At 36.4% G+C, this 69,980-nt stretch overlaps 9 protein-coding genes across 12 annotated transcripts in view; 6 read left to right on the plus strand and 3 right to left on the minus strand.

The window, feature by feature from the left end:
- Nucleotides 1-2,957: 2,957 nt before the first annotated feature.
- On the minus strand, nt 2,958-6,553 carry LOC141816843 (uncharacterized). Its single transcript, XM_074704572.1, has 2 exons — nt 6,339-6,553; nt 2,958-5,384 (listed from the first exon to the last, which is right to left on the minus strand). Exon 2 carries the CDS (start codon nt 5,238-5,240, stop codon nt 3,522-3,524), a length of 1,719 nt encoding a protein of 572 aa, XP_074560673.1. The 5' UTR covers nt 5,241-5,384; nt 6,339-6,553; the 3' UTR covers nt 2,958-3,521.
- A 1,950-nt stretch (nt 6,554-8,503) lies between these two features.
- LOC141816844 (COP9 signalosome complex subunit 6-like) lies at nt 8,504-15,731 on the plus strand. Of its 2 annotated transcripts, none has more exons than XM_074704573.1 (9): nt 8,504-8,871; nt 9,016-9,104; nt 9,937-10,033; nt 10,624-10,685; nt 10,775-10,853; nt 10,976-11,068; nt 14,989-15,089; nt 15,267-15,322; nt 15,454-15,731. In XM_074704573.1, the coding sequence occupies exons 1-9, from the start codon at nt 8,604-8,606 to the stop codon at nt 15,536-15,538; spliced, it is 930 nt and encodes a 309-aa protein (XP_074560674.1). In that variant the 5' UTR covers nt 8,504-8,603; the 3' UTR covers nt 15,539-15,731. The 2 variants fall into 2 exon arrangements, with proteins under 2 accessions (XP_074560674.1, XP_074560675.1); XM_074704574.1 differs by having other exon boundaries at nt 9,940-10,033.
- A 2,471-nt stretch (nt 15,732-18,202) lies between these two features.
- Nucleotides 18,203-21,377, plus strand: LOC141816850 (putative WRKY transcription factor 2). Its single transcript, XM_074704580.1, has 5 exons — nt 18,203-18,643; nt 19,036-19,221; nt 19,483-20,285; nt 20,430-20,588; nt 20,789-21,377. The coding sequence occupies exons 1-5, from the start codon at nt 18,203-18,205 to the stop codon at nt 21,375-21,377; spliced, it is 2,178 nt and encodes a 725-aa protein (XP_074560681.1).
- A 1,786-nt stretch (nt 21,378-23,163) lies between these two features.
- Nucleotides 23,164-29,047, plus strand: LOC141816846 (protein GAMETE CELL DEFECTIVE 1, mitochondrial). 2 transcript variants are annotated; one of them, XM_074704577.1, is made up of 4 exons: nt 23,164-23,954; nt 27,061-27,250; nt 28,556-28,792; nt 28,877-29,047. In XM_074704577.1, the coding sequence occupies exons 1-3, from the start codon at nt 23,230-23,232 to the stop codon at nt 28,781-28,783; spliced, it is 1,143 nt and encodes a 380-aa protein (XP_074560678.1). In that variant the 5' UTR covers nt 23,164-23,229; the 3' UTR covers nt 28,784-28,792; nt 28,877-29,047. The 2 variants fall into 2 exon arrangements, with proteins under 2 accessions (XP_074560678.1, XP_074560677.1); XM_074704576.1 differs by having other exon boundaries at nt 28,556-29,047.
- A 103-nt stretch (nt 29,048-29,150) lies between these two features.
- LOC141816848 (photosystem I reaction center subunit V, chloroplastic) lies at nt 29,151-29,729 on the minus strand. Its single transcript, XM_074704579.1, has one exon. The coding sequence runs from the start codon at nt 29,671-29,673 to the stop codon at nt 29,245-29,247; it is 429 nt and encodes a 142-aa protein (XP_074560680.1). The 5' UTR covers nt 29,674-29,729; the 3' UTR covers nt 29,151-29,244.
- Nucleotides 29,730-31,014: 1,285 nt separating this feature from the next.
- On the plus strand, nt 31,015-34,118 carry LOC141816845 (transmembrane 9 superfamily member 12-like). The gene is made up of 2 exons (XM_074704575.1): nt 31,015-31,151; nt 31,667-34,118. The coding sequence occupies exon 2, from the start codon at nt 31,760-31,762 to the stop codon at nt 33,740-33,742; it is 1,983 nt and encodes a 660-aa protein (XP_074560676.1). The 5' UTR covers nt 31,015-31,151; nt 31,667-31,759; the 3' UTR covers nt 33,743-34,118.
- Nucleotides 34,119-36,655: 2,537 nt separating this feature from the next.
- Nucleotides 36,656-52,040, minus strand: LOC141816847 (enhancer of mRNA-decapping protein 4-like). The gene is made up of 12 exons (XM_074704578.1): nt 51,269-52,040; nt 48,495-48,544; nt 48,272-48,428; nt 47,862-48,080; nt 45,865-45,993; nt 44,062-45,636; nt 38,815-39,162; nt 38,409-38,528; nt 38,004-38,174; nt 37,741-37,902; nt 37,395-37,538; nt 36,656-37,114 (listed from the first exon to the last, which is right to left on the minus strand). The coding sequence occupies exons 1-12, from the start codon at nt 51,998-52,000 to the stop codon at nt 36,806-36,808; spliced, it is 4,116 nt and encodes a 1,371-aa protein (XP_074560679.1). The 5' UTR covers nt 52,001-52,040; the 3' UTR covers nt 36,656-36,805.
- Nucleotides 52,041-53,882: 1,842 nt separating this feature from the next.
- LOC141816837 (zinc finger protein CONSTANS-LIKE 9-like) lies at nt 53,883-64,391 on the plus strand. Of its 2 annotated transcripts, none has more exons than XM_074704565.1 (5): nt 53,883-54,015; nt 54,948-55,683; nt 56,198-56,431; nt 61,323-61,639; nt 63,680-64,391. In XM_074704565.1, the coding sequence occupies exons 2-5, from the start codon at nt 55,099-55,101 to the stop codon at nt 63,807-63,809; spliced, it is 1,266 nt and encodes a 421-aa protein (XP_074560666.1). In that variant the 5' UTR covers nt 53,883-54,015; nt 54,948-55,098; the 3' UTR covers nt 63,810-64,391. The 2 variants fall into 2 exon arrangements, with proteins under 2 accessions (XP_074560666.1, XP_074560667.1); XM_074704566.1 differs by having other exon boundaries at nt 53,890-54,015; nt 54,929-55,683.
- Nucleotides 64,392-68,098: 3,707 nt separating this feature from the next.
- LOC141816833 (serine/threonine-protein kinase D6PK-like) overlaps nt 68,099-69,980 on the plus strand; it is a 4,266-nt gene continuing 2,384 nt past the window's right edge. Inside the window, exons 1-2 of the mRNA XM_074704560.1 lie at nt 68,099-68,330; nt 69,015-69,980. The exon at nt 69,015-69,980 is cut by the window's right edge and continues 124 nt beyond it. Coding sequence (XP_074560661.1) covers nt 69,158-69,980 — 823 coding nt within the window. The 5' untranslated portion in view covers nt 68,099-68,330; nt 69,015-69,157. The remainder of the gene's footprint in view (nt 68,331-69,014) is intronic.

The following is a 69,980-nucleotide window of genomic DNA, read 5'->3' on the forward strand; positions in this document are numbered from 1 at the left end:
ATGAGTCTAGCATCCGTTCTTCTAATGAAATCCACACTCTGACGAATTACATGAATAATATCTTTAATTTCATTGAGGCCATCCTGAGCTATAAGATTTAAAATATGTGCACAACACCGAACATGGAATAATTTTCCTCCACAAATTAGATTTGTATTTATTTTCAAGAAATCTTCCTTCATATATTTAATTGCAGCATCATTAGCACTAGCATTATCAACAGAAACAGTATATATCTTATTTTCAATTTCCCATGCCCTTGCACACTTTAAAAGGGCATCTGAGATTTGAGGGCCACCACGAGGAGGAGGAATATGAACAAAATTGAGAACACGCTTATTTAATTTCCATGAAGAGTCAATCCAGTGACCAGTGATAACCATGTACTCTATTTTTTGATTTTTTGACTTCCATAAATCTGTGGTGAGACTAATCTTTGTTACATTTTTTAACAAACCATGTAATTTTTTCTTCTCAGCTTCATACATTGCAAAACAATATTTTTTTGCTGTTGTTCGTGATATACGAGTCCATTCAGGCATTCCAAGTCTACAAAACATATTAAAACCTTCTTCTTCTAATAATGTAAATGGATGTTCATGCATCAAGATCCATGAGGCAGCTGCTTCTTTCATGCGCTCCATACAAAATTTTCCATCATGTAACAAAGGTGACATAGTTGTTTCAACACTTTCAAAGCCTAATAATAGCTGCTGCTGTTTGAGTTTATCTTCAAGCTTCTTTTTAGACTCCAAACGTTTAGTACAATGATCTAAGTGTCGTTTCAAGTGTGTTGTAGTACCTGACTTCATTTTTGCAAGAAATAGATTACAATGTTTACACTTGTACTTATCACCTTTTGAATCCTTAACCTCAATCATGTCTGACCATACTTGAGACCTCTTTTGTTTCTTTGACTTATGCAGCAAATTATCATCCTCAGTCAAATTATTATTCCCACTTTCCCCTTTATCTATTATTTGTTCGGGGGTCTCATTTGAATCTAACGAAGCTTGAATAGCTGAATTTGTTACTGGAGCAGAATCAGCCATATTTTTTTAAAATCGAAAGAGAAATTATATCTGTAAAATTTTAATAATGTAATAAATTATTAAAGGTATTCTAAATTCCTAACCAACATATCTTCAAGAATAAGGAATAAATTACTCAAACAACTTACATGGAAATATTACTATATTTAAATGCACAAAATTATAACTCTGAAAATTATCAAATTCAACAACTGTCATAAAAAATCAATGTTTAACCACTATTTTTATCAGAAATAAAATCTATCTGAAAACTAAAAACATGGGCAGAATGAGCACATAGCAGTAAAAGAAGATTAAAGACTGAAAGAATTACCATAATGAAGTAGTCTAGTGGAAAAAAAGAACTATAGCACATCAAGGAATGGACTGATATCCACAGAGAGTCTAGGGCTCGAGATTAGTCTAGGGCTCGGTGGAAAAAATTATCATAGTGAAAGAATTACCACAGTGAAGTAGTCTAGGGCTTGGGATTAGTCACCCTTGGCCTGGATGTGATTTGAGAGTACCCCTCTACCTGATAGTAGAAATTGAGTTTAGAGCTTATAATCGGAAATACCAGATATCTTAGTGAAAATAGAGAAAGCAACCATTGTGCCCGCATCATAGCATCAATTCTTCTCTATTGCATCTATACGATCCTAAGACTGGTTGGGTAACTTATCTATTTAGTGCATCTTTTAAAAGGAAATAAAGAAGAAAGCTGCTAGTTAAGTAAAGGAATTATCAGCTAAGATAAGACGAACCAGTAGTCCTTCTTCCGGGTATAAATAGCTTCTTCTTGTTCTGTCACAGCTTCTTCAAGTTCCCCCAGGGAATCACGGGCGAGGTCAAGGTACGGACGACGTTCGATATCCGCAGAGAGAGGGAAGCAGGGAAGCGCTCGCGTTCCTCTAGCACTCAGTTAGGGTCGAAGCCGAAGGGCGGAAGCAGGGAGAGAGTCGGAGACACCGTCGTAGAAAAGGTAGACCTCGAGAGGGCGGCGTCCGATATCCGGAGAAAGAGGGAAGCGCTCGCGTTCCTCTAGTCTCACGCTCAGTTACAGGGTCGAAGGGCGCTCGGTCGAGGGTTGACGACGACGAGGGAACCCTATTTCGCTTCCGCCGTGGCGCCGTCACTGCTCGGTAGGGTTTGTGGCCGAAGGGTTGTGCGAAGGGTTAATAAGGATCGGGAATTTAGGGTTTGTAAATGGATATCAATGATCAATCTATTACCCGTTAACCCAATAAGTCTATTAACCCATTAAACTCATTTAATAATACTGCTATTAATGGATTCAAAATTTAAATCCAAAAGCTCGCGAGCGGCTTGCGAATACTCGAACACAATATTATAGATTCGAATTCGACTCGAATAATTATTCGAACATGTTCGAGTTCGGCTCGAATTCGATAATTTCGAATACGAATCAAATATTATTCGAACTGGCTCGAAAAGCTCGCGAGCCGGCTCGATTCGTTTGCACCCCTAGGAGAATCCAAAGATGTGCTTATCACTGGGGGCATTATAGGCTGTATATGTTGACATCACACAGAGGTTTATTGATAAGTAGAAGAGCTCTACATGAATAAGGGGAAAAAGAAGTTTATTGATAAAGGGAAAGAGCTCTTGCATGAATAGGAAAAATGACTCTTGATCCTTTTTAAAGAACTTTATTTTTCTAAAAAAAATATTTATTAATAAAAAATATTTAATTAGCTAAAAGAAATTAAGTTATTTGAACTTTCATCCAATATTCCTAAGCCTATAGAACTAAGTCAGACAGTTTGAAACATCTTTGACCTTATAAGTTGTGCCCAAAACCTATTAACTAAACAAGTTCTATGGGGCTTAGGCAACTTGAATACGAATTCACAAATTTAAACTGGTAATAAAAAAATGGCCACGAATTACTGAAACAACTTATTCTAATCACTTGTAAAACTTCCTGATTGCAACACACGCAGCACTGTGTGAATGAGATCAACCAAACATCTGAAGGCGAACAACTAATTGGAATGAAGATTACTCATATTAACATACATCGAGTTACACGTGAAACTTGTCAAACTAGTGAATAGTGTGAGGAGATTTCAGTGCTTCGTCGTCTAAATCAGGATGCAGAGCTTGCAGCACAATATACATTTGATCAAATCCCAGAGAATGGGGTGAAATATGTAGAAGAAGGCAAGAGCATGACTACCAGAACACAGCAGTTGGTGATTACAGACCGATCCTTTTGCATCCCAGATCAGATCAGTTCTGCTCAAAAGAAGTGTAAGCCCAGTTTCCTTTGGAATTCTGTGGAAGTCATAAATCAAGCTTGCTTGTTTGCTTAATTTTCACAATAAGCGCCTAACAAGCAGCGCATGACCTTTAATTAATGGCCACGGCTTTCGCTATCAGCTTTCATTTGGAGACGATGGATAATGATTCTCATTCACTACATTTACACTGGCTAATGCCAATCCAAAGGCATGGTAGTTGTTATCATCAACCAATCTGACCTGTCAAGCCTCGGAACTTAATCTTAATAGCCATTCGTTTTGGTTTCACTGCTCCACTTGGAGCACCTGAATCCAAGCTAACTGGAACTGGTTGCTGCTGTTGCTGCTTAGGAGTGTCCATTTGGTTGGCCTTTCTGTATGGTTTCTTCCTCTTGTATGTAATCGGAAACATGGGGCATTTTTCAATTCCTGATACGGCTATATTAGCTGCGTCAAATCTAATTCCATTCCCCAAATGTTCAGAAGGGTTCTTCCAAACCACATGCTTGTCGCTACCATTACCTGAGATCCATAAACCTTCTCCAGTAGCTGAAGTATTTAGCCTTTTTTCTTTGTGAATCTCTGGTTCAAGCTGGAGACCCCGTTTCTCTGGACCTGCAGAATTTTCCTCAGCTGATATGTTTTGTTGAGTCTTTAATATGCTCCAGTTCTTTCTTGTCAAGTTTTGCCAGTCCCCAATGCGACCGACATCTACAGCATGATTGTTCAAATTATGATCAATTCTTAATGGATGCTGTTTTCTACCTGTCTCTGGAGCCTCTGGCCTCACATAGCTTCTCATTTTTGATTTCTTTTCAAAGATCTCAGAAACCTTAGCATCAGCATATGGAAGTTCCTGTCCTTTGCCACCATGTATGACCTCCGGGCTTCTAAAAGTGCTTCCATCTCTATTTATTTGACACAAAATGGGTGACTTCTTACTAATGTTAACTTCATCCTTCTTCAAAGTAAATTGTGGAGGTGAGAAATTAGGCGCACGACTATCCCATGCAGATATTTGTTCCAGTTTTACTCTTGATGTTTCCTGCTTATGATGATCAGATATAGGCTTTATTTTCAGAACACCTTTCGGCACCCTCTGCGATGACTGCTCCGGCTTGTCAGGCAATGGTTGCATGATCTGACTTTGCACTGAGTTTGTCGGGATTGTCTTTAACTTCAGCACACCCTTTCCTTTTCTGTTAGTGTTACGAACTAAGCCATTCAAAAGAATTGTTGAACCATGACCTTCATTTACACAGTGGGACTTCTTTGGCAATGGTAGATTTTCAACAATTTTATCGCACTTGCTTAATGTATCTTCATCTGGAAATGCATTTAGATCAACCAAGAACCTAGGCTGGTTCTCCCTCCTGTTGTTCCAAACTTGAATTCTTTCTTCAACTGTGAGGTTTTGCCGACCTCTATCCCATAACTTCTTCATATCTGCAAATGCTTGGAGCATGTTCTCATGATATGATCGCGTGCAATGGTAGTATTCATTCTTTTGTAAGAAAACTAGGCGTTCTCTTAAATAGGTAACTCGTGGATAATAAAGTCCTCCCTTCATTCCTGTTTGGAACTTTTGGAGTGGGCTTCCAAAGAACAGATCATCGCCCCTAAGCAATTCTTTTACTGTAAGACAAAACGTCTCTTGGTCCATGTCCGGAAGAAAAGTTGCCAAAAAAAACCTTTCATCTTCATTTAAATGGTGATTCCATGTTTCCAAAGAGAGTACTTCTTTTAAGTCGGGAAGATCATAAAGCTCATATGGAACACTGCATGTTTGACCTCCAATCATAATATGCTCACAGCCAACTTCAGCAAGTTCAGAGTCATCAGAATCAACATCAGGAATCATCTCCAGTAGCAACCTTTCGCCGTGAAAACCCTCATTTTGTGAAAAGTTTATTGAGCTTCCTTCCTGACGATGACCATAGCCCATTCCCGTCTATGGGGCAGTCATAATATCAAATGATCGTGCGATGCAATGGCCATTGCCCCGTTGCTCTCAGGGGGACTAATGGAATATTAGTCCATCACGTGATAGACTGAAATTCCAACCCTAGCTTAAACTTAAGCAAGACACCTGAAAGTTAGCGAATTAAAATAAGGAAATTGCCTAAATAAGATAACATGTACATAATTAACACAAAAAAAGTTGCACCAGAAACATTCATGGTTCATGAATACCTTTTTGTATAAACATGCATAAACAATTATTAGTTCAAAATACCATTATATGAATATGCTAACAAAATTATATTCGTTTCTTCCTGAAATCTGCTGAACTCTAAGATCCTGAAGAAGCACTTATATTTTTGTTGATGAAAGAAAAGTCATCTTAGATGCCCTTTTACAAGATAAAGCTGCTGTAAAAGATGAGCTTTAGCTTAATAATTCAACAGGAACAAGCAACAAACAAATAAGTTCTAACTATAATCGAACAACAAGCAATTTAAGAAGGTGATAGATCATCACATTAATCAGTATAATCTTGATAGTGATCTGTTCCTAGTTGCTTATAGATGTACCGATTTGATCCACATTGGTGAACATGAACTTGAGTTCCATACATTCTATGTTAAACAAAACAGAGAAAGTTTATGAATCATAGTCTTTGAAATTGTAATGATGTTAAATTGCTAGCACAAGTTGGTTTCATATTTCCATGCGATTTTAGAGAAATTTTTTTTTGCATCTTTTCGGGTTGCTCTATGTATGGAGAAACGATCTAGGTGAAGATGATTTACGCTCACAGGGAAGAACAAGAATTGGATACAAAAAAGGGAAGATCACGAATTGAGATAAACACTTCAAGAAAAGCTAATAACAAAATCTGGTCAGCTGACCAAAAATCTCAGATCATCGTTCCACACGAAATCATGGATGAGAAAGCAAGCAGGAAATGAACAGAAACCGGAACAAGAAGGCACGGTTGAAGTTTTCTTGCGGTAGCACGCCCGAGAATCGATCTATCTATCAGAAAGGCAAATCGATCCCGAGAATCATTGACAAAGGGGATCAGATCGAGGATCCATACCTTGACAGGAAGATGCATGGCGAAAAAGCTAGGGTTCTGAGAACGGATCGGAAGAGACGCGACGAGCCGCAGACCCACCATTGCCCTAAATCTTCGCCCCTTTCCCTTCTTGATTTTCTCTCTCCATGTAGAGCGACCTAAAGAATACCAGAAACAGAATAATAATACCACTGTTCACAGAAAAAATCACATCTTTCCCTATTCTCTCTCTCTTCGCAGCTACAAGGTTGGCACATTTCAATTGTGACAAAAAGATCGCCACGAACTTAAGCATCCGCATGCAGCGATGGGTCTCAGAAACACACCGACAGTTAATTATTGTCAGAGAACTAATCTACCGATCCGATGCTACTTTTTTCCTCGAGCTACTCGAGAAAATGGACCGACTTTGGAAATTGGGTGCCTACCGAGTTCATCTGAGCTAGTAAAAATGGTAATAGATGCTCCGCAAATCGGGTACACGCCAAGTTCATCAGAAAACTATCATCGCAATATTTTAAGAGAGTGCAAAGCTCAAAAGATTGAATGTGCTTCGCAAAATTTGAATCTTCTTCCGATAGCATTTGTTAAATCTTTCTTTGTTCTTTGTTTGTTTGATTCTGTGAGTATCGTTGCTGTATATTTTAAATCATGAAATCCTGTTTCTAAATTGATGATTACCTAAACCAATCCAGAATCCTATTAATTTCATTTCTTGGCTCGAACCAACAACTTGCTCAAAGTGTTTAGAATAATAACAACTAATTAATATAAGACGGAATCTTATTTTTATAGTAAACAAACATGTAATCTATTAATTAGTTAATTGTGCTGGATTTTCTTTCTTAATTTTAATTTGTATGTGATCAAATTATATCAAAGTTGTGTTTGATGCATGTGTCTAAGTGTACAAGGACTTAGGATAATACATATGTTTTAGATGGTGAACCTTAGCAGAAGACATAAACAAGTGAGAAGGATGACACAGGAAATAAGTCGAAGAGCTCAATGCATCCGAGATATGAAGAGTTGTGGAAGAATACTCCAGCGGAGCGAGCCAAAGGGCTCAGTGCATCTGAGGGATAAGAAATCTAAAAAAAAGACTATGCAAAGTGACCAAGACAGAATGGAGAATGAAATGATCAACTTAAAGTTGACCATTTCAAGCGTTGGAGCTATTTTAGATGCCCGAATCCGCTTTGAACACTCAAACTCTAAGCGCTCGGATACCCAATCTAGCTTAGTGTAACCGTTGTCGAGATAGATTAGGATAGAATCCACGTCAGCATAATTTAGGCGACCGAATCGCTTTTAGCGCCTAAATTGCAAGAAGTCATCTAAAATCATTAGCAGACCGTTGTCAGAGTAGATTGAATTCGACGAATTCAAGTACTTGGAAGGCTTTTAGACGTTCAAAAATGTCACGTCAATATAATGGTCAAATCGAAATGAAGACTATAAATATATTAAAATTTAAAGAAGAAAAAATATACACACTTTTTAATTATCGCTCAATCCATTCTTTAATTTTACACTCAATCGCTATATGAAGTTTCTTCATCTTCAGATCTTTTCTAATGATGAGATTTTTAATGGAGCTTTCATAGTTTTTAAACTAATAATATGAGGGTTGTAACTAAATAAATTTGTATCTTGTAATTTCTTTTATGTTATATTTGTGTTTTAATTAGTGTGTTATTGTTAAAACAGTAGCAAAAGAAATCGACATTATTAATTTTTGCATATCGCTATTCACTCTTCCTCTCTTCTCTATTGAATTTTGAATTGTTTCTATTGCATCAATAATTATTGCAGATATAATCATAATTATTATAATAATATTGAAATATTTTTGATAAATATAAATAATTTTGATTAAATTAATATTTGATATGTAATATGATAATCGCTAACAAATAGTATAAATATTATCTATATATATATACACACACAATCCGTCCGTGAACATTATTTTTTTTTCAATTTTAATTTTTTTTAACCTAAACATTAAATTTTAAATTATAATTTTAAAAAATTTTAAAAAATTTAATAAGTTAATATTTCATTATATATATTTATATATATATATATATTTGATGATCATAAAACGAAGGCGCTTTTTTTATTTTTTATTTTTAAAAAGACGGCAAGAATGTTAGAGCTAACTTATTTGGTGATCCCAAAAAATCATGGAGGCGAAAAAGAGAGTGAGAAGGGCAGAGAATTGCGTGCACTCTTTCAACTCTAGCGGCAGCGGCAGCGTCAGCGAAGAGGGGCGACGCAGCGATGGCGGCCGCGTCGGCGGGAAGCGGTTTGATCTTCAAGCTCCACCCGCTTGTGATCGTCAGCATCTCCGATCACCACACCCGCGTCAAGGCCCAGAATCATCACGCCGATGATGGCAGCGGCGGCGGTGCTGCGACCCGCGTATTCGGGTGCGTCATCGGAGTCCAGAGAGGTCGAACTGTTGAGATCTTCAACAGCTTCGAGCTCCTCTACGACCCCCTTACCCACTCCCTTGACCGCTCCTTCCTCGAGAAGAAGCAAGAGCTCTGTAATCAAACTCACATGCCCTATTTCCCTGGCCACTTCCATTTGTGCATTCTAGATTGCTGAGGGTGTTGGATCTCTTTGATTGCTGTCTAGGGTTTTGTTGTTTCTTGTTATTTTAACTGATTCTCGCTTTATTCTGGTGCAGATAAGAAGGTATTTCCGAACTTCTATATACTGGGTTGGTATTCGACAGGCAGCGAAGCACAAGAATCAGATCTGCAGATTCATAAATCTGTAAGTTTGACACTCATATAGATCTCAATTTCAAGTCATTATTCTATTTTGTTTTTTATTTAATTCTAGGAATGTTATGACTTATTTCATGCTTTGCTTAATTCTATTTTCTGTACCCATTCTTCTTGATCAGAAAAATGTAACTTATATTTGCGGCCTTGCAACTTATAACAGTGATCAAAATGACCTGGATGAATGAACAAATTTTTCCTTTTTTTTTCTAAAAAAATTATCATATTTCCTATGCTATTTTTTTTATTTGTAAATTTTGATTCATAGATTATGATCATTACCTCATGGATTCGATTCGATTTTTCTGAACTTTCAGTTATATAACCTGGATTCTATTTGATTTTCCCAACTTTCAGTCATATAGACTCTACTACGTTAAGTTATAGTATGTTTGTGAGACTGCTAAACAATTGGCCACATCTTATGGTATGACATATTCTGTTATTTTTGGTTTACAAGCTTTTTGTCCATTCCTAAATGTAAATTATGAAAAAAGATTGATGTGAAACTGGGTCTATTAGGCATTTGCAGGATTCTATTGCACCTTTACATATAAATGATTTTAGAAAGCCTAATGTCTCAATGAAGTTTTAATGAATTTATAATCTATCTGAAATTAAAATTTTCACAACAGACTTCTTCAATACTTGAAATTGTGATAGCCTCTCTCTATTATTTGTTCTTGTAAGATGCATGTTTTTTCTTGTTTTAGTCTTATGTTGCTTCTGTTATATGTTACATATCTCTGATGATCTTAATGAGGATATAGTCATTGCCCTATCTTTCTAATTTTATTTCTTATGAAAAAACTTTTGTTAAGCAGTTGATGGATATCAATGAGAGTCCAGTTTATGTTCTTCTAAATCCTGTGATAAACCATTCTCAGAAGGATCTTCCCGTTACCATATATGAAAGTGGTATGTGAACTTGCTCTCAAAATTTTGTAGAATGGATCTGATGCTATAAAGATGGCTATCATAATTTCTTATTTTGATGCTAAATCGTTTTGTGAGTGTCTATGCTTCTTGCCATTTCATCGATCAACATGTACTCACATAGTAATTCCATTTGATTTACCCTTGATTTTGTTTACAATTGCAATTACCTCCAATTTAAAGAGTTGTATAAAATATCTGTGTTAGCATTGCATTGTATTTACTGTTTATTTTTTTGCTGCTTTATTTCATATATTTGAATTGCTAACGCATTGTTATTAAGGTCTTGCATTTGCAAGATCTAAAACCTTGAATTTACTGTTTGCATCTATTCACCCCCTCTAGACACACCACGATCTCAATGTAATTTTTGTTCATATATGCGTGTGATTTTGAATTTCATGTGTCTATTCACTGGCCATGCAATCTAAATTAGCAAACTTAGTTGCATACATAAGTTGCCCATTTTTATGCGCTTTAGATGATTTAGATTTTCAATTCATTGCTTGGGGCATGACTAACAATTAGCTTTCTTTATTTCTTGAAACTGCTATTTGCTCTCATCTTACCAGAATTGCACATTATTGATGGAATCCCCCAGCTAATATTTGTTAGATCAAGTTACACGATAGAGGTGCTATTCATTATTTTGAGTTAGCAAGCTGTATTTTAGATGTTAACTAGTCGTAAGTAGCTAAATATTTTTTTTCCTCTTCATTTAAGACTGTTGAAGCAGAGAGAATTTCAGTGGACCATGTAGCACATCTAAAACCATCTGATGGTGGATCTGCTGCAACTCAATGTAAGCCTCCATGTGGCATTTTTCATTAAAGATGGTATATCACTGTTTATTTTGAGCATATGAACCATTTTGATAATCATCATAAAATGGATGAAACTGACAAATTCTTGGACCTTCAACAGTGGCTGCTCATCTTACTGGCATACATAGTGCCCTTAAAATGCTGAATAGCAGGATCAGAGTCGTTCATCAGCATCTTGTTGCTATTCAAAAGGGTAGGCTCACTGGTTTACATTAGATCTGTTTACCATACATTACTTTTAGTTATTGCACAGTTGTTCGATATGATTGTGCCATGTTGTCACATGTTTATGTCTTTTGACTTTTAGACAAGCATATTTGAATATTTTATTGCTTTGCTCCAGAACTAAATCTAGATATATGTACTGAATACTAAATTACATGGATGTTTACAGTATCATTGATTATGTATGTTGGATTGGAATCCATATGTTGTGCAGTACCTAGGTTTGCCTAATTGCTTCTCCCACCTGATTTGAAAATTTTAATATATTTTATTATCATAATAATATGTTTCAATTCTATTAGTTAAATAAAAGGATGATTGAGGTAAATTATAGAAAACTTGTGATACTAGGATTGAAGATTTGAGACGACAACAATGTGAACATTTATCTAGACAGGATATAAATTTAAAAATGTAGCTTCAAATGGTTACTGGCTATATCAGCATTATGTTTATACAACTACCTAAAGCTCTTCTCATCATCATATCGATAACATTGAGGGGAGGCTAAGGAGAAGATACTACTTGGAGGCATGCACACTCTTATATTGCATTAATTTTCATTGTTGTTGATGTCATGACCATTGCCAATGCGTCCATTATGAAATTGATTTTTCCACTGCTCATTTCATTGTGATAACATGTTTGAATGATGTTGTACGACTCTTTGATTGGAGAAGCCTTTATCTGATACCCATGCCTTGGTATGAATGTTTAAAGAAGCCTTAGGACTATGATTTAATTTTTGAATTTCGTTGAGTCTTGCCTAAGCTATATATATATACGACTCGCAATTCACCTAATAAAGGATATATTTTATATAGGGTAATGATATGCAATCCACTCGGTAAAGGATTGATCATATATATGTGATCTACAAGCTTTATTTCTGGATGCTTGAGGATGAATTTTGGTGCATGGTAAATGAATCTGTCAAGCAAATGTCTAGCCCAGGCCAATCATTCTCTGAAATCTTGATTCCAGATTACTGATGTTTTTTTTTTCAGAAATTCATTTTTTCTTGAATGATTTGATAGTTGACACAAAGTGACTTAGAATTTGTAGGTGGCACATGGATATCATTTCACCATGGAGATTTTGGATTGCTATGGTGCATTTATTTGCAAAATTCTTATTTTCCTTTTTGGCATGGTTGAAAGTTTATTCAGCACATATTGCAGTATGCTGATTTAGGGTTTCTTGTTGTGTTGCTGGAATGTTCCTGGTGTTCTAATCTGTTTAAAACTTGTTGGAAAGAACCTGCTATCGGATTTTTCATACCTCAAGATACTCTAGGTGCTGTTATGAGGTTGAATATGTTTAGGACAATCTGAACAGTCTCAAAATCCTGAAATGGCAATGCTGAAAATCCTGATATATGAGTTGAGCCCAGGTGTATGATAAAACCAAGTTTGGAATGCGTCTTGTCGAGCTGTATTGGTCTATGGAATGTGTGGTCTGATTATAATGAAGCAGGCGACCATAGTTTGTTAGGATGAGGGCATGCTTATTTGCTGGTAAATTGATTGATTGTTCAACACAACATGTATGTTGGCTCATATAGTTAGGCAATTAGTCTTTCTACTTGACATGGTATATTGTAGCAATTTATAGAGGAAATGAAGGTATTGCAGGGGCATTATGATTTGTTAAGCTGGGGTGAGAGGATACCCTAGGCAAGAGCTAGATCACAATTCACCTATTGCTTGTAAACTATCGTGGTTTCGTTAGTGCGGAATTAACATTCAAACTTTACCCATTGATCTGATAGTCATTGATACATGGTCTACTTGACACAAGTAATTGTTGATTAATCATTTGTGTGTCCCTTTTATGTCGTGACAATTTTCAATTGTGGTTATATACCAGGAAGGAAAAATATAATTGCAGTCCACACATCGGCCTAGCTGGCGCGGGGTGTGACATTGATAATATCTTTTGTGATTCATTGAGCTAGCATTGCCTACACCTAGCTAGCCCACCTATGCTTTCCTGTTTACAAACTTTACATTGCCATCTCACTTAAGCTTTTTTTTTAAAAAAAAAATTGATTCATATTTAATTTGCACAATCAAGTTTTTTTGTACGGATATTGACCTAAGCTATATGTGAAACGAATTTAATCTCAATTAACTTTGTTTTGACCCTTTTCTAAACCACGGATAGAAATATATTTGCACTTGAACTCAAGCCTGAGTCAAATTCAGGAATAACTGAATATAATCTAATTAGAACTGCTCAAACCTTAATATTACAATTGGTGCATTGTAGGTTTTAATTTGAATTGATCTAAACTTAATTATTGAGCGTAACAATCATTTCAGCTAGATTTAAGTAATAAACAATAGGAAATGGATGCGCATACCATACAATTAGAGCTCTCTACTGGTAAGTCAAAATACTTCTATATTAATAAGGCAAGACGTTCATGTAAAGATTCTATTGAACTTCTTCTTTTCCATTATATATGTATGAAATTAAGTATCTTACGTGACTGCATGAATGTGTGCAAATGCAATATGAAGAAATAAGACAAAAATATGTACAACAACTTGGTTTATTAGTGATTTTCTTTGGGAATCAATTGCTCATCGGTTGATAGTTCTTCATTTTTTGTTGGAAAATGTATTCCCTGTATCCCAGGTGTGGGATTTTATACATCTTCTGTCAAGTGCTCAAGTTCCCTTCCTCTTCAGTGAGTTATAAGCTTCTGTTGCCATGTGTTGTGCTATGATGGATACTGCTACTGTGAATGTGTTAATGAGATATTTCTGTTGTTGTAAATTTATTTTATCTTATTTATTGGCATCCTTTATTGCTATCTATATTATGTTGATTGCATCTCATTGATGATGTGTAAAGTAGAAAATTTTAAATTGAATGTTTTAGATTAGCAACTTTTATATTTTTTAGGATTTAGAAGTTGTAGGGTTTCTTTTATATTTTTTAGGATTTAAAAGTTGTAGGGTTTTATTTTGGTTGTCATAGTAATTAGGAAGAGGAGTCTTGGTACAATGGTAAAGTTGCTGTCGAGTAACCTTATGGTCACAGGTTCGAATTGCGAAAATCGCCTCTTGTAATGTAGTGTAAAGTTGCGTACGATACACCCAATGTGGCCCGACTCTTTCTCGAGATCTTGTATTGGCGGGAGTTTCATACACCGGACTGTCTTTTTTTTTTAAGTCATAGTAAATTAAGTAATTTTTAATCATTATTTTGGGGAATAAGTTATTTGGAGAATAGGGCTAAGATTGATTGAGTTGTTTTAGAAATGGGTTATTTTTTATCATGTTTTAACAATAATTAGTCATGCTTGGGGCCTTTCAAACAGACCCAACCCCAGGTGCTATGGGATCTTCCAATTAATCATATTTTGTGCTCTCTTCCTGAATTTGGTTTCCTCTGTGTTATCTTTCTTGGTCTGACATCAATTCATCTAACCCTTTTGTACCCATGAAGAAATTATTGGGCATTGAATGTTGAGCATTTGGATGTTCTCTTTCTTCAAATTGTAGGATAGTCTTTTGCTAGTTTGGTGCTATTAATTATAAGTGCTTTCAATTTTGAATTATTCAAAAGAATTGATTGCTAGATGACGTTATGTGGATCATATGGGGGCATGCTGTATTGTTTCTATGTGGCTTCAAGAAAGCATTGAATTGGCTTTGTACCACGTACAAGTCAAATGTAGTTTTATTATATGGCTTGTGCTGTGCATACCTCATGATCTATGTTCTTTGCCTTTTTCATTGGTAAATTTCGTTCCAACTAGAAGAAGCAAACATACAAGAGATTTAGCTTATGAAACCATTTGTGCCTTTACTTTCTAGATGTTATATGCATTGAATTGTATGAGTAACTAATTATTGGTCGAATGCTGACATCCAGGTGATGCCCCTCTATATAACTCAATTCTCAGACAAATCTCGAGCCTTCTGAGAAGACTGCCAACCATGGAATCAGAGAAGTTTCAGGATGATTTCTTGATGGTTGGTGAAATGCCTTTCTACCCTCCTGAATTGTTCTCTGCTCATTTTGACATATTCTTTCAGTCCATTCATCCAGAAGCTGGACTTTCCGAGTTCTTTTGTCATTATCTTTAGTCAAACATATTATTTCCTTGCATCCCACAGTTTGAGTTACTGAACAACTTTGTTCTTTTGTAGGAATACAATGACACTCTTCTTGTAGCATACCTTGCTATGCTGACCAATTGTTCAAGGTATGAATGTATTTTAGAATATTTTACATAAAAATTTCCAACACTATTAAAAAACCTCTAGATTTTTATACCTGTGAATAAACTAGCGAATACTAATCTCGTGCAACATTTTTTTTCTCCAACTCGTGCAGCACCTTGAGTGAACTAGTCGATAAAGTCAACACCGCCTACGATAGGCACGCCAAAAGGGGAGTAGGCCGGATGGCATTTATCTAGTTTTACAGTGATTTTACCTTTGCAAATGTGCAATGATTTTCATTCATTTGATGGATGTAGAGTCAGGATTTTGTTATTCCCAACTTGTTTATCAAGGACTAAAAAAAAAGCAGCTGTTTTCATTTCTGAATTACTCTAGAAGAGGGTCGAAATCTTACATTTTTATTTCAACACTTGGTTCTGGAGGTACTGATACTACTGAGTCTCTTTTCACAATATAAAGTTCCTTTTCTTGAAGAACTAGAGTTGCAGCTGATGCAAATAGGCAGGATCGATATGATGATTTGATGATGAGGATGATTACCACGTTCAAGTAGATTTGAAATGGTGCTATTTTTGTTTGTTTTTTTCAATTCTGGTTCTACTGTTTATGATCCAAATTTTCCATAAACTCAGCAGACTAGTTGCATATCAACTTAGGTGATATCACCAACTTGGTGGTCAGTACTCTAGTGGAGGATCACAAACCCAGCTTAAAAAGGTCGAGCTAGAAGGAAGTTTAGTCGAATTGGTGCTTCTTATAGACACTACACCGAAGAGACAACATTAATGTAGCTCCTTCCTAACCTAATTAATCACCTAGTTAGGGAGGGATAATTAAGAATGCTCGTCAAAAACATTAAAACTCTTTGGTTATTTTGGAATTTTTTTTATTAAGAGTCCGTACTTCATTTTTAAAGAATTCATGCATTTCATCTCTCATTACATACCTCATCCGATCATACATACTCACGATAAAGATCAATTCTGTCGTATTTAATTTTTTCTTATTTATCATTTTATTCCTTAGTTACATAGTTATTTTTTATTGCTATTACAAATCACGTAATGGGTAAATAATGTGTATCAAATTGAAAGCAATTTATCTAATCACACTAAATTAATGTTTCAAATAAGTGAATATCCATCAAGAAAATAATTTCTCTTTCCATAAATAATGGCGGAGGGAGGCGGAGGCATGTGTTAGCATGTTTGGACTTTAAGCTGAAAGTCCATTTTAGAATTTAAGAAAGAAATTTATATATTTAAAAATTCTCTACATATTTAATCAAATATATATATATATATATATATATATATATATATATATATATATATATATATATATTGATATTTTGTGCATTTTAAAATACGCGACTGTGTAGAACATAGAGTCAAGAAAAATTTTGAACTCTAAATAATAAATAATATCATTTTATATATTTTTTATTTTATTATTAAACTATTTAAGATTTTTCTTTAGGATTTATAAGGGTTAAGTTATAGTATTAAACATAAAAAAATTTAAAATAAAAATTATTTTTTATTTTTTTGAGATACGATTAAGTCATTTAAAATTTTCTCTTTAAGATTTAGAGATTGTTATAGTATTCATAAAAAAAAAATTTAAAAATAAAAAATATATATTTACTGTTTCAGATGTTGAAAATTCTTCCGGATATTATGTCGCACATAGTTGCGTATTTTAAGGCGTGTAGGATATCACTCATATATATATATATATATATATAATTTTTATCATCGACAGATTAATTAATTCGGATAGATTATAATTTTTGATTAGGTCGCAATCGCAGGAGGAGCATCCATAATTTTATCCCAAAGTCTAGTCCAAATAAAATAGATATTTAAAAACATGATAAAAAAATTGGCTTTTATCCACAAAATTGCAATTTATTTCAACAAATAATTGTTTCTTTACGCACATAATTAATTTGCTACCACACAATAAAAATAAAACCCATATTAATTTTGACTGATTCAAACTTTAAGCATTTCGGGATAAACAAACTGGCCGCTGAGGACATTACGATAGATCTGAGTTTGCGGATCACTTTAGCCACAGCAAAATATAAAACGTCCTATTTCTCTTTCGCTTTCTCTGAGATTTCAAAATCACTTCCCTAACATTTCTCAGTGCTTTCAGTTTATCATCGTCGTCGTCGTCATCTCTTGCACACTCTCCTCGTTAGCTCTCCAGGTTCGATCGATCTCTATACGGCTTTTCATTCTAATTCATTGTTTTCATGGCGGCAATTTTGTTTCTTTATAATTGAAGAGTTGTTATTGTAATGTAGTTATGCAAATTTAAACAGTGACGGCGATCGCACTGTCGACGAGAAGCGCGCTGTGTCTCTCGTTCCCAACGCACCCTTCCTTCCTATTTGTAAGCTACTTCCTCCTTTCTCGCCCTAACCGCTCGCACGTCTCTTTTCCAAAGAGATTGTGTTTTTTTTTCTCCCCTTCCGTCCTTCCGATTGATGCCATTTTGGTCGTTCCTATTCCTTCCTGCTCCGAGCTTGGCTTCAAAATTGTAAATTTGCTTGCTTTTGGTAGCTTCGTCTCGGCTGTTTAGTGGCTGCATTGGCTTGCTGGACCGTGATTTGCCCTAAAGTTGGTAGCTTTTTGCTGCCGAGCGTTCCACCCGGAAGATTTCGAATTGAGGTGAGAAGCTGTTTGTTGCCTAAAAGATGAATCTTTTGTATTGCTCCTCTTTGTTCTAATTTCTCGCGCACATGATTGTAAATAAAGGTGTGTCCTCACTTTGTTCACGTTGTCAATTATTTAAAATTTTGTGCGATAAGAATTTTTTTTCTTTCTTCCTTTTCATTATTCAGATTCTGCCAAAGTTTCAGCTGAATCAGGATGAAAGCTGAATAGATAATGGTTGAGATGGATAATAACAGCGGCATGATCGGTAGCTGGCTGCCTCCAAATGCAAGCTCAAGAACCCTATTATCAAGCTCTTCGACTGAAGATTTTGGCTCTAGATCATTGCCAGCTTTCTTGGTAGAGAATGGAAATTTGGGGCTTTCATGGAACCCTGGAAACCAAAAGGTGAATGTGAGCTCAAAAACAGAAGGCGAGGTTGGAGCCAATTCCTTTAATGGCCTCTCGCCTCAACCGAAATCAAGCTCAATTGGAGGGCTTGCAGAGAGGATGGCAACAAGAAAAGGTTTCAATGTTCCAAAGCTTGATACAGATAACATTCCATCCACTGGCACAATTTCATCCTTGGAAATTCCTTCGCCTTATCTGACAATTCCACCAGGTCTCAGTCCTACCGTATTGTTGGAGTCTCCAGCTTTATTTTCGGATATATCGGTGAGATGCTACCCCCGCCATTACCTTGTATTTATCAGGTTTTATAGTGAATTAACGATGCATGTATAAATTCTAATGGATCTAGTTTGGAAAAAATTTGGAGGTTTTGTTTCAATCTTATTCAATAATCACAAAGTTGTTGATGCTAAATAGTCTTTGATACTTATTCTACAAACTTGTTGATATTACATAGTTTTCTTGAAAAAAGAGTTCAAGAAAATGGATTTCACCCACTGACTATTCCTATGATCAATGGCATGAAGCCATTGAACTGGTAGTGATGTCTATATCTTGTTATCATCACTGTAGAGATTGGCGAATGAGTACTTTTATGAATTAGAACGAGTGCATCATACCTCTTGAAAATTGATACACAAGTGTCATATTTCTAGGATCAACCATTTCTAACCACAGGAAAACTTGAATTTTTGGAGTATCTTTCTTCAAACACAATGCCTGTCTCATGTTCAACAGTGTTTACAAAAAGTGAATACAACATATTTGAAGACATCTTTGAAGCATTTACTTTCAAGATTCCTTTAGAATCCGATTCACATCACTCTAGATTGGTGAGGAAAGTAATATGATGTAACTTGTATATGACTTATGCAGTTATGAATTCATACTTTTCTCTTGAATCATTTCTATGGACATGTATATTTAGAATGTCCTATCAAAATTGGTATTCCAGGATGAGTTTGTAGCCGAATGCAGGAATAGCTAATGTATTGGATTTCATAAAGAATGAAATAGATTTTTGTGCGAACCAAGCATAGCTAGAGCTTTCCTTGCTAACAAATGTCCATATTAATGTTGTTACTTTTTTCATTACCATTCAGCTTGATCTACCAAGCATTGAAGAGTATGTTCAGATGGAAATTCCCTCAGAGGCACGAAATGTTGAAACTGGCAGTAAGAATTTTCAATACCAGCCGGAATTCTGCATTCAATCTGATTCTTCTATTACAATTGATGGAAAACATACTACAGATAATGCCATCCTACACCAGCAAATATTGGATGCTGTTGTGGTGAGTGACGAGCAAAACGGAGCAGGCCCAAGAGGGGAACTCTCTGCAGCACTTGGGACTCCAGCTGAGGATGGATATAATTGGAGAAAATATGGGCAGAAACAAGTAAAGGGTAGTGAATGTCCAAGAAGCTACTACAAATGCACGCATCCGAATTGTCAGATGAAGAAGAAAGTGGAGCGGTCTCCTGAAGGCAGAATCACTGAGATAATTTACAAGGGTTTCCACAACCACCTGAAGCCTAGCCTTAATCGCCGGGTTGGTGTTCCTTCTTCAAGCCCATTAAATGACCTCGAGAGTGATGGCGCAGAACAACCTGACTCACAAGCAAGTTTTGACGAAAACCCAATAAAAGGAATCCTTCAAAGTGGAAATGGATGCCAAGATTGTTTGGGGGATGGACCGGAGGCTACTTCAGCTGCATCTGTTGCTGCTGAATTCTGTGATGCTTCTAACACCTTGCAAGAGAATCAAGATGGTAATCATTCATCCCCTGATTCTATTGGTGGTTCTTCCACAATGTCCAATGATGAAGAAGATGATCGAGAAACCCATGGCAGCATCTCCCTTGGTGGTGATGGTGATAGAGATGAACCTGAGTCAAAATCTAGGTTAAATATTGCAACCACTTAAAGTTTGCCTTCTCTTTGTTGAGCAAGAAAAATTCTATCTTTGGGGCTAAATTCGGTAATCTATTTATTCGTGTCCATGTCCAACATAACTCAGTTGTTTTGCTTTCTTTCATTCTGATTCAGGAAGCTAGATGCTTGTGCTGTTGAGATAAATGCTGCTTCAAGAACAATTCGTGAACCAAGAATTGTGATTCAGGCAATAACTGAGATCGACATTCTTGATGATGGATTTCGTTGGCGAAAATATGGTCAAAAGGTTGTAAAAGGAAACCCAAACCCAAGGTATGTGCCATGATAGAGTGATAAATGAACAGCATTTAATAGCGAAATAAAATCCAATAGACAATCTCAAACAGCTGAGACTAACATGGCTTCTTATTATTATCTTCACATTGAAACTGCCAGACCTAGTTTTCTTGGTGTCTTGTCTTGAGCTTATAAAATCTCTTCCTCAAACATCAAGATGCAATTTTTGGTTGCAGGAGTTACTACAAGTGCACCAACCCTGGGTGCTTGGTCCGAAAGCACATCGAGAGGGCTTCACATGATCTCAAATCAGTGATCACGACCTATGAGGGCAAACATAACCACGAAGCCCCAACGACAAGAAGAAGCAGTCATCCAAACTCTGCCCCCTCAAATGCAGCATCTAGTTCACCTACCCAACCTCTCAGTCTTCTGCAAAAGCATGAGCCAATCCAAGACAGATTTGCAAGATTCAACACTCACACTCCTCTCACCGCATTCAACTTTCCGCCAAGAGATCAGTTAGGAACTGCTACCAGCTTTCCTTTTGCAATGGAACAGCCAAGCTTGGCCAACCTTGCTATGGCTGGATTCAATCCCATGGCAGCAGTGAAGATGCCAATTGCTCCTCCACTCCATTCATTTCGAAGCCATGGGCATCCGACTGAAGCAGGATACATGATGCATAAAGTAGAGCTCAAGGAGGAACCTTTGCCAAGTCCATTACTTCATGTGCCAAATTCTGTGTCAGTTTATCATCAGATGATGAGCAAACCTACCACTGTTGTAGAATGCAGAAGCAAAGATGGTTATCCCTTTGGTTAAGTTCAATTCCAGAATAACAAAATAAATGTTGTTTTTTGTGGTTTGCTAATGATAATATGCACTGATATCAGAAATAAAACTTAATTCTTTTCTTTAGCTGATACTTACTTTTCCTTTTCCTCTGACCTGCTAAATTGTAACCAAAACATGATGCATCAACAGAGACTGCAGCTAGTTTTATGTTAGTATAAACCTGTGGAGGCTTATTATTATTATCTTTTTCTTCTTCTTCTTCTTCTTCTTCTTTTTCTTTAGTAATCTACTTACGAAACAGTCCATTCATATCCCTATTTCATTAATTGATTATAAAACTAATTTCTAGCGATTACTAATCATCATCAACATTATCAAATTCCAGCCATAAACTCTGTCAAAATTTGAAGCATTGATGCACACTTGGATGCAACAAATAATAAACATTTTATTACATACATCTCAATTATTATCATTAATTTGAATGTGACAAATCAATCACATAATAAATGGCAATCTAGCAAAAAAAGCTAATTAAAATTTGATTAACTATATGATAATGAGCACTCTAAGAACTAGTAAATAATTCATGGTAGAAAAAAACCTCATTGTAAATAATGGAGTAGTTTTAGCATCATATAGTAGTTTTTGCCTAAAATTGATAAATGTATCTAAAGTAGTCTAATTGTTGGGAAATTAGTTTTTGTAACCAATAAATTAAATAGGGGTGTGATGATGATTTCGTGAATAGATCATAGTAAGTTAATTCTTTAAGTAAATAAGAAATTAATCTCTAAAATTATTCGAGTAATGAAGGGTTAGTTCAATATGATCAGACAAAAGTATTGGCTCGTATATGAGTTAAGTTCATGGACGTAAATACACAAATGCTAAGTCGAATATGCATGAATGTTAATCCGTGTGGAACCATTGAGGGTTAAAAAAATCAAAATAAATTTATGAGATGTGATTATGAATTGAGAATCAATTCTGATGCCCTCGGGACATAGTTGAGTTGGTTACAATAGAACAGATTTATTGAAGTGGGTAAAGGTTGAATCTCGACGATCAACTGCAACTTCTCGATTTACCTCCTCATAGATGGTTGTAGGCCCGACTATGTGGGATCGCTAGAGTGGCGGATTCCACCTTTTACTGAAGAGAATCAATTCTAATTTCTTTACCACTCAATAATTTTCATATAGATTGTCATTCATGCATATTTGAATTAGTGTTCGTGCATTTACATCCATGAACTCAGCTCATGTACAAGCTAACACTTTTATCTCATCATACCAACAAATCCTTTAATTTTTTATTCACTTGAGAAAATAATTTATAATGATTTACTCATAAAATAAAATAACCGCTATCCCTATTCAATTTATTAGTTATGAAAACTAATTTTTCACCACTAAATTTGTAAACAAATATTCAAATGTGTTTCTTAATGAACGAGTAAGAGAACATTAATGGAAGTGAATGTAGAAGAGTATATTTGGCAGTTTAAATAAAATGATCAAATAAAAAGTGACCCTTCGATAGTTCTAGACTCTCTTTTAATTTTTTTAAAAGAAAAAAAGCCTTTTAATTAAGTAAAGAAAAATTTCCCACGAAAAAGAAAAATGAAAACTAACTTTGTCTTGGTGGAGAATCGAACGGTTCACAGAAGCTTTGTTCAGAGAGTCGCCGCCACTGAGCGAAGCCTGGACGGCTCTGATCCTGGGATTTTATTTGGTGGGCGGATCACCGCCACGTGCGAAGCCACAAAAACCCTAGCGACGGATTGAAACCCTCAAAGATCCATCTCCGATCACGGAAGAAGAAGCTGCGCAGTCGTAGAAAATCCTTGTACAGTTCTGTTGCTTCTCGATCGGAGATGTTGTCGTCCGTCCGAACCCTCCTCTTACGGCGCAGCCTTTCCTCCGTCCCCAAAGCACCCTCGGCTCCTGTTCCATCTGCCGATTCTAGCCATGTGTTTGGATTGGTCGCGCTGAGCTCGATCCGGCACTTCTCCGTCTCCTCATCTGGAAGCGGCGGCGACGGGGATGCTAGTCGAGGAGAAAAGGATGAAGCTTGGGATAAGATCTGGGACGGATCCGACCAGTCCCAGTCCGCTGCCTCCGGCGACCTAGGTTGGGGAGAGGTTTCTTCGTGGTCCACAGGGTTGACGAAGGATCACTTTGATGGGCAGGCCGTGGGTCGCCGGGTCAATCCCACCACGAGCGAGCTGGTGGACCAGGTGAAAACTATGGACGAGGAGGACGAACTGATGCGGGCACTGGAGAAGGACAATAAGCAAAACAAGGCATTCGTCGATGGGTGGGGGGAGAGGATGAAGGAGACGTGCCAGCTTCTGAAGCAGGTAAGGGAACCTGGGATTAGGGGAGCGTATCTGAAGGACTCCGAGAAGGCGGAGATGTACCGGCTCCATAAAGAAAACCCAGAGGTGTACACGGTGGAGAAGCTAGCCAAGGACTACCGGATCATGCGGCAGAGGGTGCATGCCATCCTATGGCTGAAGCAGTTGGAGGAAGAGGAGGAGAAGAAGCGGGGCAAGCCATTGGATGATTCTATCGAGATCTTGCTGGATAACTTCCCTGAGTAAGTTAATTCAGGAACAAGATCTAGTCTTCTTCCAATAATTTATTGCTTAATTTTCCTCCTCCAGTATAGTTCGTGCTATCTGAACTCTGATGCATAGCATTAAAGCTCATGCTGATTGCATAGGTTGTTGAATTTTGTAGAAAGTTTCTAGAAACTAGTTGGTTATATTGAATAGATAACTAGTATCTAAGAGGGGATGATACATGAAAAGAAAAAAAAACTAGAGTAGAATTGGATAGTTATGGAGGTGTCATTTTGGCAAAGAAAAAAGCAATTTGAATTATTTAATTCAAAACTTATTTTTCTTGTGTTTAATTCCTTGAGAAAATTTTGACAACTAATTAGCCCCATTTTAGATTTTTTGGTCCAATTTTGAGGTGTATAAGTCACTAATGAGTCTACTATCACCTAACTTTGAGTTTAATAATTTGGCCAATAGTTCATGGCCATCAAACCAATACTCACTGCAAGAAAACAAAACAAAGTTCATGTTTTTGTCAGGTTTTTTTCTTGTTCAAATGCGACAGAATTTGATTTGCAGCAAATGCATGCTTCGGAAGTTCCTTTGATTTCTTATGATATGAATGCCCTATTAGGGAATAGATATTTTGACATACGGAACTAGCTTCATTTTTTTCATCGTAGTGAATCTTGAAAGGAACATTTTTTTTGCAATAATCATCAGGGTTTATAAGATTACAATGCTTGTTTTTGGCTTAGAAAATTAGTTTCTTCCATGCACTGTATGAATGATGATATTTATTATTCTTCAATTAGTTTCAGACTTGAAGGGGTGCATTTTTTATTGTTTGTTATCGATTTAAGGTTTAACTCTGTACAGTATTGGTTGACATCCATCCATATGCCTGTGGTACTACATGATGAATTATTTTTGACAAAGAAGGTACAGAAGAGATTCTCTTTTGCTACTATACACTAATTGTTAGGTACTTGTCATGAAGCCAAGTTAATTATCCATAGGAGTGATGCTCATGAGATTCACCTGGCTATAGACTACTTGGATTTTTTATTGATTAACAATTTAAGATTGTTTTTTACTGTCCCTCTAAAATTTATTGTGATATTTACTTTGCAAGGTTGGAAAGAATATGCAGTCGGTGTGTTGTGGCAGAGGCTGCAACTCACGGCTGCTATGGATTGGTATATATATATATATATATATATATATATATATATATATATATATATATATTACAAAATTGGTACTATTTGATTTTGAAAATGAATTTAGCAGTAATGGAAGTAATAGTCATGCTTTCTCCCCTTCATTTTCGGAGTATAATGTGTGTTTCATTTATATATTCTTAACCTTTATACCAACAGTTGAATAAAAATTGTTTTTTCCAATATCTGGGCATAGATCTGAAATCCTCAAATCTACTATGAGATTGATGAGGTAACTTTGAGAGAAGTTGATCTGGAATTGTGAAATTGACAACAGCTATATTTAGGTATGTTGTGGTCAAGGACTGGAAACATTTCCATGCCTTGGCTATGAGATATTGTACATTATAGGAAAATAAACTTGCTTTTGATATTTGATAATATAACTTTTTGTGACAAATATCTATAAAAGATGAAGAACTATTTTTTACAAGTAATTTTATGTATCATGAATTTGTTTGTAACATTAGATAAAAAAATATGCAGTGTAGGCACTTATGATATCCATATTGAAGTTCATAATATTGTGGGAGACCAAGGTGTAATTTAATTAAATAAATCATTTAATAAAATTGTAAGAAATTAGGAGATGCTCAATAATTGGAGAAATTCTTTTGTACCAATTTATAAGACCAAAGGTGGTATATAATGTTTTAATTATAGATGACTAAAATGGTGAGTCACACCCTATGACATTTTAGAAAAGAGTAATTAAGAGAAGAATAAGTTATGAAATAGAATTTAAAAAAAAAACAATTTGGTTTCATACCTAAAATATTTTAGCAGTTGTTATTTGTTCAATAACACAATCAATGAATTTGTAGAAAAGTTTATTTTCATATGTAGATGTGAGAAAGAGTATATACAATACCAGTATTAGAGTTACTAGGGGTGTAATAAATGGCTTCTCTATAATTTTGATGAAGAATCAATTTATTATCTTTTAATAGTATGTACCTACTAGTTAAATTCATGATAAACCTTCTTGTTGTACATTATTTGTAAATGATAGTGTGCTATTTGATGAAAATTTAGTTATAATTATCATGAAGCTTTAATTATGTGAGAAGCTTGAGAGCAAATTGTTTTAAACTAAGTTGAATTGCAATCAGATTTTTGAAATATAGTTTTGCCAATAAGAAAAGAAGTGAGGGGTGGCGGTGAGAGTTTTAAATATCTTGGATCCATTATTCAACACTAAGATATCATTAATAAGATGGATAAAATGGATGGTTAAAATTAAGAGAAGCTTCTAGAGCCTTGTGCCACCACTATGTGCATTATGTTAAAAGAAAGACTTGTCAGTGTGTTGGTTAGTTAGAAAAACACATACCATAAATGTGTACAGCAAAGATGAGAATGTTTAGATTGATGTAGGAGCTTCTGAGAAAAACTAAAGAGCTACTATCTAGAGAGGCTAGGTGTAACTTTAACAGATGTTAAAAGATAGAAATTAGAAGATGACATGAATATGCCCAAAAAATAATCAATAAATTATAATTTAGAAAAGTTTAATCAAATAGGGTTATGTGAGGAATACATGGAGAAAATAACTCTACTTACGCTACTCTAAGAGTAACTTTATAGAGTGTAATACTACTGGTGATATATTTGTCTAGAGTTTGAGCCTTGTAGCTAATGCCAAATAATTGGAACTCACAGGCTTGTGTTGTATTACATGATAACATCTATGGTTCACTAGTGTCTTGCTAGTTTTGGAATATATTTGCTTTTTTCATGTATTGAATCAGGATATGCAAACAATTTAATTTGATTTCAAATGCAGGGGGTTACTTTATCCTTTAATGAAACATTCGAGCCATTGTGAATTTGTTTCAAGGAGTTTATGTATGGTTATAGTGAATTTTATATAAGTTAGATATTTTTATATGTATATATATTTTTTATGAAATTGCAGGTTTTTCACTTCCCATGATAAGGAATTTCATGTTGCCTCTCTTCCTTACAAACCTAACTTCAAGGTTATGCCTGAGGACTGGGATGGAATAACAAGGGACCCTGATGAAGTTCTTTATGAGATCTCAATGAAGGAAGATCAAATGTTGTATGAAGAGTTTGTGCAAAGACTGAACTTCAACAAGAAGAAAGTAAGTTCTCTTAAGAAAACTTTCATTACCGCATTCAATGCAGAAGGATGCATTACTAACGCTAGAAACATATGATATAGAGATTAGTGAATGTTTCTAATATCAAATACAAATTGAATGATTTCACTGTGGATTAGATCCGTGATATATCAAGCAAATAGTCTATTCAGTCATTATTCACATATTTAGTTGTTCCATTTGTTCGCCTAATATTTGATATTTCTTTTACTTGGATGTAAGGGATCAGAGAAGTTTAGTATGCTAGCTTTCTTTTTTTTCTTTGGTCTTCTGCTTTTCAATATTACACATCAGCGCAACAGCTTTTTCCCCCTTATTTTCTATGGGCAAATTGTCATGGCATATAGTGGCCACATGAATCAACTATCTTCAAGTCAGCTTAATTATTTATTGCCATGTAATTTTGGGTTACCAAATTTTGACCGTAAGTGATTATCCATTGGGCCTCACATAGCGCAATTGGTTATTTAATTTTTTAGCTTTAGCTGCTTTTTGGATAGGTTTACAACAGAAAATGTTCAAGAAAAATAAAACAGATGGAAGCATTTAACTTAATTAACAGATGGCTGTCCCTGGATGAAGCTGAGGAATCAGTTATTTTGTATCTACTTGAGGGAAGGAAGAAGGGAAAGAAAGGAAGACTAGTAGGTAAGGGAGGAGGGGGAGGAAGAGTAGGGAATTTTTTTTTTTTTTTGTCTACCTGAAGAAGTAAAAGAAAGGGAGGAAATGAGAGAAAATGATAAATCTAATCCTTTGATTTTGTTGTTGCCAGACATGCAACTTGGCATACTGCTTCCACACACTTCTGGAAGGAACTGTGAGGGGAAAAGATTAGATATCTAAATTATTTCTTTCTTTTTGCTAGCTTGTTGTTCTTCTGCCAAAGTAGAAAAGAGAAATGACTACTTTCCCTCCTTTACATCTATTTGGACTCTGGTCCTCTAAGTAAACAAACTTTAGGTTTACTTTCCAACAGAACCTGGCCTGGCAAGTTTTCAAGGCTTTATGCTCCTCTTTTGCTATTATGGTTAAAAAGCAGCTCCAATATTTGGCTGTTTGCATTGATCTTCACTGATATTGAGTAATTGTAATTGCTGTTGTGAATAAGAGAATCCTTTAACATGCTGTTCTTCCAAGAAAATTAAAGTATATCCTTAAACATGCTGAGTGATGCCATTTTCTTAATTGATCTGCCAAGCCCGATTATGGTGTATTTTGATAGACTTTTCTGAATAATTCGAGTAGCTTGGCATGTGACTGCTCATTCTCTTTTTTTTTTTTCCCAAGGTTGCTGGGGAGGTCAAATGGCACAAGTATAGCAGAAGGCGACCATCAGAAGGCTGGAACTTCACTGTCGAGAAGTTAGGCCCCCGCGATAAACGTGGAAGTGGCGGCGGCGTGAGGTTTGTCAGCTTGCCCGATGGATCAAGCCGCGCTCTGAATGACACGGAGAAGATGTATCTGAAGAGGGAGACTCCCAAGTTTAGGAGAAGAATAATTGCTCCCTTCAAGTGACCCACCCGAGTAACGCATCTTCTATCGATCATAATGTTTTTTTGCCATTGCAGTTCTTGATATCAGCAACAAACACATTGGCATCATATACAGATGGAGAGCCTCCCCTCCCCGAACATGTTGCTCAGCTGCGAGATTCTAATAAATACATCTTTGTCATGGAATCGAAGTGCATTATTTTGGGTCTTGGATATTTATCCTCCATTTGTAATGCTCAAATGTTCATTGGGGTACTCATCTCAAAATTCTTTATTTTTGAAATCATCCTTTATTTTGATTTTTTATCTTTCTTAATTGTTACTTTATTTTAAAACTAGTTTACATATTTTATGTGAATTCTTAGTGTTTTTAAAACTATGCTCTCCCATGGCCACGCAATTCCATCGTCATATATTCATGAAATTAAAATGTACAGAACATTATAAACGCATCGATGATGCAAGGACGCATGATTCGATTGATCAAAAGAAATTGGGATTGTAGCCGTTGCTGGAGGTGGCGAGGATGTAGTAGGCGACGACGTGGCCCATCGTCCCCCACATGAGCACGTCGACGAGGTTGAACCCGACCGGGTCGTTGGACTTGAGCAGGCCCTCGAACTCCTTTGCCCGCTCGTCGCCGGCCTCGAAGTGCGGTATCCCGTTCTGCTTCGGCACCTGCTTCGCCACGTTCTCGCGCTGGAACCCGAAGAAGACGAAGCGGCCCAGGAACAGCGACAGCCCCGTGCTGAGGCTGATCACCAGCGGCGCGCTCAGCTCCGCCCGGACCGACGCTCCCGGCCGCCGGATCGACTGGACGGGGACGGACCGGGTTTGGGAACACCGGAGGGAGTCCATGGGCTTGAGGGGGCGGAGGCCGGCGAAGGAGGTGAAGAGAGCGGCGGAAGCCATGGCCTGGTTCTGGTTGACTGTGGAGGTGGAACGGATTGGGTTGGAGATTATGAAGAACTTGGCGGTGGAGAACGTGAGGAGGAAAATAGAACCGGGAGGGAGGGACTAGATATGTGGGAGATGAGGTGGCAGCAAGTGATTGGAGGATTTTAGATAGCGTATCTAGATCACGAATCTAGGAACCGGAGGGAGGATCTCTAGACATAATAACATGACTTATTTAACCCTGTAGCTGTCCACCGTTCGATCCTTGTAAAATAAAAGGATTAATTGCTTAATAATTCAGATACTTTATACATTTTCTTTAAAATAAATAATTTAGAGTGTATTTTATAATTTTTAATAATTTATTTGACGCTCTTTAAAAGCTACGTTATTAAGGATTATACTCATATTTTTTATAATTTAATTAATGTAATAATTCAAAATTTTGATATTAATAAAAACATAAATTAAATTTATATGTTATAGAACAGCATATTTAATGATCAATAAATAAATAAATTTATTTAATTAAAGCTACTTTAGTGTCTAAGGCCCCTGTGTCGGGCTTAAGCAATAATAATGGAAAAAAAACACTCATAGAGGGCATGAGAAGAAATATTAAATGCACGTCCTTTAAAAAAAAAATTCCAAAATACTCTTTCATTTAGTATTATTATAGCAGCTATTAATAATTATTATAATATATAAAAATTATTAAATAGCTGTTGTAATATATTTAAGGTAAGTTTAATATTTAAAAATTATATCGTGTATAAACTATCAAATATCTATTACAACGTATAAAAACTAATCAATAACTATTAAAACGTATTTAGGACGAGTTTAGGATTATAACAATTATATAATAACTTTTACAACTATTTTAAAATGATTTTAATGATATTTAAATAATTTTAATTAAATTGATAAATAATATTTTGATCTAAGATACTAAATTCTAAATTCAACTTAAACACATTATAACAATAATTATTGAATAGCTTCTATATGTTGTAACAGTTATTCAGTAGCTTTTATACGATATAAATCATAAACATTAAATTCATTCTAAACACATTGTAATAACTACGGGATAATTTCTATATAATGTAAATCTTAAATCTTAAATATTAAACTTATTCTAAATATATTGTAGCAATTACTCGATAGTTTTTATATGTTATAGTAGCTATCGATAGTTGCTATACAATGTTGAATAAACAAATATTTTTAGAATAAAATTATTAAAGAGGGGCTCATTTGAATTTAATTGAAATGAGAAGGTCCCCCATTTGATTTTTACCCAATAATAATAAATCGCTGGGTCCAAAGGAAGCGGTTCATGCTCATCGATCCACGCCTCCACTTCTCCAACGTTTATTGCGTTCTCCTCATTCTTCCGTCTCCAAACTTCACTCAGCGGACAGATCTGAGAGCGGATAGATCTGAGAACTCCTCGAATAGTGTCGCCGTCGGATCTTCCCGTCGATGAGGTAATCTTTCGTCCTCAACAACGGATCTATGCAATTTCTTCTCCACAATGCACGTACCTTGCATTTTCCGTCGAGATCCACGGACCTTGAGTCCTGGATCTGGTGTTTTTATCTGCCAAATAAAGCGCTATGATCCTTTCTCAAAGTTGTTTTCGCCTCCATCTTGTTGTTGATCCAAGGAGACCGGATCTTCCAGATCTGTGTGATTTTCGGATTTAATGCAGTGCCGGGACCTGTCGTTTTTAATATGCGGAAGGAAGAGACAACTTATTTTCCCATTTAGAGTTATTAGTTTTTGCTCTCGGTGTTTATTACTTGGTTGTGATGCGGAAACAATCTTAGAATTTAGAGCTTTTTGTTTCTTTCTAGATTTGATTTCACTGTGCGTTGATTTACTTATATTTTTTCAGTAGCTTTTGTCGCGTTTAATACCTAGAAGATTTCTGATCTATTCGAAGGAAAAAAAAATGGATGCTTAGGGTTGAATGCCGCGCCGCTTTGTTTTTTTTCCGCAGATTTCTTCAATCATCTTGTGAATCGTGAAGGAATTTGGTGTTGGGATCTCAGATCTGAGCTGTAAGAAGAAAGAGCATAAAAGAACGGTGTCAATGGGATTCTTTTCGACCTCGGGGATGCCTTTCTCATTCTTTTCATTGGCTTTTCTGGTTGTGCTTCTGTTGTGTGGCTCTGGTAATGCATTTTATCTCCCTGGTAGTTATATGCACACTTACTCGCAAGGGGAGACCATATATGTCAAAGTTAATTCCCTCACCTCCATTGAGACTGAGCTCCCGTTTAGCTACTACAGCCTTCCGTATTGCCATCCACAAGGTGGAATCAAAAAGAGTGCAGAGAATTTGGGTGAGCTTCTCATGGGTGACCAGATTGATAACTCTGCGTACCGATTCCGTGTTAATGTCAATGAATCTCTTTACTTGTGCACCACAAATTCATTGAATGAGCATGAGGTCAAACTTTTGAAACAGAGGACCCGTGATCTCTACCAAGTGAACATGATACTAGACAATCTTCCTGTGAGAAGGTTCACTGAGACGAACGGTATTGTCATTCAATGGACTGGATTTCCTGTTGGGTATACTCCAACCGGAAGCTCTGAAGACTACATCATCAACCACTTGAAGTTTAAGGTGTTGGTTCACGAGTATGAAGGGCGTGGTGCGGTTATGACCACAGGAGAAGAGGGGATGGGAATGATTGCAGAAACTGATGATAAGAAACATGGATATGAGATTGTCGGATTTGAAGTGATTCCCTGCAGCGTGAAGCGTAATCCGGAGGCAATGCTGAAGCTGAACATGTACGATAAGGTTGAGCCTGTGAACTGTCCATTGGAACTTGACAAGTCTCAGACCATTCGGGAGCAGGAGAAGATCTCTTTTACCTATGAAGTTGTATTTGCTAAAAGCGACATTAGATGGCCATCAAGGTGGGATGCATATCTGAAGATGGAGGGTGCAAAGGTTCATTGGTTCTCAATTATGAACTCTTTGATGGTTATCTTCTTTTTGGCTGGAATCGTCTTTGTAATTTTCTTGAGAACAGTTCGGAGGGACTTAACCAGGTATGAAGAGCTGGACAAAGAAGCCCAAGCTCAGATGAATGAGGAACTTTCTGGCTGGAAACTTGTTGTGGGTGATGTGTTCAGAGAGCCAACATGCTCAAAGCTTCTCTGTGTCATGATTGGAGATGGCGTACAAATTACCGGTATGGCAGTTGTAACAATTGTCTTTGCTGCTCTTGGGTTCATGTCTCCTGCTTCGCGTGGCATGCTATTGACGGGGATGATAATTCTCTATCTTTTCCTCGGCATTGTTGCTGGATATGTTGGTGTGCGATTGTGGAGGACCATCAAAGGAGGATCCGAAGGCTGGCGATCACTCTGCTGGTCAATCGCTTGTTTCTTCCCCGGAATTGTCTTTGTCATTCTAACTGCATTAAACTTCATCCTTTGGGGAAGCAAGAGTACTGGAGCTATCCCTATCTCATTGTATTTCATTCTACTCTCCTTGTGGTTCTGCATCTCAGTGCCACTGACTCTGGTAGGTGGTTTTATGGGCACCCGAGCTGAGGAAATACAATTTCCTGTTAGAACCAACCAAATCCCTAGAGAAATTCCTGCTCGGAAATACCCTTCGTGGCTTCTCATCCTTGGTGCTGGAACTCTGCCTTTTGGGACCCTCTTCATTGAGCTCTTCTTCATCCTATCAAGCATTTGGCTGGGGAGGTTCTACTATGTGTTTGGTTTCCTCCTTGTGGTTCTCATTCTGCTGGTGACTGTCTGTGCTGAAGTATCGGTTGTCCTGACTTACATGCACCTCTGTGTGGAGGACTGGAGGTGGTGGTGGAAGGCTTTCTTTGCTTCTGGATCTGTTGCCCTCTATGTGTTCCTCTACTCCATCAATTATTTGGTATTCGACCTCAGGAGCTTGAGTGGCCCTGTTTCAGCTATCCTTTATCTTGGTTATTCGCTTATAATGTCGGTCGCAATCATGCTGTCCACCGGCACCATTGGCTTTCTGGTGTCATTCTATTTTGTTCATTACCTCTTCTCCTCTGTCAAGATCGACTAGCACTGCTTCTGAAAGCCACCCACCACGACCTTTGTTCTGCAAGATGTTTGCTTCCGAGTTCCATAATTGGTGAGCCAGCTAGCGCTGTAATGTCGTAATTTTGAGGGGTTTCATTGTACTACAGCTTAGATGACTAGTTTCCTTTTGTCATCATACATGACAGGACTGTTATCTTTTAAAAGCTTTGTTTAAGTTTCCTCGATAAATTTGTTTCAGGGAGATCGACTGTAAATGTGATCTCTTGGGTCATAGTAGAAATTGAATTGAGTCAAGGATTTGCTCATGTCATGTACTCTTCTTGCTTATTTTTAGCACAAAGTTCTATAGCTGTGGAGATGCTAAATAAGAAAAGATGATGCTTATTTTTACTTTTTTATACGTAAAGTTGTGGGATCGATGGGATGATAGATTTTATTTTTTTTGTTGAAAAAGAAAAAGAGATAATAAACTAGCACAATTTACAACTTCATACTTTGCTTTCTCACAAAATGTTGCGGCTTTTGCATCATTCATGCAATTTATACATATTGAGACATCGATCTTTAAAATATTCACCCTATTTATCACTGCTGCTTGATCAATCAAAGATTCATTCTATCATTATGGATCCAAATCTAACAATCCACATGATTTTTTTAATTTGAAAGAAACATTCTCAAGCAATGCGGCTGTGAATTGTTTTACAATGAAATATTTATTTGTTTTCAGTTTGATTTAGGATTTTTTAAAATCATATCTAATTCTTCAAATTCATTAATTTTATAGATGACCGACTTTAAAATTTTCCATCGGACGGATCACCGGTTAAATCCACATGATCACGGCGACAGCAACGGACAGCATGAATTTCTCTCGCACAGAATATACTATTTTGAAAGAGAGGGAATGGTTCTACCGGCAAAGCAATATGTTTTTTCCTGCTTGTGCCTTGATGCGTTTCATCGGATCAAACAAACCTGCCTTAATTTATTTTTTCTTTTCAAGAAAAAAAAAGAAAAAACAAAAAGAGAGAGAAAGAAACATGTACTTATCTGCAGCAAGAATAATTAGTTGTACTTGCCAGAACACTAAGATGTCGCATCAATCACCACAGCCACCACCGCAACCACCGCCACATCCTCCTCCGCAGCCTCCGCCACATCCGCCGCAGCCGGCATCACCGCTACTGAGGGCTCCGGCAACGGCGACACCAGCAACGGTGCCCACAGCCGCACCCACTGCAACTTTGGCAGCGGTGCTGCTGCTTTTGCTGGCGGCGGACGACGCTGCTGCTGCTGCCGGAGGAGCATACGCCGGAGCACCTCCACTGCCGTAGTAGACCACGTCCTTCCTGGCCCTCCGCCCCATGCTGCTGCGCCCGCAGTTGAAGATAACTACGGCCATGGCAGCGGCAGCCATGCACAGCATGAAGATTCTAAGCTCTAAGGAGAAGGCGGAGTCCTTGCTGATGATCGATGCCTCCATCAGTATCATCCTGCCAATCTTCTCTGCCCTTTACTTTCATGACATACACATCATTAGCAAGATATCATATAGTGAGTGGAGTCGTGGAGATATTAAAAAATGGAATCCGTCGTCCTAACATGGATCCCACGATCATATGTGTGAGGACCCACGATTATATCTCGGGAGTGAATGTAAATTAAAAAAATTATAATTGATCATTATAAAAAAAAATATTATTTTAACTTTGTAAAACTTGATTTTTATCTATTATAATAAATCTATTCCATAATAATCAATTCAATCATGTCTCAAGAGTAAATGAAGATATACAATAACCAGAAGGATCAGGCAGAAAACTTAACAAGGTCAAGTGCATCAGGTGCAAGTCCAGACAAATCAGGATGATCAAAAACAGAGCAAAAATCCAGACAGATCAAGAGGACCGGATGCATGGTAGAAATCTAGATGATCAAGTTAGGCTGGTAGTCTAGCAACAAATCTTGAGAGTCGAGAATCATGACTAAAGCAGGAAGTCCAACAAATCTAGACAAATCAAGTAAATTCTCCAGAGTGAAATGGATAAGACGTATTTTCAAAATAAAATAATAGGTATAATCTAATCCAGAATTTCATTAAAAATTTGAAAATAAAACCACTTAACAGTAGTCTGAAGCATAAAAGTCGAGATAAAATTTAATAATTTATAAATTATAATTTAGTAGCATCCTAATCTAATATAACGATAATATTTATGATATAATTTGATACAGATAGTTCATTAATATTTTAAACCGGTAAACATAAAATAAAATTAAGATTCATGGATAAAAAGAAAACTTTCTTTTCGTACAAGGAGTTGAAAGTCTTTGAAAGATACACTACATTGTATGGATGTTCCACTGTACAAATTAGGACCCATCACATTATGTATGTTTCCATATTACACATATAATTATCATTGCTTTTAAATTAATTTATTTACCATTCAACTTGAAGATGATCTATTTCCTCACAAAGTCGCTGGTGATGCAATGAGATGTGAATGATAGTGAATTGTTAACTTCAATTTAATAATTTGATGCCAATGTAGACCAAATAAGATTAGTGGCAATGCAAAAGAATCATGATGATCAAAATAAAATAAAATAAAATTTCTTCAAATTAAAAAAGAAGAAGAAGAATTTTATACCAAAAAAACAAGTGAAGTTGTAAGTTGGCACGAACTACATGGGGTATAAAGGGAGCAAAACAGTTGACTAATATTACTGGTAGTCCCCTATGGAATCTGAAATTGAAAGTTAATACTTGCATGATTGCGAAATCAATCTACTATCCACAATTAGGATTTAGGAAGATGGAAATACACCATGAACTACCAAAGATGCAGCAACATGCAAATTCACGATTACTCTGCAAATACATCTGTAGTAGGCAACAAATTGGAAAGGTTTCGACAGTGTTATCTGATAAACACAAAAAAAAAGACCTTGGGATATTGATAACCAACCTCTTTTGTCCTTGTTCATCCCTTTATACACAACTTCTAATCAGAAATGAGCTTCCAAAAGAACTGAATTTGTTGTGATTGCAGAGGGAGGACGACAATTTAGCTGGGGATCATTTACAGCTCAACAGCACTGAATTTATAACATGCATTACTAAACGCAAGTTGGGTAAGTCGGAGGCAACTGTAGTTGGAAGTGATCTTTGATGAGCTAGTATACTATAAACCTGCTCAAAGATCGGTCGTACATATGATGTGATTGTAGGATCTGCTGGATTGATTTGGACGGCCACATCCGTTATCCAGCCTATCTTCCTCAATGTCTCATTGCTAATGTCACATGTCAGCTGCTGTAGAAGGGCTAGAAGAACTCCTTGGCTTAGAGGAGGAGGCACCGTGCAACAAATAGCATGCAAGTCAACCTGAAAAATGGAACTGGATAATGTTAAAGGTTTGCATAACTAAACATCATGAAAAGAGAAGAAGCATAAGCAAAAGGCATTTCTACAGTTTGAAGCATGTAAGAGAAAGGAAATGAGTATATGCAAAAGGGATTCCAATAGTTTCAAGTATGCAAGAAACACAAAATAAATAAAGTAACCTAGAGATCTAAGAGCAGTATGAGAAATGTGAAACAAACAAACAAAAAAGGGTGGCCATGTTGATGGACAAGTTTTGAGTGAGAGTAATAGCAAAACACACCTGCATACATAACCAAGACACAAGGGACACATCGCTTCTTTGAAGAGCTAAAGTGAAAGCTTCCTCATACTTGTGTTCGGATATTAATCGTGATAATTCTGTTTTCGGATCAATAGGTGCCTCTATTTGCTGAACAGACAAGGCCTGCAAGGGAAAAAACATCCATTGTTCCTCATACTTGTAACCAGTTGTCAGATTCAATGAATGCATGTCAGAGTCAAGACTTAAGAAGAATTGTGGGAAACAAAGTTCTCCATCCACATGTATGCAAATGCGTCTGTGTTTTTTTGAGTGTTAATATGAGTGGAAGAGAGAGCGATCACAAGTGATGGGAGTTCATGTTTACCATCTCTGGAAGACCAGGTATGGATCCATTGCTCTGCTGCAAGGTAATAGGATGAGCTGAGTTTGTGTTTTCAGCAGCAATAAGAGCTAACAGCTTACGCTGGCCATCGATCAACTCAGTGGTGAAATTCTGGGTCATTGATGAGGCCGAATTGATAGCATCCTGTAGAGACAGGAGTGTAAGGTCACTACAAAGATTAATTTAGTAGTACATAGAAAAACATACCAAGAATTTTACAATACAGTCTAAAGTTCAATATCTACCCTCAAAGTAAGTGCCAAGGGAGTATGTGCTGCCTCAAGCTGTTGCTGAGAAGCAACAGTATGTTCGCTCATTCCTTTCTGGAACACACAGTCTATTTGCTCAAACATTGTTTTACAAAACTGCTCAAATGCAGGTACCACTGAGGATTCTATGGAGGATCTTAAAGCATCCTGCATGATTAGGGACAGTTAAAGAGAATTTAAAAGCAAACCAAGGTGTCTTCTGGTGACCAACATGTTTATAAATTATATAAGCGATAACAGCAGAACATAAATGTAAAACAATCACACAGCTCTCTCTCTCTAAATATATATATATCTCTATCTCTCTCTAACAGATGGTGTTTGTTAAAATAATAATAATAAAAAAATAATAATAATAATAATGACTTGTCCCTTCCCTACCTGAAGCACTTGCTTTCCAGAAGTTTGGAACTGCATTTGAATTTGTCTTGATAGTGTAGAATCAAGCTTTGAAGAAACGGACTTGTCCAATTGATTCACAGCTTTATCCCCCACTCCTCTCTGAGAGCAAAACATAAGACAATTGGGAAAAATCCAAAAGATAATTTCCTTTGTATGACATGCCTCAGAATAATGGAGAGGTATGGCATTTATCTCTCGGGAATTTATTATGAGCTTCACATCTCTTGGAAGCCTGAAAATCAGTGCTTGCACCCAGTGTCATGCCCATTACATAAATTTCCAAGTGATACATTCAAAAATAGCTACTTACTGAGGAGATTAATGAATTTTATATATTTAATAGGTAATAAAAAATAAATAAGAAATTAATAGGTATAAGGAAAACCTGGAATGATTCTGTGATCGCAGAAGAAATAATTGGTGTAATTGCACGTGCTATAGTAGGCCCAACTGCAGATATTTCCTTCTTTAAAATCCTGTCCAAAATTGCAGGCAAATCCTTGTTCACAACATTCATGATTACATTTATAATATGTTGTGTCTGGTCCTTTCCAATCCGCTCCCGTTTTGCATTTTCTCCTTGAAAACGAATTAGCAGAGCATCTGTGTTCGCTTTAATAGCTTTCTCCATACCCCGGCCTAACGCTGCCTCCACTCTTTTGCCTTCTTTGACAACAGGTGCAGCCACCATACTGCTCATTTGCTTCTGCATTTCCTTTTGCATGATCATGAGCTAAGGAAACAAATTAAAGTGAGTTTCTTAGACAGCTCATCTTAAGCAGATAAATAATACAAAACACAAACAGAGCATGAAGAATAATGATATTCACAATTAGTATCACAAACCAAGTTAGAGAAATTTATCATTCATATCACACACAGAAAGTACTCCCTTTCAATTATTTTTAAGTTTTAGCAATAGCCTTACCAAACTATGAAAAGAGGTACAAAACAAAAAAAAAGAGCAATCCGGTGCACGAAGCTCCCACCAATATGGAATCTCCTAGGAAAGGGTCTAGTGTACACAACCTTATCCTGCATTGCAAGAGTTTCTTTTTATGACTCGAACCCATGACCACTAGGTCACAAGACAGCAACTTTATCCATGAACATCAGGTGCAAAAACAAAAACAACAACAAAAACACAAGAATTTAACTACAATATAACCAAAGATTATGCAACAAATATCAGAAACCTGTGGTTTAAAGTTAGTTTTTGTATCATATCTTGCATGATTTAGCAGCAAAAATGAAGTCCTGATGCAGCACTAGTAGAGGAAGAGGAAAGAGATGAAAAGAAAAGAAAAGGTAGATAAGAGATACCGGAAAATAACTTCAATTATGGCTGATAACACCTTAAAAATGTGTAAATGAGCCTTTGAATCCAAAATAAAGATTAAAATAATAATAAATCATTGACTTGGTGGGAATCATGGTATCTCGCATTAGTTAACTCTTTCGCCTATGGCACTACATATAATCAATTTAATTTTAGCACTTGAATAAGTTTAGAATTTGAAAGTGTGTCGACATCACTCTCCACAGAAGATAAATCCATCCCAACAAGTTGAATTGGAACAGTAAATGTAACCAATATCTTCTAGAGAATCACAATATTTGCACTCATCTATATGATCATCTCTTCAATGAACAAGATAACGTTGCAAACAGCTTCAGTGTTGAGGCAAATAGATCATCTATGCAAGAGAATGTTCGTTCCACTAACAAAGACACTGCTAGAAATTATTTTCAAGTTGAACTATTCCAGGTTGTTTAAAACCCAAGTTAATAGGAATTCTCTCATCAAAGCTTATAAAGCTTCTCTATTACCCAACAAGTCCTAGTGTAAGACTAAACTCCTAATGTAGCACTAAACTTATGGTTTCACAATCTCCACCGTTTAAATCTTGATGTCCTCGTCAAGAACCAAACTCCAACTCGTAGCCTACAATTATGGCTAATTGACAACATGTGGAATCAATGGTGACTACATCATGCAAGCAACCCTTTCTAACACCTCACAATGCTTTGGATTAAGTCCTCTGATACCAACTATCAGCCTACTTGTATACTTGTATGAAAGAATTAGTGCATTAAATGTTCAGTTCTACCCAATGACCCAAAATGCATATACAAGTTAATATGCATTCTCATATAAGCCTATAAAGCTTCTCTACTAACCCCACAGTGAGTAAGCATTAAGATAAATTTTCTCATAAGTATAACGTGGATTAGTAGCTCAAATGAAACTTCTAAAATGATATCATGGAGGCTCAAGATGCGTTTGAACAAGAATTGTGATCTTCTACATGAAATATCATGTAGATCTATGGGATACTACTAGTACCTATTGGGTTCTTTAACAATACAATTTCATGCATTTTTTATTCTCAATTTAACCAAATTTTGATAGATTTCATCAATATTTTAATGCAATTTAACTAATTTCTTTGCTCTAAATCTCTTCTCAATTCTTTGTGAAATACCTATTTCTCAAAAAATATGTGATTTGTCATTGTCAACACCACTCCAACCTAGGTGATCTGTATTGGTACTGACTGACTTTGCCATCTACAGTGATAGGTGATCTTGTCCATAGTGTTCATGAGACAAGGTTTATATAGTTGGACCTCAAATAGTTCAAGCTGTCCATTCTTAATTTTATGAAATCAAGTTCATTTTCAATAAAAAAAAATTAGTTCCAAGAATATCACACCGCCATCATAGCTTCTTGAGCTGCACTCTCAACATCATAGTGGTGGTACTGCTCTCTCAATAACTCTTTTTTTTGTTCCATCAAGAATAAACCATACACCCATAACACAAGAAGTATAAAAGAATAGCTAACCAACACGAGTTGGAATAGACAGAGCACAGTAAATATGCTATTGATGGCCTTTTGTTCTGGATCAAAATGTGACGAACGGGGTGCATATTTTTATATGCTAGGATTAGGAAGACAATGCACGTCTTTTTGGGATTAAAATATAAAGGATAACATAGAGTCTTTTTTTTTAAAGAGAAAAATTATTGATCTATGTAAAAAAAGTTTAACATACAACCAAAAAAAATTGAAATGAGGTTATGATATTATTCGTATGATATGAGACAATCTGGTTGTTGAAATTGCACATAACGTGCACAACATTATCTATCAATATGTGAAGATGCCTTTTTTCACAAATCCAGCTTTTTTCCTGCTTACGCCTTAACAAGGATGCTTTTTCCTTTAGCAGGACCTATAAACCTCTACACTTCCAAATCATTACCAACCATTGCACATTATGAGCCCAATCAGATGTCAGATCTTGAATATAAAAGTTCAAGTTTTGTGCATGCCTTTCATGAAGGCAGGGCATGGATAGATGCAGTCAAGTCTCCTCGTGACTGTTGGCAGTGATCTCAAGAACAGTAGGAATGGTAGAATATTAGAGACTCAATGCAGGTCTGCAATGCAGCATCGGAAAATCTGCTCATGATCCAAAATGGCAGTTGCTGATTTGGATAAGAATGGAGCACTACAAGTGATATGATAGAGGGTGGGGGTGTTGTGTCATAATGACCATAACGCATCTCCATATGCAGTGTCAATTTCCTGTCGTATGGAAGGAAGAGCCCTGACAAAAGTAAAGGTGCTCATAGGCCTCCTCATTGGAATGTTGCAGACTGACTTGCAGTAGGGTGGTTGGTGTTTGTGCTGGAGAAGATGGAGTTTTGAAGGATTAAGGTAGGGTGTCTAAGGAAATGCCTGCAAAAGGGGTAGGAGGGAGCTGATTGTGGCAATTTGGTGGCGTGTTGTGTTCTAGGAAAAAATTAGTCTGTCAAGTTTCGGTGGTTGGTGTTTGTGTTGGAGAAGATGGAGTTTTGAAGGATTAAGGTAGGGTGTCTAAGGAAATGCCTGCAAAAGGGGTAGGAGGGAGCTGATTGTGGCAATTTGGTGGCGTGTTGTGTTCTAGGAAACAATTAGTCTGTCAAGTTTCGGTGGTAGAGGGTGGCAATGGTAGTGCAATGGCAAGCACTTGCTTCATTAGGAATTCTATGTCAGGAGCTAACATATTTGCTAGAGTGGACGCAATGAGTAGGAACTAGAGATGCAGAAGAATTTGACTTTTATGATCAATCGATGTGAGCATGGATAGAGGAAGAGAACTGAGAGAGGAGAAGAGTGAAGAAAAAATTTATTTGTTGAGACCTGCAAATTGACTAATTCCCCTATGTTATAAAATGGTAAAATTTTGGAATTTGAAAGTTATTCTACATAACTAATGAAGAATGTTGCAGTAGTATGTTATTCATCCAATGATTGTTATATAAATGGGTAACTTGTTTAGTTTCGTTATTAGTGGGTAGTTTATCAGTTTGGTGGATAGTTTATATGCCAAATGTCTATATATGGCATCATGCCTAATGTTTAAAGTAGTGCAATAGTTTAAAATTAAAGAGTTCTTCCCCCCTTTCCATCCTGAATCAGATCTTGATGCAGAACCACCACAGGAGGGATGACAGAGGGGACAGAAGAGGGAGACACGACAAGGAATTGATTTATAATAACTAACATCACATGTTTAGTTTATCAAAACATGTCTATGGATAGGCATTAAACAAAAAACTAAAAACAATACCCACTGATATACCAACCACTTTAACCCACAAAGACACTACCCTTATTATACACCAATTCCTAGAATAACCCTAATTATTAGTTAAACTGTTCTAGAATTTGTAGGTGTAAGCATCACCTATCCAATTATGGTTCATGCCATATCCTATCTGCCAGTAACATAAAAATCACAGATCAATCCAAAAGATTTTACACATTTTACATTAGATGACTACAGTGCCAATTTAATTGTCATAAACCAATTATCAGTTGTGTCAATAATATCAACTAAACTATTCTTTTTGCAAAAATAATTTTACAAGATATGATTCAAGATTAGCTAAACTTTCTTAAAAGTAAAATTATAGTAAAAGACAAGACTGTTTTAAAACTATTAATTTATTTAATAAATAGCATAATCACACTCTTTTCTTTCAATATTTCTCCCTATAAAACGTGTTTTGGTTTGGGTTGGGTCGTGATATTGGGTCATTTCTAACATAGTCATCCAAAATAACATGCCAATAAAAATCAGAAAAAGATTCCTAACATTTTCATCCAAAACAGCAGACCAATAAAACCAGAAAATGTCTGCTAGAAAAGCTCTCTGTTCCACATCATATTATGTTGAAAAGCTCCAAATTGCATTTCCCAACAGCAAAGTAGATGGAACTTTTCTTATTCTAAATATAGTATATCCCCCAGAAAACAATGAGAACAATATTCCTCACATGAACAACCAAATAAGAATGACCCAAAGGTTATACACCAAATTAAGATTTAGATTCAAATCAAGAAATTGTGTCTAGAAGACAGGGTTCTTAAGTAAAAAAGTTAGCTAAAAAGATTTAAAGAAATGTTTTCTTCTGATAGATTAGAATTCACAAGAAAAAAATGCCATGAAAATTCATTTTTTGGACACAGGAAAGAGAAAGAATGAAGAGAGTGTTGAATGCCTACTTACAACTGTGTGCTTGCAAATATAAAACTAACAACCAGAAAAAAGAAACATGAAGTTAGGTGCTGAAATACCTGGTTCAACATTTCTTGTACAGCAAGAATCTGAGGAATGGAAGCATCAGGAGTTGGTACACTAGAACCAATCCCTTCATTCAAAGAATCAGTAGAAGCAAAAGGGCTTGACGACTGAGATGAAATGCCAGTTTCTTGATATGGCTTTTGTTGCTTCATTCCTTTATCAGCAGAAAAATAATGTGGTGTTGCATTAACAGTGTATTCCTTTTCACTTCTATCCTTGTTGTAGTCTACCTCCTCGAGGGTAGCAGGTTGCTTACCTGTTGTCTCAGCGGAGACATCTCCATTGAAAATTGCTATCATACAAGAGTTCTCATTGTCAACCTCAAGTTCAGTTTCTAAATTCTGAGAAGACATTTGCCTATTCTCAATAAAAGAAGCTTCAAGCAATTTTTGAGAATCAAAATCCTCTTGACCTCGCTGGTCCTCCCCTGTGGCCATTGCTTCTATTTTTTCGCTCTCCATTTTGGTATCTGCAATCATATCTCGAGTCTTGGCATCTTCAATTACAGGATCCAGATTGGCATGGCTAATTTCTGAGGAACCTATGATACCTGACAGAATTTCTGATGGCGTAATTAGGTGTGTCATGTTTCCACTAGGCTTAAACATCAAAAGGGGATTTGGTACTATAGAAGGGTCATCCTTTCCAGATTTAGAATCATCTTTTTGCAACTTATTATTTATGGAAGGAACATCAGGTGGACTCTTAACAACTGAGTCAATTCTCCTGTCAATTGAATGATCAAACACTAATTGATCCACGATATGATCGCTAATAGTCACTCCTTGCTTAGAACCTTTATCAGAGATATTCTTGCTTGCTCTTCCTACTAGGTCTGGATTCACAGATACAGAAGATGAAACATGCTGAGCATCAGTATCTTTCTCAGCAGGTTGAGGGACGCTTGTTTTGTCTTGAAGTTTAGCTGTATTGGCTTGAGATGTACTTGTGACCACAGGAGCAACCAAGTTTGTAGGATATGGAGTTGCTAATGCACCATGGCTGCTTATTATAGGGTGCAGTTGTGGCGAGGAACTTACACCAATAGGATCGGTATAAGGTCCTAGAGATGATGCTGACACAGATAATCCTTCTGAACTAAGAGAATAAGAAGGGCAAGAGAGAGCATCTTTTGCCAAAACATTAGAAGATGGTGGTGGTAAACATTGGGTCAGATCCAATGCATATTGCTGAATAGCCTGTGTCTGGACACAATAAAGTTGAACCAATTGTTCCCCCTCAAGAAGTGAGTCACTTGTACCAGTAAGACTCAAAATAGGCATTGCAACAGTAAAATCTGCTATATAGTCAATACGTGTACAAGCTGGAGATAGGCCATAGTCTATATGCACTGCATATATAGCATTCTTCCTAGCATTCGCAATAACTACCAGATTTGCTTTAGGCAAAACTACAATTTGGTTAAAAAATGCCTCCTCATCATGAGGTTCTGAAGAACTTTTTAAGTCCAAGATCTGACTACACTGCCAAGATTCAGAATCAGTAGCCGAAAGCCAACCTTCTTCACCAGCAGAAGTCCAGATTTTTAATTCTCGATTTAAAGGCCCCTGCAACAGAACGGTGTCATTACAAATGAGATGATGTGAGAAAGACCGAAAGTTGCCAATGGATGAAGCATAGCACAAAGAATTACTATTAAATAAGTACCAACATATGCATCAAGCAATACACTAATGTTATTCACAACACCTCCATTGTAAAATCAATAGTGTGATAACAAAGGAAATATGTGTTGCACAAATACTAATCAAGGCACAGGGACTATAGTATGTTACCGCAGTGATCAGATTGATGTGCTCAGGCCGATTAGGAGATGTGATGAAAGCAACTGTATTAACAGGTTGACCATCATGTGGTCTCAACGTGGCAAGTGGTACTGCTTTGCGATCTGCCCATATCTTTACCTGTGATGAAATGAAAAGGGACAGAAAATAAGGGTTTAATAACTAAAGCAAGACTATCAAGAAATACAGAAAATTGTGACTAATTAACTATTTAGATTCAATTGTTATCACTCCTTAGCAAAAGTGGGAACGTTAGATTTCAACCTTACAGAAAAGATCCTACCATCCTTTCCCAATCAGAACAAATAGGATAAAAATATCACAAAGAATGAAAGGAAAATAAAACGGAGCAAGAGTATCTCATAATAAGGTATAACAAACCAATCACTTTGTCAATAGATGAACATGACTAGGATGCCTCATATATTAAAACCAACTGAGTCTTGAGGAAATGTGCAATTGTGCATTCAATAAATGGTGGGAAGTCACAGAAATGGTGCATTAGTCATTCACAGATTGCAAGATACAGCTGAGCAGTTGTGCAGGATATCATTGCATAAAAACGAGGAAATAAAAAGATGGAGATAAATAAATAAACCAACTGACCTGAAAATTTTAGCAATGAAATTAATTGATTCTTTATGATGTGACCCAATGCCCGAGAATGTTAGAAAAAATCAAAGAATGTGTTCAAAGTACTTCCATTTAAAAAATTCATAAATTGAGTAAAAACACAGAAAGATTTGTTTCTTTGAAAATTTTTACCTGATAATCAAAACAGTACCCCATTCATTAGAAATGTCAAACTGGCCCTTTTCAAAATCTTCAGAAAGCACCTTTTGACTAGAAAGATCAAAAGAACCCTTTTCAAAATCATCAAAAGGGGACTCCTCTAATAGCTAAAATACCTTTTTTTATCTCCATCCCATTTAAAATAGAAGTTTATAAAATCTAAATTCAACCTCAAATGATAAAAAATATATTTTTTATTATTTTTATAAATCTGAAGTTTTTTAAGAACTATGAATCCGGATTTATAAAGTAAAAATTATAAATTAGACAAATCCAATCTTTAATTTGGTAAAAGTTATAAGATTCAATTTTCAAAAAGCCAAATTTTTACAAGCAACTTTTATAAAATTCAAAATTTTATTTCCAAAAACCTGAGCTAATTTTATAAACTATGAATTTCCATAACAAAATTCAACAAACCAATTTTTCAAATATTTTTAATAGAATCAGAACCTTAATTTTATAAGTTATGAATTTATAAAATCTTAATTACCAAAATTATAATTTATAAATTTTCTTTTAAAGATTTCATATTAGAGAGTAGGAGAACCCTTTTGATTTTTGCAAATCAAACTTTCCATTAAAAAAAACCCACCAATGCCACAGAAAAATTGCATTCCTGCATAGTAAAAAAGTAAATGGGGAGACCATAAAAGGACTAAACTCCATACTTAAAAAACAGACTACATCACCCATTTTCTGCTTCAGCAACCTTATCCATATTTTTCTTCCAAAACTATGAAACTAAGTGATCAGTGGTCAATGGAGTACATAGAATTCAACTCCCAATCTACAAAAATTGAGATGGAGCCTAAATATTAATCGAAATACACAGGAAAAACCTTCATATTGTTGTCAGAACTACAGTATCCATTGCAAATTGGTTGCTTTAAACTTTCAGTTAGTTGCATGATTGAGATTGGGCACACTATGGTAAAAACACCACCACAAACATAAACATCTAGAATAGAAGAACACAACTATCAAGAAGACTAATCTTAATTGAAGATGTTTGAGAGTAAGTTCCTCCTTGTGGATCAATATAAGAAAGGATGGAATGGCTATTGGCTATTTAAACAGCAATTTGAAATCAACAGAAAGCAGTTTGAATTAGCTCAAACAAGCAAACTCCGTTATTCTCATTGATATTAATAATTAGCTTGCAAGATAAGTAAAGTGAATGGCGAGTTGCAAACCATGCCATCTTTTGATCCTGACACCAATCGAGTTATCATCCACTGGGATATAGATAAATCTGTCACTTCAGCATCATGCTTTCCCACAAGCTGGACCCCATCAATTGGTTTCTCAACAGGACACTTGACAGGTTCGTCAGCTGAAAATTCTTTTCCTCTTCCAAGTTTAATCGTGTCAATTTTTAGCACATAATTCCCAATGGCAACAAATAAAATCTCCTGCAAAAAGATTACTTGAACTTAGGTTCACATGATCATTTGAAAAAAAAAAAAATTATTCACACCTAAAAACAAACAAACAAAAGATGCATTTGACAGCAGTAATTATATGGGAAAAACATAATTAGACAATGAAGATACAAAAACTATGTTTTCCAGTAACTCATGTAATAATTATAAGTTGAGCTTACTTGCATGTGAGAGTGCCAACAAACTCGTGGATGAAAAGACTGCCCATCTCCAACAATCTGAACGGCAATTATTATTTTTTCTGATATCTGTGGCTTTTCTTCTTCATCTGGTCCCTCATCAATCTTCCACACAAAGACCCTTCCATCAATGCTCGCACTGAAAAAAAAAAGTTATATGAATGACAATGAAGAATATAGATATGAACCATGCAATAGTAGGTACCTTGCCAAAAGGTGAACATCTTCAGCGAAGAAAGTCATGTCTGTAACTCGCTGAAGTGCAAATAAAAAAATGTAATAAGTGTATATGAATAAAAAAAATACAACCAATCTAGGATTGCAAAGCCACCATTTGTTGTAGCATGAGTAAATCCTATTAAAAAAAGGAAAGAACTCATGAGAAAAGAAAGAACATGCTTTTTAAGTATTAAATACTAGTGAGGGTGGCAGGAAAACACCATTTACTTCTGCAGCATAATGAGAGTAACATTAAAAGGGCATAAACAACTGTTTCGTAAGAAGATAAAATATGGAATCATAATATTAGCATTGGCTAGGGATTTTTTTACCAGAGAATCCTGATGAGATTACATTTTGCAAATGGTGTATTAGCAGGGCAATTTGACTTGCAAGCTTAAGTGTACTAACAGACTATCAAACTGGTAGTGAATTGTTTAAGCTGTCGACCATTATGGCAGACATGGCAAGAAAAGAAGCGACAGAACATTACCCGAGTCCATTGATCTTTGTGCAACAAACAATAAGTTGTGCTAATCCCAACCATTTGGGGTTGGCTTCACCAACCTCAGTGCCTCACAGTAGCCATTAACTTAGGGGTGTCAATAGGCCATCTTCATGCCCAAACTGATGGCCCAGCTTTAATGGAGCCAAGCACAGCCTTGGGATGGTGCCAACCAATCCTAGCATAGGCTCAGGCATGGCCATAAGCCATGATTAGCACAGCAAGGAAAAAAATCAAAAAAATAAATATAAAATATAAACCATTTAAAATATATTATAATTAGCAAGGAATTACATGGTTTTGAAAAATATATATATAAACACGGCACAGATGTACTAATGAATACACATTCTGATTGGTTGACACACACACACACACACACAGCGTAAGTGTTATTGCTAGGATAGTGTCTTTGATCTCTGAAATCTGATGTGAAACAATGGAGAAAGGTTGGCAGCCAATGTCGCAACCTTTGACCACCTGAAAAGGGCTGCACATGATCAGTTTAGCTCCAACAGCAATCAGTATACAAATATGTCTCCAAATGAGGATGTAGGTAGATTACCCATGAAGCGACGACCTTAGAAAAACATCATTGGTTCAACTACAGTTGGTGGAAGAACATATCCTCCTTGAAGACTTGGATATATCACCCACAACATGATTGAGATTTGAGGATCATAGACCCCCAATCACGATGGTCTAGCCAAAGCCATGATGCAACCATAGGTCTCACAAGCCACTATGGTCCATCATTGTCACATCATCCTTGTCAATGATGCCAACTCAACGCCAAATAGGACTAAAGTCGAGGATTTGGTTTTGTGGAATAAGGATTGAAGATGGATAAGAAATTTGAGACCGGAGAAAGATGAGAAATGGAGAATGATAGATGATGGTGGAGAATAAGAGAATAGAGATGAGTATAATGGATGAGGAGGTGGAGGGGGGAAGATATTAATATATAATATTTTAGTATCTTTTGTACATTTTTAGTATAATTTAATCATTTTAATAATAAACTTACCACACACCCTATTATTAAATTTTTCTGAACGCCATATTGGGAATTTCAAGGGAAAATGTTGTTGCACTTGGCCTAGGCTATGTTCAATGTACAAGCCAAACTAAACTCGATCCAAGGATCATGACCAACTCTGCTCATGTAAAGATCGAGCCTAGCACACAGAGTATACCTGATTAAGTATACCTAATTTAATCTTGAGCCATGCATGGCCAACCCCAGGTCATAATGAGCTGGGCACACGTCTTGATCAAGCATCACTTACCATAAACCCATTTGCATGTCATGCGAGGCATGGCCCGACAAATTTAGAATTGGGTTGTGTCAAGGATGGCCCAACATGTTTAACACCTTTAATTGTAATCTATGTAAGGTTATGTTCATTAGAATTAAAGGATAATAAAATATTGTATCACACAAATGACAAATCACTAAATCAAAAATACCAATGTAAGATTAAACTCACTACAATAGCTTTATTAGTACTAATACTTCTAGCACTCCCCTCAAGCCAAACTATAGATACTATCTATTTTCAATGGAAACACTAATACTTCTAACACTCCCATCGAATGGAAAAACTTCAATCTTCAAGTTTGAATAAATTACAAACAACTATAAACTAAGGTATCCCATCCACATCAACCTACAAAAAATAACTATGGAGTAAGGTAACAGATCCACATCAACCCAAAACAACAAACAATAGATTTTGTTGAGGGTTATAATTCAAAAAAAAAAAAATCTAAAAATGAACCATGTTATAAACCCAGCATTGAGAATTCTAATATGATATAACAAGAAAACAATAGTAATCTATAGAGTGAACGGGAAGCATTTATCTAAATAGCAATGTTATAACCAACTTGTCCTCGGATGCACTCAAAGAACCATTAATATTAAAAAAATCCAAAATCCACATATAGACAATAACATAGAACCTAACAAAGTTTAGTTGGAAGTTTGGGCAAGTTCCATAAATATAATAAATTCTGCTGAAAGAATATAGCAATACATATGATGCTTCTTTGCTGTAAGAAGCAAAAGGCTAACAAATAATCATGACAGTCTACTTAACCACAGCACAATCATTGCATCATCTGAATTTTGTTAAAAAATTAATAATAATATATCAACCAATGTGCTAAGTCACCATTTAAATCAACAACCAAATATTAGCCACCAAGAAGCTATAACAAGCAAGTGATCCGAAGTTCCAAGCAATACCAACCTGGGAATGCCCCTTGAGAAGAGCACGCAATGCTGTGTTGATATTCAGCACGCGAATTGCCCCAAGCTTGAGCCCGTAACATATATATGTCCGATTAACAGCGATTTGGCGGCCTAAAACAAGACCTGGATCCGAAATGTACTTGGTAATAGGTGTGACTTCCAGCTGGGGCGGCTGCGACTCCCCTGGCAACCTAGAATCGACATCGAATACAGTCCGGTGTCCGTCTTCCACTAGGCGCCCTCGAGGCAGCTTGCTGCTTGACACGCTGGTCGGGACTGTCTGAGTCACAGTCAGTGTCATCGGCAGTGCCGTCGGGGTCTGATGCTGTATAGCCGCGTTGGCAGGCGGCGAGAGCTCGGATGGCACGGAGAAAGGAGGCGGCATCGAAACAGCGGATTCTAGCTGGGTCGGGGGATTCAACAGCGCCATGAGCCTGGCGCCGGGGTTGGTGTTGGCGGCAGGGTTAGGGACCGGGCTAGGGCTAGGGAGGTGAGGGCTGGGGGTGGGGTGAGATGTGGCAGGGTGGTGAAGGGGGTCCTGAGGGTAGCGGAGGAATGGGTGGTGGTGGAAGGGAGGGGTAGCAGGTGGATAGGAATACGCTGTGTGGGGCGGCGGAGAAGGGAACGATGGCGGCGGGGCGGAGTAGGCTGGCGGCTGGGAGAATGGCGGTGGGGCGGTGCTAGGGTTAGAAAGATTGAAAAGATTGGGGTTCCCTCCGGAGGAGGCCATCGGTGGGTGGGTAGTGAAGTGGCGCTGTGGCTTCAAAAAAGGGGAGGTCGGGGCGGATGGAGGACCGGAGCGAGCGAGAGAGAAGAGGAGAGTCCGAATGTGTGTGTGTGTGTGTGTGTTTTTGTTTGTTCTAATTTATCACTTGTGCCCAAGGCTTGATCAGTTTTGCAATCAATTCTAATGAATTAGCCAGATTTATTATATATATATATATATATAATTTTAAATTAATAAATCTATTACCGACTCATTAGATTTATAAAAAACCGTACTATAATATTAAATTTAAATGATATACTGTGCATTTAAAACACACAATTGTGAGTGATAACTGTTAAATGAATCAATCTATGATGGGACTAGGCGGGGTGGGCTAATCTACTAATATGATAAATTAAGAAATCTCTAATCCAATTTAATTCAAGGTGGGTTGCGGGTTAGATACCTTTCTGTATATATAACCTACGATGCTCTGTTAAAAAATAAAAAAATTTTAAAAATTTTAAATTTGAATTATAATTTAAATTGATTAAATTAAAATTTTTAAATTTGAATTATAATTTTTAAACTTGAATTGTAATTTAAATGGATAAAACTTACTAATTCATTAAGTTTTCTATTTTAATTTTAAAATCTAAAATAACTAAATAAATTTTGTCAATTCGCGGGTCAATCCAAGTCTATTGCGGGCTAACCCACACGGATTGTGGGCCTAAACGGACTAATCCATCTGAATCAATCTTAAAATAATTTACCTGAATTAATTCAATGATAAAAATTATATATATATATATATATATATATATATATATATATAATTTGAATTGATCATGAAATTTAATTTAGAAATTTAAAGTTGATCTGATCAACAATCAGATTAAAATAATTAAATGTTATTGGATTAAAATCTGAATAAGTTAACATTTCAGTAAAAAATGAAATTCGTCATCCTAACGATTTCATACAGTCGATTCTATGATCATTTGTGAAAAAGTAAATTGAGAAGCTACAGTTCGCTACAACGAAAGAAGACATTACCTCGACTTCGTTGAAATTCGAATCTTCATTATTTTAGTAATTTTGTTCTATTATAACTAACTCAATTATGCCATAAGAATTAATAAACTAGAACGTACCTATCTATTATAGCATATATAAAGATCAGTGAAGATGATGTCAAATAAACGACTACTCATTTGTATAATTTATCGCTTAAATTTGTAATTAGACAGTGTAAAACCTAAATTCATTTATCATTTTACTATCATTTAAAGCGTCGTTTTTAAGTCCATCTAGTGAATGCCAAATTTATCCACTAATCTCATCGGACGGGCAGTAATTATTGCTGCGTGATTTTGCCTCCCTGGTGAGTGGCGATTGACGTTGGGTTGACTTGGTGAAAGCCACAACGCTGTCCGTTGGATGAACCCGAGCAGGTTCGCGTCCATCTCAAAGCTCCCAGTCGCAGAGAGCGCGTGGCAATCGGTGATTGGTTGACCCGACGGAATGCCAGATGTCCCTATCTGATTGGCTGGTCGAGTTCCTGGACCACATGTGGACCAATAAGAGCGCAAGCTTGGAAGTTTGGGGGCGAGTCGGCGACACCGAGTGACATGATGACACTTTTAGGAACCTTTTCGCGAAGACGCAGTAAATTATCCACGACTCCAGGTACCCACATTGATATCTACGTTGCCACTGGATGGAGATGCACGGGACCCGTTTCATGCGGTTCGGTTACGGAAGTGAGTCGAGTATAGGCGGATCACAAAAAGCGTTTTAGGCCACGGGAGACTGCGGAGTGTGGGCCCCGCGTTGCCTCATCTCATCTTCTTTTTACTTCATCTTTGTTTTTGGTCCCTTCGATTTGCTATTGCGGTTTGCGCTCCCCTCTCCTCGCTTCTTTCCGATTGCTCTGTCTGAATTTCTCCTCGTGAGCGGATTCGATATCGCATCCTTCTTCTTCCGCTAGGGTTTTCATCCCGTCACTGATCCTCGTCCATGCCATGGAAGAGGTAAACAAAAATCAAGATATTTTCCCCCGATGAGATCCCGCAAAAGTTGTAGCTGCCTTTGATTCTTTTTATGATTTTGTCACACTGGGTTGGATTCTGTAGCTGTCTTTGTACAAGCTTTATTTATTTATTTTATCAATTCGATGAGTCGAAGATCATGATTACATTTCACGAGCTGCGTGTTTCTTTATTCATGTTTATTTTTTGCTCTCTTAATTAACGTAAATAACGGAATTGGGATGCGAGACCAACGAATGGATATTAACAAATCCATCTTTGAGCATTTTTTTAGTTTGCTTGATATCTGAATTACTTTTGGATATATTTGTTTGGATTCGTTTTTTTTTTTGACGGATTCAGAGTTTGATTAAAGTACTATCTATTCAGATTCTTCAGCTTCCCAAAATAGTTGCACGGTTCTGGATTCCACAAAGTGAAGTAGTGAACTATTTAAAACGTGCTTGCTGTTGAACTGATTTATATTGCTGTCCAGCTATTGCCCCATTACCTTTTGTTCTATTGAGTGTTCGACTACTGTTGTTTTACAAGATCAGATAGCGCTATTTATAGATGCCACTGTATATAAGTTAACTGGAGCTCCTAATGAACCTTAAGGTGTTTTGAGTGGTATAATCCTTGGGAATTTATTAGTTGGATAAAATTTTACTAAGCTATAAATATTGATGGCGTTCCATTTTTTAGCAATTTTTGGGGCTTGGTTTTGATCTTGCCTCGTTTTTTTTTAATCATGAACTCTGATTAATAAATGTACAACATAAGTATACTATCCAACCTTAGTTAAAAAGTTGACACATTCTCCAACTATCACTGCTAAACTTATGTTTCTCAGCAAATTTGAGGTAGATTCAATTTTAGCTTATCGTACCTAACACATCCAATTTTAATTTTCAAGCGCCTTTGGTTTTTTTTAGCTTGGGAGAATGAATGTGCCAGCTAAAACTCAGGAGCATCATCAGTATGGACATGATGGAACTTTTTCTTAAAGAAGAACGGTGTCGTTAGAATTACCAAGAACTATAAACCATCTCATTTGGTTGCTTTTTTAGCTGAGACTGTGGAAGCATGAATCATTTTTGTGATTATTGTGGGGAGCAAAGATCCATAGTCTACTGTAGGTCTGATGCTGCTTCTTTGTGTTTGTTCTGTGACCGGAATGTCCATTCTGCAAATGCACTGTCTCGGCGCCACTCTCGCACACTTGTGTGTGGGAGATGCAATGCACAACCTTCTGTTATCAGGTGTATCGAGGAAAGTGTTTCTCTTTGCCAAACTTGTGATTGGAATGGGCATGGTGGGTCAGCAATGGTTTCAGGGCATAAAAGACAGACAATAAACTGTTACTCAGGCTGCCCTTCTTCTGCAGAACTTTCAAGAATGTGGCCATTTTTACAGAATTTATCCTCTAGGGTTGAGTCTGATTGTGAGCAGGGACTAGGCTTGATGACTATCGATGAGAACAGTGTTAGTAATTGTTGGGAACCTTCAGGAGGCAACATTAACAGAGATACTTCATTTTCAGAGAAAGTTAAAGACCTAGAGGTCATTGATAAGCTAAATCCATGGATTGGATCATCTTCAGGGTCTGCATTATGTCCATTGCCATCTACTGCTGATCCAGCTGGTTCATCGCATTCAGTAATTGAAAAGGTACTTCTTAGATTTTTTTCAGTCACCAAGGCTGTTGCTAACTTACTAATATACATTCACTTTCGAAGTTGATACTAACAGTTGACTGTTTCAATGCCGCAGCATATATTGCTTCCTACTAAAATGTGTATCCTCGCTTCCACAGAGGACTAATTTTCAAAACTAATGGACAAATAAAGGACAAGAAAAATATAAAACCTATCATAATCCTTGTCATTTTCATCTCTTTGATGTTTGAGCTCCAATTAGAACTTGTCCTAGTTAGATGATTTTCTCTAATTCAGTGAAGAAATTAGGAGCCTCTTTCAAGTTTGATTTCATATTGTATGCTTTGTTAACTAAACAATCAGCTTCTTGACTTAAAAACCTTTACAACTCCTTTGAAATTAATTTATACTTCAAAAAATCATTCACTTCTACTAATGCAGAACAGGTCACGTTATCACTTGTAAACTTAAGTGTTTAGCTTCCTATTTTGATGGCAAGTGCTAATTTTTCTTTGATTCATTTGCAGCTAGGTTGTCCAGGGACTAAAGAGATTGAATTCAACAAAGATGATTTCTATGCAGATTTCAATGTGGATGATGTTGGCTTGACATTTGAAAACTATGAAGAACTTTTTAGTGCATCTCATAGCCAAGCAAGTCACCTTTTTGATGATGATGGTGGGATAGATAGCTTTTTTGATATTAGGGAGGCTTCTGCTGCAAACTCTGACTGCAAGGATCCGGTTGGACAAGCTCATCTGGTTAGCTTTCATTTTGCCATGTGGGATTCAATTATTATGCCAACTTCTGTGCATCGTGTTCTGTTCTATTATATAATGAAACATGATCAGCTATTCCTTCCTCTTAAGTCTTTCCGTTGGGGCACACTAACTTTACACATCGCTTAGTCTCTCTGTTAATCTTTGATTTTATACCATGCATTGGCTTCTTCCTCCACCTTATACTCCATCATTAATGTTTATTAGTAGGGAAGAATAGATGACTTCATAGAATAGAAAGGAGTATTCCTTTTGTTCTATAGTTATTTTGCTCCTTTAGGATACAAGTAGTGGTGGAGCTAGAGAATTGTTTAAAGGGCACAATAAATTCACCAATTTAATTTAAAAATAAATTATATTGGTGTCCATTGATCCCATTTAATTTTATTTATTTAATTTTTGTTTTTTTCTACACATTACATTTTAAAAAAATTATGAGGCCAATTGACCTCATAAGTCCAGTGCGACTCACTTCTAGATGCAAGATGCTCTTGACTACTTTTTGAATTTTAGATTTGTCAGAATCATAAACTAGTAAACTACTAATTGCCTAGTAGTGGTAAGAAAAATCAGACTGTTGAATGACCAGAAAAAAATTGCTTTTACTGTATTTGTTTTTTTACCATACTCCTGAAGTGCACAGATGACCAGAATAATGAATAAAATAAATGAAAATTACTGATGAATCATAATCATGTTAAAGCAGATCTGGAATGTGCATCCTTTTTATATAGAATTTATTCAATTATTCTAGGCCACCTTATTTGTTACATTGTTTTACAAAAAAAGAAGAAAAATACCATCATCACAGATTTTATCAGCAATTGTTCATACATGTGTTATGTGACTCCTCACATCATCACATCAATCACCGAGACACAAACTTCTTCGTCATTCAAGACTTTTAATACATCTACTTGGCTTGCTTCAGGCTCTGCATTTTTTTAAAAAGCTTTTGCAACTGCAGCTTTCTCAATGGTTACCTTGTCAATATGTGAGAACATAATTTACAAATCCTTTTTCCTTCTTGTGTTAACTTGCTCGAGTTAGGTTCTACCTTGGCATGCTTACATGGTATAGAATATAATCTTTGTTGATGCTGTAAAAACACAAAACCTTTTCTTTTACTTTCTTTCAAAAAATAAAATGGTCCACTTGGATAAATAGATACATGGTATCATGCCCTGCACAAGCTAGTCCCATTGTGAAGCAAGATTCACTTGTTGCATGTGAATTGTAATAATGACAGAGCTAACTAGATGAATAGATCTGAAAAACAACTCCACTAGTACCATGAAAAACAACCGGGAACCTAAAACCTCCAGAATGTGAGCATATAATATAAAATTAGTGTAGAAAGAAGTGCATGATATGATATATCTTGTTAAAGAATCCAAATAATGACAAAATTCAAAGTTGTCATGAATATCACCTTTCACAATTTGAAACTGTTTAAGCTCTTCTCATAATTGACTTTTTAATTACTCTCAGGTGATTTTATCATTTCCTCTTATTTTCTCTTTTTAAACTCTTACAAGTTTTCCCAACTTAATGTATCTAGAAATCAGTGTGTGTGTGCACACACACACACGCATGAGGGAATTAGTAAAAATGAATTTTTTTCAACAATTCAAAACGTATTGTACAACACCCAATGAGGATGCATTTTATATATAGGGTAAACTACTAGTAATTCATCCAATATAAAATGCATTATATAAATATATATAGAGGGTGAACGACGCATAATTCATCTAATAAAGAAAAATGCCTCATTAAAGGGTCAACAATTCACATTTTACCTAGTCAGCATTCCACCTAATCAGGAATGCATCTATATAAAATGGTTGAAACTTCCATAATGCGTGAAAGGACCCAAGGTCCCTTTAGGGTGCAAAGTAAAAGTTTTATAGTATAAGTAATTTATCCATTATATTAGTGTAGTATAAATAGTTATACATTTTAGTTTGTCTCTTGTTAATCACTTTATCATCAACAAATCTCAAGAAAATAACAAAACTAGATAAACAACTAACAAGATTAAATAAGAGCAAGCAACATAAAGGCATCAAGTAATCAAGAGTAGAGACAAGTTTGAAAACAATCCTTTTTTTAAAAAAAAATCATAGTTAATCTTGTATCATTTATTTATTTATTTTTGATAATCCAGGTGTTCGGGCTTCACCTGACTAATCTTGGAGGTAGACAACCTCCCCCTTAGTTCGCCTATCAAGTAAATTTGAAATACAACTTATGCACACTCAGAGGCTGACCTCCAGAATTCGTTCCTATTGGGATTTGAATCCTGGTCCACTTATTTGTTCTCGATGGCTTTATCATTGCACAATGTAAGTTAATGGGAACAAGAAGGAACACCCACCTCAAAGAACAAATCCACTTCATCAATAGTTACCCCGAGACACTTTATGCTATACTATTAATTATATATGCATAGATGTGAGAGAAAAAAGCTAACTCTTAACTACAAATTGAATTGTCAAGATAAAATCATGAAAAAAAACTTACCTCAGACACAAATACACAAGGTAGGATACTAGGATCAAGCTCCCATTAATCACAAGGCAAGATCTGCCATCACACATCAAATAAATGTTGACCTAGAACCCAACTCAAGAGCTAAACCTCAACTTAATTAAAGACACTTACCTGAGGATTAAGGATCAACGTCTTAGAACCCAAAGACACTTACCCCTAAAATTGCTACCCTAAACTTAACTCTTACCCCAGAGATCACAGCTAGGATCTAAACTTGACAAAACAACTCCTCATAGTCACATCACAAGCTTAGAGAAGGAAACATCACTATCAATTGCACCTTTGAGTGGAATCAACCTAGCATCAAATTGAAATAGCTACCTTAGCACCACCACTTCCACTTTGAGCCAAATTGTTCTTCAGCATCTTCCATTTGTCTTGATGCTCAAATAATATTTTCTCTCAAACTTGCAAAAATGCCAATTGATGCATGTAACTTGTGAGACTGCTAGCTGAGGAACATGTATTTAACCCTTACATTATCAGGTTTCATGAGATCACCAGTTGAGGTGCACAATCCCTTCTCTTTCTACATTAAGTGGTATCAAAGCCAACCCTTAGATGTGCCTTGTGTCCCTAGTTGCTGTCTTCCTCTACCATAGTATAATTCTCTTAATGGTATGATGTCTCCACTCCCTTGTTATTTCTTATCAATTTCCCACTCATTGCCCCAGATGGAAATCCAGCAGTAACCTAGCTGCACCTCTTTTTTTTCATCCCAGGACATGTGCTCAAATCTCTCCTCCTCTATCCTGCTCCTTTTTTCGATGCAGCAGGGATCAAGTCTCCTCCCTTTTGGTTCATCAGGACAGTCAGGCCTCCACCAACCCACCTATTCATCCACCCTAATGAGTTCCTGGACCTAGCCCATTACATCCTGATCACTGCAATTTTTTCATTGTTTGTCCCTAGAAGCCCATCGCAATCCTGCAGTTCTGATCATGTTTCTCAACATCACCAACCTGTTGATCTGACTTCTTTCTCAATTTCTTTCCATCAAATTGAGAGTGCTATCGAACATATTTAAGATATTCACGTTGAGGTTAAAGGAAAATTTGAATTGAGTTTACAAAATACATGCCAGGAACTAAAGAGTACAACATACTTTGTTATGTCCTTGTACTGCTCAACGTTCTAATGTTTATTTCCTTCTGAATTAAATATTAATATGATTTTAACATTAAAAGTTTACTATCTTACTGCGGAATATTTGAGCATGTATTCATTTGTTGATTTTTTCTCAAATTATTCTCCCCTAATTCTGGTGCCTGTACTCTCCCCTGCAACATAATTAACATCTCAAATTGAAGATGTATTTGACACACACACAGTGCGAGCTCTGGGAACTCACATAGATATTTAATCTTTTGGCAAAGACTCCCTACTATAAATGACATTTTATCATGAAAAATGAGATTTGCCAAACGGCATCAGACAAGTTCTTTGAAGTTTTAGAATAATCTTTCCTAAGTATTTCCTTGATCAACTACTTCGCACTTACACTTATTGCCTGAAGACTAGATATGTTTTTTAGTCTTCTCACTAGATAGGCTCAAGCTCTTGACGTAGAATAATAATGCAATAAAAAATAAAGTTAAAACCTTAATTTCTTAAGATAAATGGTGAATAAATTGGTACATGCTTAAAATTTTGTGGCTTATATAATTATCTTGTTTTGAGTTTAGTGTTTCTAGTAATAGTGTTTCCAGTAAACCTACTTTATTGTAACTGAGTCTTAGGTGAAGGTAAAAGAGGCCTCCATCTCATTGCTTCATTTATCGAATCATTGATCAAGTTTTCTATTGGAGGTTCTCTCTTCTTTTCTGCAAGATCACTAAGGGGCACACCATCCTTGAGATCATTGGCTGAGGCGCTTAGATCTATCCTCAAATCGTATCAACTCCAGTAAGAGTGCCAACTGTGGCACTTGTGTTCTGTGACATCTAACAGTGGCCAATTGTTTTTACTGGTTAAAAGCCCCTCAGGTTGTTAACTTCTTAAAGAGTCATTTTAAATGGTAGTTTTTAACCGTCTTCTCCTTGCTAAATTGTTTAAGCAGTTTTTTCCAATTTATGCCAACTTATGGAATGGCATAAGTAATGCACAAATTTATAAGAATTAGGTTGCATGGATTGTTGACAAACTACAATCCACTAGTCCATGCAAAAGTCCTCAAGCCAAAAGGCTTGATACTTAATCAAGCAATTTTATTTTGTGAAACTCAGTCAGCTTGCTGACTAACATTTCTAATCTCATGCCTTCACTATTAAGGTCTCTTTTTTTGCTAGACATTTATGGTTCTCGCCATCTTTTTCAGATATCTCCTGGAGAGGAAAAGATTACACTGGCAACGTGCCATGCAGTATCTGCTGATGCTTTGATGTCAAATCCAGGAAAGAAAGCTGATTCGAGTCTGTCTTTTCCTCCACGCAAAGCTCACTCCAACATATCCCTTTCCTTTTCTAGTTTGACTGGTGATAACAGCGGTGGGGATTATCAAGACTGTGTTGTATCATCAATGCTTCTTATGGGTGAACCTCAATGTTTTGTGGCTGGTCTTGAAAGTTCTTCCCTGCCTATAGTTACCAGGGATAGTGCTGTCATGCGTTACAAGGAAAAAAAGAAAGCACGCAAGTAAGTCTAGCCTGTGGGAACTTCATAATCAAAATTGTACTTATACTCAATTTCTCTAAAATCTGTGGAATGTAGGACCCTTCAAATTTCTAGTTGAGCTTAGATTTGTTGGTTAAACCAGAAAAAAATTATGGTGGTTTATTTAATTTGTACAGACTTCTACTGTCTAACCTACGTTTTATGGTAACAGAAAAATGGTCTAGATCATTTTCTTTTATATATCCACTTGCTTAGCTCATGGTTTGGCCAGCCTCTTTAACTGAACATGGCTTATCTCTTCTGAACTCTCGTGTTTATTATTCTAAATTACTATTAATATATATATATCATCAAGTCAGCACAGTTTATCTTTTATTCAGTTTATTGTTTGTTTCAACCACCGCTAATTATTTAAAGGCCAATAATATATAGATGAACTTTTTCTGTGCACTTGAGGATAAGAATATGATTATAAATTTGCACACTAATTATTTACAATGCCCTTTTTATTTGCCAAATCCTTTGACCATTTGCTTTAAGTTCTTATAGAGTGGCAACTTGGCAGTTACTAGAGAGGATACTTTTGGAGTTAAAGATTAAAAAAATTCTCTATTGGTCTTCTAGGTTATATGTGACAGAAAAAACAGCAATTTAAACAACACATTCATTAGGTATGAACTAACACAAAGAAGTTCCTTGAGTCAAATGTGATCCCTCAGAATGAACAAAGAAAATGATGAAGTAACCTGAAATCACCATGCAATTGGCCCTAACATGGTTTTTTGTTGTTGATGAAGTAACATGGAATGTGATTATATTTATTGCATCCTCTGAAAGCATTGAAAGACTATTTTGCTTGGAGTTCTGTTGATCTGCATTGCAGGTACCTCAGAACTATGAACTCATCACTCTGTGAAGAGAAATTAGCAGCAACCTTGTACAATTACATAATGAAGAATACAATAATCAATAGTAGTGGAATGCAAAAATATATTTTGATCTTTTTAGATTTGAGATAGATCAATTGTAACAATGGGTAGCCACTGAGGTTCTGTTTCCTCATGGAGAGGGGAAGGAAAGGAGAGAATGGAGAGGGAGAGGAGAAAAAAAGAGAAGGAAATCAAGAAGTTATTCACTTGGTGATGGGAAGGGGACGAAGAAAAAGAGGTGGGAAAATGATCATATTATCTCCATTTTCTTCATTTCCTGAGACTTCCTCCCTTTGATTCCTTGTGATCTCCTCCATCTCCCATGACCTTTGCAGCTAGTTGCTGACATTAAACATCCTTCTGCCTGCTGAACGCAAGCTCATGTTGTTCCCCCTTCATCTGCCGCCACCTCTACAGTCATTTGCTGATGCCACTAATGGTGATGGGTGCCATGGATGAGAGGAGATGAAGATGAGAGGGGGAAAGATAGATTGTCATCCCCACCTGTGTTAAATATTTAAATTAACCAAAACCCAAGCGTATCGAGTCGGCTCACACTCAATATCCCTCCATCTGCCCACATTCATCCAATTTTGTGTGGATGCCAAATTGGTCACCCTTTCCACAACTTTGGGTACCAAGTGAACCAAGGAAAGGGTCTAAAAATTAGCCCCTTACCTCTCTTTCCATTCAAATAAACACGCCCTAAGAATAAATTAGATTATTATGAATTCAATGAATCAGATACCATAATGCTAGATCCATCTAGCATCTTTTGAACGGCCTTAAAATTCTATATCATTGTAGGTACCACACATTGGAACATTTTTCTCCTTGTGTATTGGAGACTTAGTTTCTGTTTATTTGTAGTCAGGTTGGGTAGAGAAAAGTTCATTTCTGAAGCTTGAACATTAGAAAAGTTTGGCAAGGAATAGAATGATACCATTGGGAAGTTGTTGAATTAGTTGGATCATTGTGAAACTGAAAACTATTAGAGTAGCAAAATGACTAGACCTCTGTGTGTATATAACTTATAAGAATATTATGCACTGCTTTCTAATTTTATTTGATAAATATATTCCTTAGAGCAATTCAATTGAATTATTTGGCTGTCTTCCTTGTATTTGTACAGGTTCGATAAAAAGATCAGGTATGCTTCTCGAAAGGCTATGGCGGAGGTGAGAAGGCGTGTAAAAGGGCGATTTGTCAAGGCTGGCGAAGCTTATGACTATGATCCACTTGCACAGACAAGAAGCTGTTAAGTGCACAACCTATCTCATTTTAAGTAACAGAAACAGTTGGTAGATATTTGTGCAAAGTGGAGACAGAAACAGGTTAGTCATACCATGCAATCAGAATATTTATTTGACCAAATTGATGAAGAAAGAAGACAGGCATTTGACTGGCAGCAAAGGTTCCAAATATTAATTCAATCTTATACTGTCTAGTCCTGGAAATATCAAATATGAGTTCTCCAATTCCAATGGCGCAACCTTCCGATCTTGACATGTTGGTCTTAGTATTTGGTTTGTTAGCAGATTGAGTGAATATGTCCTAAATTCTGGAATTGCCAATGTACATGGTTTACTATGTTACCAATGATCCAATAACAAGTCCTTGAACCTCAATCACATAAATCTTCCTCTTCAGCTCCCTCATGCATTTCTTTGTGGTTCATAGTTTCTCGACTCCTTGAGGATGATTCACCATGCCAACATGCCATGCACCTAGGTTTAAATTTCTGCTTCAAAATTTCTCTTTATATTCTTTCTTGTTCTATTGTATCTAAGAGTATCTCTTCTGTATCAATTCACATGTAAAGGTAAGAAATACTTGTAAAATAAGAACTCGATTTCCATGCTATGTGCTGTACAAATATAATATAACTAGCACTTTTATCTCTTTGTTTATTTGTTGGTGGATTTCTAAGCAAAGGCAACGCTTGTTTGTTTTGCTCATCCATATTTCTTTCTTTATTTACTTTTAATCCTTGTACAGTCATTCAACCCATTTATGCAATACTTGTCAATGATAAAATGCCCTTGTAGACCTGCACAACCCCATTCCTAAATGAGCAAATGAGACACTGTATGATCACCACTGATCTGCTCTGTTTGAGCTAAGCAATGTTGAGCTAAAAATTAGAACTGTCCTTTTTTTAGGAATTGTGAAAGAGACCTCTTTATTTTATCATCAAGTCATGTTTTCTTGCAAACATCTAGCTACTTAAGAAATATTAGTTTTGACTGAAGTAATGATTAAAATGATTAAATTATTATATGAGCTGTATTTTTTAAAAGAAATATGGAAAAACTATGTATATATATATATATATATATTAAAAAAATACCTTTTGGTAGTATAGTAAGTTTGGAGCACCCTAAATTAAATAAATTAAATACTTCAATGTGTACCTTGTGTCTTCTAGAGTTGATATATATATTTTGAGGCAAAAGTCAAGAAGGGCATCACTTAGATATTTTATTAAAAAACATCCTACATTATTTATTTAGTTATGTATAATTATTCAAATGTTCTTTAATACTTTTCTGTATTATTATTTTTCATTTAAATCTTAAATCAATTGAGTGCATTATAACCGTTATAATTTTGTAGCTGTTACAATATAAATTTCTAGCATTCTTATCTTATAATTTAGACTTTTATGTTGTTTTTTAATTTAGATCAAACTTATATGATTTAGACCGTTCTAAATTCATAAGAAGCATTTTTATGACTAGCTTAGATCATTTACAGTCAATATATATCTTATTTTTCATTTTAAACTAGGCTAGGTCATGGATCTAAATTGCTCTAAATTTAGAAATAAATACTTCAAGGCGTATCATCTAGAATAGAGATATGGTGTTCCCGGGATCATGGTGCCGCGCTAGGACATCCGGGTTGTTACCCAGGCACCCACGGTTCGATCCCCAACTACGACGTATTTGCAGGTCAAATGGGGATCACAATCAAAGGATGTTGGGCATTGGATGCATGCGCTTTCCGATTTATACTTTGGGATCGAAGCGTATGCGACTAACTGAGATTATCATTTTTTAGAATAGAGATATGGTTTCATTTTTTAAATTTAGACTAGTTTAAGGTTACTATATCACTCTAAACTTTTCTAAATTGAGAAAATAAACATATATATATATATATATATATATATATATATATATATATATATATATATATATATATATATATATATATATATATATATATATATAGACCTTCTAAAATTGATATATGCATTACATTTTATTTTAAAATAGTTTAGGGGCATGTCTAATTTTGTTCAGAATTGTTATATGACTCTAAATTATTCTAAATTGAAAATTAAATATATTTTTTAAAATCCTATATAGTCAACATTTACTTATTTTAAGATTTTTTTAAAAAAGTATTTATAGTGTAGAAAAGTTTTTATGAATGAACAATGTCTTTAAAAATTAAAAATACCTAAAAAGAATGACAATTAGAAAAGAGAAGCCTAACAACAACAAAAATTAAGCATGGTTCAATGATATGGGTTAGAGTAATATTAGAATATCCTTTTATTGTTTGAGTTATGAGTAGATCTTAAAGTTGGACGAAGACTGATTTTATTTTATTTGCAAGTGAATGAGAAATATGCCTTTTATGATAATATGCTGGCCAAAGGATGCTTTTCTTTTCTTTGCATTTCTCGAAACAAAACATCCTGTACACAATGACACTTCCCATCAAAATTTTCAGAACCCTACATGAAACTTAAAGTTCTTTTTTGATTGTTTGGTCACGTTTGATTCTTAACCATGTTAGGGTTAGGTCACGTTGTCCACAAAGATGCCAGATGGGACATATGGAAAGTGAAATAATTGCTGGTCCCATTACTTTCCCCTGGCCATGTCCATTCAGCCAGAAGCTGCAAGTACAGCAGCACTAGTGTCTATAGGAGGAATATAAATTCATAATCTTGTCTACAGAAGCATCACAAAAAGACAGAGTAAAGAGAGAGAGCAGCTGTTTGAGTCACATTGAGCAGCCAAAACTTTGACTGGAACCAGAGAGAGAGAGAGAGAGAGAGAGAGCACTGTTTGAGCAGCCAAAATAGGAAATAGGCCTTCTGTTTTCTTTTTCAGCCAAAGTGGAGAACAGTGATGGGGAAGATCATCAAATCACGTCCATGTGTTGTTCATTCATGTGGTGGTCTGTGCTGGTCATTGCGCAGTGGAAGGAAGTTGAATTATTCTATTGCCATGCAGCACAAGCCCGTGCTTGAGTGCTGGCTCGTCTCCTCTGCACTGGACTCCAGCTAAGAAATCTTATTCTAACTGCCACAAAGTTCATCCTATGCATTTGGATTTAGTTTTAGGTGTGATCATGGAGGATGGAAGGAAAGGCCCAAGTGCCTGTTCTTGGGAGTCAGAAAAAAACAATTCACTGAACTTGCTTCGTTTTCATGAGGTCCAGACTGCCAATTCCTCCTGAAACTCAGCGCTTTGATCCGAACATGGATCTTGAGAATGCTGCTTGAAATCATGTTGCAAAGTAAGTTTGTAATTTAGAGTTGGTGAGGTAAAATTTTGAATGTTTGAAACAGAGCTCGAAGGCTGAATTCTTTTTCATGATGCCTCGAACCAACAACCCAAATCAGTCAATGCGCAGTTGCAGAAAAGAATTCATTTTTAACTTCTTTTTTGTTTGTTTTTTTAATCTTCTGTCTTTTGGGTAGAACAGAAGGCTAGCCAGTTAAACTATCATGCACCCTCGATCGCTCTGCCCCTGCCGACCGCCGAGGAGCCAACAGCCACACTCCCATGTGCCCCTTCGATGCGCAGGCAACTCTGGGTTTTGTTTGTTGTGCAAGGAGAGCATGGCATTGCTCGGAGATTCTCTCTTAATCTGAATATATAGCTAATGGACAAATGACAGTTTAGATTCATCGATGAAGGGGAAAAACTAATGGTGCTCTCGCACTTTAATGCCATAATTGCAGGATTTGTAACGGGTGGAGAAGAGGCCGTCCAATAAAAGCAGCATGAATGCCTAATGAGAGGCAGGCACTACAAGGTCTTCTTCACCCTGCACTGCACACTGCGCCATCTTAAATCATGTTCAAAACATAGCTGTCTTGTGGGCACTCCACTGCCTGCCCAAAGCTTCCGCTGCATCATCAAAAATCAAAATAGCACCCACCGCAAGCCTCTCTGAGCAAGTACAAGATAGCACACTTATGAACACAGGGGCCATGACAAGATGGTACATTTGTAAGGTTAATGGGGAGTGCAAAGGTTTTGGAAGATGATGATGAAGTGCCATTCTCTCTCTTTCCATCAACCGTTCCAACCGAGCCCACAGTCCACAGAAACCAGGTTTTGGATCGATTCAACCGGAAATGCTAAAAAGGGGTAGGGGCACAGTGAGGATCAGAGGTGTTTAGTCCTATAAAATCATAGTTTATCCTTAAGCCTGCCTGCCTGCCTGCCTGCCTGCATTGTATTGTATAGCAGCGAATCTCCTGGCACAAAGGGTGCACTTCCCAAAAGATTAGTCACCATCTTGTCTCTCCATTAAACACAGTTGCGTGATAAAGGAAAAAAGCTTCGCCTTTCGCTTTGACCAATCTCTTCTTTCCAGGCGCTTTGTGCACACCCACCATCCAAAATAAACTTTCTGTTATTTTTTTTTTCTTTTGCCAAATTTCCCTTTCCCAGTACCCTTTCTTCAGTGTGAGAGCTGGAACCCTTCCTCGCTGGCTGTCTGGCGATCTAAAGGTCTGAACTTGTCGCAAGGTAAAGTTTTGCTTGCGCTTGCTTCCGCCTCTGTCTTGTTTCTTCTAATCTCTGATCTGGGAGCGCTGGATCTGTGTTCCTTGTGTTTCGGCGTTATCGATTGGGACGCTTTTGCTGGAACAGCATTCTTTCTGGGCTTGATTTGTGTTAAAGGCCGCTTCTTGCTGCTATTTTGGGGGTTTGCGAATCATCATCTACCATGGAAAGATCTCGTCTTCTTTTTTGTGTGTATTTTGCTTGTTTTTTTTCTCTCCCAAATTTTGTTCATCTGGATTGATGAGATTTTGGGGGGCTCCTTTAAAGAGAAAAGAAAAATTGTTGTTCAACGATCTGACGCCCTAGTCCAGGTTGAATCTATCCTTTGCCAGGTAAAACTTGCTTGATTCGGCGTGGGCTTTGGTTTTTCGATCTTACGGATGAAAAATTGTTTCTTGATGCCCTTCTGCACGACATTCTGTATAATGTTATGCCCTATAAATCTTACATTCAAGCCAATTCTTAAAACATTCAGTATAATGTTTTTCTTTTGAATTCAAACTATTTTACATTAAGCATGCTTTTCCACTTGATTTTCATTTTGTTTCAGTGCATCGATCTTGAACAGACTGATAATTGAGTAGTAGGCAAGCTGCAAGCTAAATGTTCCTTTGAAGTTTATTTATCCTTGTCTTTTTGCAACTACAGAGCCCAAGTTGAGGAGATTTAGCAACTCATGATGAAGGAGGAGATGTTTGTGACTTCTTACAGTGGATGCTGCATATCATAATTGAACAATAAGCACTTAAGTCACATTTCCTAGTTAGATAACAAGTGTTATACAAATATCGATGGCTTCAAAGACTACATCACAAGCCAACACCAAGCTCCGAACAGAATCGTCTTCCGGGAATCCCAAAGTAGAGCCAAATTCTGTTAGATCTTCCCAGATTCTGAAGCCAAGCAAGTCAGATTGCAGTACCGCCAAAACAATGGTAGACATAAATCAGAATGTGTCAAAATATGCTCTGAATGGTCTAAAGAAAGATAGTAAATCAGATCACCATCAGAAGGAATCTTTTGAACATTCAACAGATAAGGTTCCTACTGAGGTTCCCTTGTCCTCCGAAACTTGTGATAAGCTCCATTCAGATACTCGGAAGCAATCACTGGAGCAAGGAGATGCTGGGGAAAATAGAACCACTATTGGGGATTGTAATGGAGATCAAGCCAAGAAATCCGAACAGAGTGGAAATGATAGCTTTGTATCTGCTAAATTTAGTGATGAAAACAGTAGTGTGACAGCTGATTTTGTTGAGAGTGGAAAAAGTAGCATGTGCCGACCTAGCACAAATAGTGATGTTAGTGATGAAAGCTCATGTAGCAGTTTGAGTAGTAGTATAACCAAACCTCATAAATCAAATGATCCAAGAGCTGAAGCCATTAGAAAGATTCGCATGAAAGATGGTGTTTTAGGTTTAAGTCAGTTTAGGCTATTGAAGAAGTTAGGTTGTGGTGATATCGGCAGTGTGTATCTATCAGAATTAAGTGGGACAAAAAGCTACTTCGCGATGAAGGTTATGGATAAGGGATTGCTGGCTAGCCGTAAAAAGCTTCTTAGAGCTCAGACAGAGAGGGAGATATTACAATGTCTGGATCATCCATTTCTTCCTA

Source organism: Curcuma longa, unplaced genomic scaffold, assembly GCF_044706935.1.
Source record: "Curcuma longa cultivar G26 ecotype Majalengka, Jawa Barat unplaced genomic scaffold, ITB_CL_G26_1.1 contig_18397, whole genome shotgun sequence".
NCBI lineage: Eukaryota > Viridiplantae > Streptophyta > Magnoliopsida > Zingiberales > Zingiberaceae > Curcuma > Curcuma longa.

What these genes read in the sequence shown, in the direction of transcription:
- LOC141816843 (XM_074704572.1), bottom strand. Translation starts at nt 5,240, where the DNA reads ATGGGCTATGGTCATCGTCAGGAAGGAAGCTCAATAAACTTTTCACAA.
- LOC141816844 (XM_074704573.1), top strand. Translation starts at nt 8,604, where the DNA reads ATGGCGGCCGCGTCGGCGGGAAGCGGTTTGATCTTCAAGCTCCACCCG. An exon ending in CGAGAAGAAGCAAGAGCTCT is followed by an intron (nt 8,872 to 9,015) that starts GTAATCAAACTC and finishes ATTCTGGTGCAG; the next exon opens with ATAAGAAGGTATTTCCGAAC. An exon ending in ATCTGCAGATTCATAAATCT is followed by an intron (nt 9,105 to 9,936) that starts GTAAGTTTGACA and finishes ACTTTTGTTAAG; the next exon opens with CAGTTGATGGATATCAATGA.
- LOC141816850 (XM_074704580.1), top strand. Translation starts at nt 18,203, where the DNA reads ATGGTTGAGATGGATAATAACAGCGGCATGATCGGTAGCTGGCTGCCT. An exon ending in CTTTATTTTCGGATATATCG is followed by an intron (nt 18,644 to 19,035) that starts GTGAGATGCTAC and finishes TCATATTTCTAG; the next exon opens with GATCAACCATTTCTAACCAC. An exon ending in ACTCTAGATTGGTGAGGAAA is followed by an intron (nt 19,222 to 19,482) that starts GTAATATGATGT and finishes ATTACCATTCAG; the next exon opens with CTTGATCTACCAAGCATTGA.
- LOC141816846 (XM_074704576.1), top strand. Translation starts at nt 23,230, where the DNA reads ATGTTGTCGTCCGTCCGAACCCTCCTCTTACGGCGCAGCCTTTCCTCC. An exon ending in TTGCTGGATAACTTCCCTGA is followed by an intron (nt 23,955 to 27,060) that starts GTAAGTTAATTC and finishes ATGAAATTGCAG; the next exon opens with GTTTTTCACTTCCCATGATA. An exon ending in TGAACTTCAACAAGAAGAAA is followed by an intron (nt 27,251 to 28,555) that starts GTAAGTTCTCTT and finishes TTTTTTCCCAAG; the next exon opens with GTTGCTGGGGAGGTCAAATG.
- LOC141816848 (XM_074704579.1), bottom strand. Translation starts at nt 29,673, where the DNA reads ATGGCTTCCGCCGCTCTCTTCACCTCCTTCGCCGGCCTCCGCCCCCTC.
- LOC141816845 (XM_074704575.1), top strand. Translation starts at nt 31,760, where the DNA reads ATGGGATTCTTTTCGACCTCGGGGATGCCTTTCTCATTCTTTTCATTG.
- LOC141816847 (XM_074704578.1), bottom strand. Translation starts at nt 52,000, where the DNA reads ATGGCCTCCTCCGGAGGGAACCCCAATCTTTTCAATCTTTCTAACCCT. An exon ending in TACAAGAAATGTTGAACCAG is followed by an intron (nt 39,163 to 44,061) that starts GTATTTCAGCAC and finishes TTGTTTCCTTAG; the next exon opens with CTCATGATCATGCAAAAGGA. An exon ending in TACCTGGTCTTCCAGAGATG is followed by an intron (nt 37,539 to 37,740) that starts GTAAACATGAAC and finishes TTTCCCTTGCAG; the next exon opens with GCCTTGTCTGTTCAGCAAAT.
- LOC141816837 (XM_074704565.1), top strand. Translation starts at nt 55,099, where the DNA reads ATGAATCATTTTTGTGATTATTGTGGGGAGCAAAGATCCATAGTCTAC. An exon ending in CGGTTGGACAAGCTCATCTG is followed by an intron (nt 56,432 to 61,322) that starts GTTAGCTTTCAT and finishes CATCTTTTTCAG; the next exon opens with ATATCTCCTGGAGAGGAAAA. An exon ending in GAAAAAAAGAAAGCACGCAA is followed by an intron (nt 61,640 to 63,679) that starts GTAAGTCTAGCC and finishes GTATTTGTACAG; the next exon opens with GTTCGATAAAAAGATCAGGT.